Here is a 72,089-nt window from a genome sequence, read left to right as displayed (position 1 = left end):
AGGAGTGCTTTGGGTGTGCCAAACGTCACAACGTAACTGGGTGGCTATAAAGGTACACTACAGGTATCTCCGAAAGTGTCTGTTGGGTTGGCACGAATCGAGACTGGGATTTGTCACTCCGTGTGACGGAGAGGTATCTCTGGGCCCACTCAGTAGGACATCATCATAATATGCACAATGTGATCAAGGAGTTGATCACGGGATGATGTGTTACGGAACGAGTAAAGAGACTTGCCGGTAACGAGATTGAACAAGGTATCGGGATACCGACGATCGAATCTCGGGCAAGTATCGTACCGCTAGACAAAGGGAATTGTATACGGGATTGATTAAGTCCTTGACATCGTGGTTCATCCGATGAGATCATCGTGGAACATGTGGGAGCCAACATGGGTATCCAGATCCCCGCTGTTGGTTATTGACCGGAGAGTCATCTCGGTCATGTCTGCATGTCTCCCGAACCCGTAGGGTCTACACACTTAAGGTTCGGTGACGCTAGGGTTATGGAGATATTAGTATGTGGTAACCCGAATGTTGTTCAGAGTCCCGGATGAGGTCCCGGACGTCACGAGGAGTTCCGGAATGGTCCGGAGGTAAAGAATTATATATAGGAAGTGCTATTTCGGCCATCGGGACAAGTTTCGGGGTCACCGGTATTGTACCGGGACCACCGGAAGGGTCCCGGGGGTCCACCGGGTGGGGCCACCTGCCCCGGGGGGCCACATGGGCTGTAGGGGGTGCGCCTTGGCCTATATGGGCCAAGGGCACCAGCCCCAAGAGGCCCATGCGCCAAGAGAGAGGGAAAAGGGAGAGTCCTAAAGGGGGAAGGCACCTCCGAGGTGCCTTGGGGAGGATGGACTCCTCCCCCCTTGGCCGCACCCTTCCTTGGAGGAAGGGGCAAAGGGCTGCGCCTCCCCCCTCTCCCTTGGCCCTATATATAGTGGGGAAAAGGAGGAGCAACCAATACCTAAGGCCTGGCGCCTCCCTCTCCCTCCCGTGACACATCTCCCTCCTCCCGCAGCGCTTAGCGAAGCCCTGTTGGAATCCCGCTACTTCCACCACCACGCCGTCGTGCTGTTGGATCTCCATCAACCTCTCCTCCTTGCTGGATCAAGAAGGAGGAGACGTCGCTGCTCCGTACGTGTGTTGAACGCGGAGGTGCCGTCCGTTCGGCGCTAGGATCATCGGTGATTTGGATCACGACGAGTACGACTCCATCAACCCCGTTCTCTTGAATGCTTCCGCGCGCGATCTACAAGGGTATGTAGATCCACTCCTCCCTCGTTGCTAGATGACTCCATAGATTGATCTTGGTGACACGTAGGAAAATTTTGAATTATGCTACGTTCCCCAACAGTGGCATCATGAGCTAGGTCTATGCGTAGTTTCTATGCACGAGTAGAACACAAAGTAGTTGTGGGCGTTGATTTTGTTCAATATGCTTGCCGTTACTAGTCTTATCTTGATTCGGCGGCATCGTGGGATGAAGCGGCCTGGACCGACCTTACACGTATTCTTACGTGAGACAGGTTCCACCGACTGACATGCACTAGTTGCATAAGGTGGCCAGCGGGTGTCTGTCTCTCCTATTTTAGTCGGATCGGATTCGATGAAAAGGGTCCTTATGAAGGGTAAATAGCAATTGGCATATCACGTTGTGGTTTTTGCGTAGGTAAGAAACGTTCTGCTAGAAACCCATAGCAGCCACGTAAAACATGCAAACAACAATTAGAGGACGTCTAACTTGTTTTTGCAGGGTATGCTATGTGATGTGATATGGCCAAAGGATGTGATGAATGATATATGTGATGTATGAGATTGATCATGTTCTTGTAATAGGAATCACGACTTGCATGTCGATGAGTATGACAACCGGCAGGAGCCATATGAGTTGTCTTTATTTATTTATGACCTGCGTGTCAACATAAACGTCATGTAATTACTTTACTTTATTGCTAACCGTTAGCTGTAGTAGTAGAAGTAATAGATGACGTGACAACTTCATGAAGACACGATGATGGAGATCATGATGATGGAGATCATGGTGTCATGCCGGTGACGATGATAATCATGGAGCCCCAAGATGGAGATCAAAGGAGCTATATGATATTGGCCATATCATGTCACTATTATTTGATTTCATGTGATGTTTATCATGTTTTTGCATCTTATTTGCTTAGAACGACGGTAGTAAATAAGATGATCCCTCATTACAATTTCAAGAATGTGTTCTCCCCTAACTGTGCACCGTTGCTAAAGTTTGTCGTTTCGAAGCACCACGTGATGATCGGGTGTGATAGATCCTTACGTTCACATACAACGGGTGTAAGACAGTTTTACACATGCAAAACACTTAGGGTTAACTTGACGAGCCTAGCATGTGTATAGACATGGCCTCGGAACACAGAAGACCGAAAGGTCGAGCATGAGTCGTATGGTAGATACGATCAACATGAAGATGTTCACCGACGTTGACTAGTCCGTCTCACGTGATGATCGGACACGGCCTAGTTGACTCGGATCATGTAATCACTTAGATGACTAGAGGGATGTCTATCTGAGTGGGAGTTCATAAGATGAACTTAATTATCCTAAACATAGTCAAAAGGTCTTCGCAAATTATGTCGTAGCTCGTGTTTCAGTTCCACTGTTTAGATATGTTCCTAGAGAAAAATTAGTTGAAAGTTGATTATGCGGACTAGGTCCGTAAACTGAGGATTGTCCTCATTGCTTCATAGAAGGCTTATGTCCTTAATGCACCGCTTAGTGTGCTGAACCTCAAACGTCGTCTGTGGATGTTGCAAACATCTGACATACACGTTTTGATAACTACGTGATAGTTCAGTTAAACGGTTTAGAGTTGAGGCACCGAAGACGGTTTTGAAACGTCACGAAACATATGAGATGTTTCGAGGGTTGAAATTGGGATTTCAGGCTCGTGCCCACGTCAAGAGGTATAAGACCTCCGACGATTTTCTTAGCCTGCAAACTAAGGAGAAAAGCTCAATTGTTGTGCTTGTGCTCAGATTGTCTGAGTACAACAAATCGCTTGAATCGAGTGGGAGTTGATCTTCCAGATGAAATAGTGATGGTTCTCCGAAGTCATTACCACCAAGCTGCTAGAGCTTCGTGATGAACTATAATATATCAGGGACATATATGATGATCCTTGAGATATTCGCGATGTTTGACACCAAAGTAGAAATCAAGAAGGAGCATCAATTGTTGATGGTTGGTGAAACCACTAGTTTCAAGAAGGGCAAGGGCAAGAAGGGATACTTCATGAAAAACGGCAATTCAGCTGCTGCTCTAGTGAAGAGACCTAAGGTTGAACCCAAACCCGAGACTAAGTGCCTCTGTAATAAGGGGAACAGCCACTGGAGCAGAATTACCCTAGATACTTGGTAGATTAGAAGGCTGGCAAGGTCGATAGAAGTATATTGGATATACATTGTGTTGATGTGTACTTTACTAGTACTCCTAGTAGCACCAGGGTATTAGATACCGGTTCGGTTGCTAAGTGTTAGTAACTCGAAATAAAAGCTACGGATTAAACGGAGACTAGCTAAAGGTGAGCTGACGATATGTGTTGGAAGTGTTTCCAATGTTGATATGATCAAGCATCGCACGCTCCCTCTACCATCGAGACTGGTGTTAAACCTAAATAATTGTTATTTGGTGTTTGCGTTGAGCATAGACATGATTGGATTATGTCTATCGCAATACGGTTATTCATTTAAGGAGAATAATGGTTACTCTGTTTATTTGAATAATACCTTCAATGGTCTTACACCTAAAATGAATTGTTCATTGAATCTCGATCATAGTGATACACATGTTCATGCCAAAAGATATAAGATAGTAATGATAGTACCACCTACTTGTGGCACTGCCACTTAAGTCATATCGGTATAAAACACATGAAGAAGCTCCATGTTGATGGATCTTTGGACTCACTCATTTTTGAAAAGTTTGAGACATGCGAACCATGTCTATTGGTGTTTATGCATGAAGAAACTCCATGCAAATGGACCGTTTGGACTCACTTGATTTTTGAATCACTTGAGACATGCAAATCATACCACATGGGCAAGATGACTGAAAGCCTCGGTTTCAGTAAAATGGAACTAGAAAGCAACTTGTCGGAAGTAATACATTTTGATGTGTGCAGTCCAATGAGTGCTGAGGCATGTGGTGGATATCGTTATGTTATTACTTCACAGATGATTTGAGTAGATGTTGAGTATATTTACTTGATGAATCACGAGTCTGAATTATTGAAAGGTTCAAGTAATTTCAGGGTGAAGTTGAAAGATCGTCATGACAAGAGGATAAAATATCTATGATATGATCATAGAGATGAATATCTGAATTACGAGTTTGGCACATAATTAAGACATTGTGGAAATTGTTTCACAATTAATACAGCCTGGAACACCATAGTGTGATGGTGTGTCCGAACATCATAACTGCACCCTATTGGATATGATGCATACCATGATGTCTCTTATCGAATTACCACGATAGTTTATGGGTTAGGCATTAGAGACAACCACATTCACTTTAAATAGGGCACCACGTAATTCCGATGAGATGACACCGTATGAACTATGGTTTAGAGAAACCTAAGCTGTCATTTCTTAAAAGTTTGGGGCTGCGACGCTTATGTGAAAAAGTTTCAGGCTGATAAGCTCGAACCCAAAGCGGATAAATGCATATTCATAGGACACCCAAAACAGTTTTGTATACCTCCTGTCTCAGATCCGAAAGCAATAAAGGGATTGTTTCTGGAAATCGGGTCCTTTCTCGAGGAAAAGTTTTCTCTCGAAAGAATTGAGTGGGAGGATGGTGGAGACTTGATGAGGTTATTGAACCGTCACTTCAACTAGTGTATAGCAGGGCACAAAGAGTTGTTCCTGTGGCACCTACACCAATTGAAGTGAAAGCTTATCATGAAACTTCAGATCAAGGCACTTCCAAACCTCGTGGGATGACAAGGATGCGTGCTACTTCAGAGTGGTACGTAATCCTGTCTTAGAAGTCATGTTGCTAGACAACAATGAACCTACGAGCTATGGAGAAGCGATGGTGGGCCTGGATTCCGATAAATGGCTCGAGGCCATAAAATCCGAGAGAGGATCCATGTATGAAAACAAAGTGTAGACTTTGGTAGAACGGCTCGATGGTCGTAATGCTATTGAGTACAGATGGATTTTAAAAGGAAGACGGACAATGATGGTAAATGTCACCATTAAGAAAGCTCGACTTGTCGTTAAGAAGTTTCTCGACAAGTTCAAGGAGTTGACTACGATGAGCCTTTCTCACTCGTAGTGATGCTAAGAGTCTGTTGGAATTATATTAGCGATTACTGCATTATTTATGAAATCTTGCAGATAGGATGTCAAAACATTGTTTCCTTGACGATTTTCTTGAGGGAAGGTTGTATGTCATACAACCGAAAGGTTTTGTCAATCCTGAAAGATGCTAATAAGTATGCAAAGCCCCAGCAATCCTTCTGAGGACTGGAGTAAGCATCTCGGAGTTGGAATGTATGCTTTGATGGGATGATCAAAGATTTGGGTTTATACAAAGTTTATGAGAAACTTGTATTTCCAAAGAAGTGAGTGGGAGCACTATAGAATTTCTGATGAGTATATGTTGTTGACATATTATGGATCAGAAATGACGTAGAATTTCTGGAAAGCATATAGGGTTATTTGGAAAGTGTTTTTCAATGGAAAGCCTAGATTAAGCTACTTGAACATTGAGCATCAAGATCTATAAGGATAGATCAAAACGCTTAATGGTACTTTCAAATGAGCACATACCTTGACATGATCTTGAAGGTGTTCAAGATGGATCAGTCAAAGAAGGAGTTCTTGCCTGAGTTGTAAGGTATGAAGTTAAGACTTAAAGCTCGACCACGGCAGAAGAAAGAGGAAGGACGAAGGTCGTCCCCTATGCTTTAGACGTAGGCTCTACAGTATGCTATGCTGTGTACCGCACCTGAAATGTGCCTTGCCATGAGTCAGTCAAGGGGTACAAGAGTGATCCAAGTATGGATCACAGGACAACGGTCAAAGTTATCCTTAGTAACTAGTGGACTAAGGAATTTTCTCGATTATGGAGGTGGTAAAAGAGTTCGTCGTAAAGTGTTACGCCGATGCAAACTTTGACACTAATCCAGATTATTCTGAGTAGTAAACTGGATTCGTATAATAGAACAGTTATTTGGAATAGCTCCAAATAGAACGTGGTAGCTGCATCTAGGAGATGACATAGAGATTTGTAAAGCACACACGGATCTGAAAGGTTCAGACCCGTTGACTATAACCTCTCTCACAAGCATAACATGATCAAACCCAGAACTCATCGAGTGTTAATCACATGGTAAATGTGAACTAGATTATTGACTCTAGTAAACTCTTTGGGTGTTAGTCACATGGGGATGTGACCTTGGGTGTTAATCACATGGCGATGTGAACTAGATTATTGACTCTAGTGCAAGTGGGAGACTGTTGGAAATATGCCCTAGAGGCAATAATAAATTAGTTATTATTATATTTCCTTGTTCATGATAATCGTTTATTATCCATGCTATAATTGTATTGATAGGAAACTCAGATACATGTGTGGATACATAGACAACACCATGTCCCTAGTAAGCCTCTAGTTGACTAGCTCGTTGATTAATAGATGGTTACGGTTTCCTGACCATGGACATTGGATGTCGTTGATAACGGGATCACATCATTAGGAGAATTATGTGATGGACAAGACCCAATCCTAAGCTTAGCTCAAGGATCGTGTAGTTCGTATGCTAAAGCTTTTCTAATGTCAAGTATCATTTCCTTAGACCATGAGATTGTGCAACTCCCGGATACCGTAGGAGTGCTTTGGGTGTGCCAAACGTCACAACGTAACTGGGTGGCTATAAAGGTACACTACAGGTATCTCCGAAAGTGTCTGTTGGGTTGGCACGAATCGAGACTGGGATTTGTCACTCCGTGTGACGGAGAGGTATCTCTGGGCCCACTCGGTAGGACATCATCATAATGTGCACAATGTGATCAAGGAGTTGACCACGGGATGATGTGTTACGGAACGAGTAAAGAGACTTGCCGGTAACAAGATTGAACAAGGTATCGGGATACCGACGATCGAATCTCGGGCAAGTATCGTACCGCTAGACAAAGGGAATTGTATACGGGATTGATTAAGTCCTTGACATCGTGGTTCATCCGATGAGATCATCGTGGAACATGTGGGAGCCAACATGGGTATCCAGATCCTGCTGTTGGTTATTGATCGGAGAGTCATCTCGGTCATGACTGCATGTCTCCCGAACCCGTAGGGTCTACACACTTAAGGTTCGGCGACGCTAGGGTTATAGAGATATTAGTATGCGGTAACCCGAAAGTTGTTCGGAGTCCCGGATGAGATCCCGGACGTCACGAGGAGTTCCGGAATGGTCCGGAGGTAAAGAATTATATATAAGAAGTGCTATTTCGGCCATCGGGATAAGTTTCGGGGTCACCGGTATTGTACCGGGACCACCGGAAGGGTCCCGGGGGTCCACCGGGTGGGGCCACCTGCCCCGGGGGGCCACATGGGCTGTAGGGGGTGCGCCTTGGCCTACATGGGCCAAGGGCACCAGCCCCAAGAGGCCCATGCGCCTAGAGTGGAGGGAAAAGGGAGAGTCCTAAAGGGGGAAGGCACCTCCGAGGTGCCTTGGGGAGGATGGACTCCTCCCCCCCTTGGCCGCACCCTTCCTTGGAGGAAGGGGCAAGGGCTGCGCCTCCCCCCTCTCCCTTGGCCCTATATATAGTGGGGAAAAGGACGAGAAACCATACCTAAGGCCTGGCGCCTCCCTCTCCCTCCCGTGACACATCTCCCTCCTCCCGCAGCGCTTAGCGAAGCCCTGTTGGAATCCCGCTACTTCCACCACCACGCCGTCGTGCTGTTGGATCTTCATCAACCTCTCCTCCCCCCTTGCTGGATCAAGAAGGAGGAGACGTCGCTGCTCCGTACGTGTGTTGAACGCGGAGGTGCCGTCCGTTCGGCGCTAGGATCATCGGTGATTTGGATCACGACGAGTACGACTCCATCAACCCCGTTCTCTTGAACGCTTCCGCGCGCGATCTACAAGGGTATGTAGATCCACTCCTCCCTCGTTGCTAGATGACTCCATAGGTAGATCTTGGTGACACGTAGGAAAATTTTGAATTTATGCTACGTTCCCCAACAGTAGATATGCTTTTCATCCTTTTGTGAGAAAAGGATGAACTATGCATCTAAACTCCACTATGTATTGTGAACAATGGTTGTGTACTTTATAATATGTTGAACTGTAGTAAGTATTGTGTGTTATGATTGCTGGATCAGATATTCTGTGTTATGTTTGCTAGACTTCAGATTATGATTTCTCATGCACTAGGTTTTGATGATTATGTTAGCATTGGAAGACTGTTTGATTGTTATGTTAGCACTGGATTATTAGTTGGTTATGTTATATCATGCATGGAAGCCTATGTTTAGGTGGCTCCGTCGACCCCGAGTCACAGTAAACCCTAATGGTTAGGTTTAGGTGGCTCCGTCGACCCCGAGTCACCATAAACCCTAATGGTTAGGTTTAGGTGGCTCCGTCGACCCCGAGTCACCGTAAACCCTAATGGTTAGGCTTAGGTGGCTCCGTCGACCCCGAGTCACCGTAAACCCTAATGGTTAGGCTTAGGTGGCTTCATCGACCCCGAGTAACCGTAAACCCTAATGGTTAGTCTTAGGTGGCTCCGTCGACCCCGAGTCACCGTAAACCCTAATGGTTAGGCTTAGGTGGCTCCATCGACCCCGAGTCACCGTAAACCCTAATGGTTAGGCTTAGGTGGCTTCCTCGACCCCGAGTCACCGTAAACCCTAATGGTTAGTCTTAGGTGGCTCCGTCGACCCCGAGTCATCGTAAACCCTAATGGTTAGGTATAGGTGGCTCCGTCGACCCCGAGTCACCGTAAACCCTAATGGTTAGGTTTAGGTGGCTCCGTCGACCCCGAGTCACCATAAACCCTAATGGTTAGGTTTAGGTGGCTTCGTCGACCCTGAGTCACCGTAAACCCTAATGGTTAGGTTTAGGTGGCTCCGTCGATCCCGAGTCACCGTAAACCCTAATGGCTAGTCTTAGGTGGCTCCATTGACCCCGAGTCATCGTAAACCCTAATGGTTAGGTTTAGGTGGCTCCGTCGACCCCGAGTCATCGTAAACCCTATTGGTTAGTCTTAGGTGGTTCCGTCGACCCCGAGTCACCATAAACCCTAATGGTTAGGCTTAGGTGGCTTCATCGACCCCGAGTCACCGTAAACCATAATGGTTAATCTTAGGTGGCTTCATCAACCCCGAGGCACCGTAAACCCATCTGCTTAGGTTTAGGTTGGTTCATCCACATGACCAAATAGCAAAACAATAACATTAATGTATGAACATAAACCATCAACTATTCCACCCAAGTGGCATCAATCTATGAACCATCAAGTTATCCACCCAAGTGGCATAAATCCATGAACCATTAAGTTATCTCCAACAGAACCATCAAGATATCCATTGGCATCAACACAAGTTGCTTTAGTGGCATCAAATTCTAAATAATACACATGTAGCATGAGCACAAGTTGTTGATGTGTCATCAAAGCAAAATAAAGCACAATGTATCATCAGCACAAGTTGCTTGCAGTGGCATCAAACCAAAATAAAACACAATGTATCATCAACACAAGTTGCTGCAGTGGCATCAAACCAAAATAAAGCACATTGTAGTAGCAGCACAAGTTACTGGAGTTTGCATCACCTTCTGCCACCTCTACTAGCATTGAACCAGGCCATCCATCCAGTGTGTGTGCCATCAGTTGGTGGAGGAGCACTAGAAGTTGAGGCACCATACTGCCTTGGGGCAGAGAAAGGCCTTGAAGAATGAGCACCTCTCCCAGCAGAAGATTGAGCACTAGAAGATGCTCTTCCAGATCCTCTTCCACCACCAGACCTTCTTCCAGCACCTCTACCAGCACCACTTCCACCACCTCTACCAGCACCACTTCCAGTTCTTCCTCCAGCTGGAGCAGCTCTTGGTGTTGGTGCAGAGCTCTAGTTGTTGGTGCAGAAGTTGTAGTTGTTGGTGGTGTAGGAGCTCTAGTTGTTGGTGCAGGAGCTCTAGGTGTTGCTGAAGCAGCTCTAGGTGTTGCTGCAGGAGCTGTAGGAACAACACCTCTTCCTTGTGAATTCCTTGCAGCAGGCTTGGAAAACAATTCAAAGGAAACACACTTAATAATACTAAAAGTAAAAAAATGCACAAGGGAGAAAGGTAATTTACAGAAACAACAAACTGAAGAAGTAGTTCAAAGGGGCTTACCACATGTTTGTTCTTTCTTAAGGCCAACTCAGGTTTCAACTGTTTAAGGCAACTTGTGTATTTATGCCCTTGCAATCCACGATTGCTACAAGTAATTGTCCCCATTCTTGAGGTGGACTTTGGCTTTGGAACTTCAAATTTTCCCTTTATCCTCTTCTCTTTCTTTCTTCCTTTCTTGATTTTAAATGCTGGTGGTTCTATGTCTGGACCTTGGGTCTTTGTCCAGTCATGCTCACCAGGGACAGGATATATCATAGGTTCATATGCTGCCAAGTAATATGGTTTTTTGAAAAATTTGCTTAAAAAGTCCTCTGGAAACCTTTTTGCCTTGTTAATTGCTGAGATGGCATGTTTACATGGGATGCCACTGAGGTCCCACTTTCTGCAACCACAGGTTTGAAGTTCCAAATTTACAGCATGTGTTTGCTCCCCACTAGTTACTTGCCACAAGTTAACACCTGCTTGAATGGGTTTGCAGTACCTGGCCCTTTCCTTTTCACTCTCCAACTTCTCACTGTAATGTGGTGTGATCTCCCATCTAGCCTCCTTTCCACTCTCTCTATTCCTGTGCCACCTGACCATCTGCTTATCCTTTATGCCATCACACATAGTTCTTATTGGTTTTTTCCTATGATCTAGGATGTACTTGTTGAACACCTCAGACAAATTATTGACAACTAAGTCAGTCTTGCAATTTGTGTCAAATGCATGCCTAGCCCATGTATTCTTGGGTATTGCACTAAGCCACTACCAAGCTTGCTCACTCTCAGCTTTGAGATCATCCATTGCTTTATTAAATTTGTGTTCATTATATGCATAACTGGCATTATCCATGCACTTCTTAAGGTCTTCCCCCCTAAAGCCAGCATTTTGGAAGTTTGCATATATGTGTCTTAAGCAGAATCTTTGATTACTGTTAGGAAAAACTTTACTCACTGCATACAGTAGCCCCTGGTGCACACAATTTAAACAGCTAAGCTACTGTGTAATACACATGTCAACACATATTTAGCAGGCAATGCAAGGTGGATAGACATACCTTATGTCTGTCTGACATTATAGTATATGGACCATACTGTCCAACTTCTCCTCCAAGACAAATCTTCAGTTGGTGTAGAAACCAGCACCAGTTTGCTTTGTCCTCTTGTCCAACAATGCCAAATGCCAGTGGGTATATGTTGTTATTGCCATCTCTACCAGTGGCAGCAAGGATTTGTGCACCAGTGGTCAGCTTGATAAAATATCCATCAACACCTAAAACAAGATGTAAACATAACATATTAAATGCATTTATATGTGCAAGCTATTGAAACTAAAAAAATCAAAGTAGTGCACAAGCTAAAATGAACTAACCAATGAATGGTCTACACCCCTGTAGAAATCCCTCCCTTGCTCCATTGATGCAGTAAAACATTGCATGGAATCTGGGTCCTGGATGTGGGATTTTTTGAGTGGGTGCTGGAGTTACAGTGGTGACTACAACCCTACTCCCAGGGTTTGTATCCATGACAGTCTGAGCATAGTCTCTCAGCCTTGGGTATTGCTTCCTATGATCTCCCAACACAGCCTCAACAGCTAGGTTTTTTGCCCTATATGCCATTGCCTTGGGCACATCCACACCATACTTTTCCATGCAGGCATCAATAAGTGTATGTATGCTAGTAATGACATCAGATCTGAATAGTGGCTCATATTGCTTTGCAAGCCACTTGGCACTTACCCTGCTTGTTTCAGTAGAACTAGGGCAAGTGTGTTGTAATCTCATCTTCTTAATTGCAAAAGTGTTTTCCCCTTTTATAACAGCTGCCACAATGCAGAACTTGCATTGTGAATTCTTGCAATGCACAATGATCCTCTGATCTGAGTTCCTGTGATACTTGAAGTCTCTGCACTGAGTGATGTGCAGGCTCAACAATGCATCTCTGAATTGATGTTGATCTCTGAAACACATTTGCAGTTGTAGTTGTTGGTGTGGTTGCTCCAAATCCTCATTGTACCATACTCTAGGTGGCCTCTTCTTTGCCCCGCTCTTCCTTTTTTCAGGTAGCACAAATGCTAGTGGCTGAAACCCATCATCTTCACTGTCCTTAAGTAAACTATTATCTTCTTCATCTGATGATGGTTTCCAATCAGGTTGCACTTCTTCTAAAACACTGGAATGTGATCTTGTTGTTGGTCCCCTCCTTACTTGCATCTTCTGCTTCTTCTTTGCTGGCACAAATATTTTTTCTTCCTCTTCTTGAACAATAGGCTCATCATCCTCCAACTCAAATAATTCCTCTACCTCTGTGTCACCCTCATAATGCACTGGTTCTTCCTCCTCTGTTTCTTCTTCTGATTCTTCTTCCTCTGTTTCTTCCTCATGTTGTTCTTGTACTTCTTCCTTTTCCTCTTCTGGTTCTCTCTGTCTATTTCCCTCTTCCATCTCCATGTCTTCAGCATCATTCATTTCCTCATTATAGTTAGGCCTTAAATCCCCCATATAATAAGGGTTAGTGTCACTGTCATATTGCCCTTCAGATGAAGATGCATAACTGGCATCATAGCCATCTTGTTCTTCTTCCACAACTTCTTTTAACTTTGGATTTACAACACTCCTGCTCTCTTGTGTTAAAACAGCAGGGCCTACAGGTGCAATAGAGCAGCTACTCTGACGTTCATAAGCAACACCTTGCTGATCAACAGCATAAACAGGAGGATCAGCCAGATCATAAACCACAGGCTCAGAATAAACAATAGGATCTAAATTTTGCTTCTCTGCAAAACCCTTCTGTGCTACACTAACAGCTGGTGGACAAGCCCTAAATAACAAATTAAGCACCAAACTCTCCTCATTCTGCCTCTTGATCAACTGTAGTTTAACATTACTATCAACCAATTCCAAACCCTGCTCTCCTGGGGTCTCCATGTAAAACAGCAGTGAATCATCAATACTAAAGCCTTGTGTTTCCATCAAAGCAACCATATTCAGATATGTCACATCTGAACAGCTTAACTTCCTCTCTAACAGATCATTATTGTCAAAATGGATCCTAACATTCCATATGTCTTCATATAAACTACAATTCACATGCAATTTGCCTAATCAGTACACTATAACCCTAATTGCAAATTAAATGAGAAGAAAAAAAGAGAGAAAACTTAGAGGACGCCGCCCAAGCCGTGGGTCAGCTCGTGGCTACAGCTAGGGTTCGTCACCCATTGCTGTGCCAGCCGTACCCGCTGCTCCATGGATAGTGCGGGCTCCATGAACTCGTCGTCGTCGCTGGAATACAAGTCAGAGCTCGAGTAGCCGTCGCCGCCCTCGATTGGAGATCTCCCGTCGATTCCTCCTGCCGCGCGGCTGCCGAAGAGGGGATTGTTTGCGCCGCCGCCATCGCCGTTGCCGCCACCGCCGCTGCCGCCACCACCGCCCGGGGTTGCCGCCGCCATCGCCGTACAGACGTGCGGTGGCGCTAGGGTTCGTCGACGAAAAGAGGAAGAGAGGAAAGGAGAGAGAGACAGAGCACGGGCCGGTCCGGTTCGAGCCGGACCGCACCTATCGAGCGAGCGGGCGAGTACCGATTCGCCAGCATGGCAGCTGACGCGCGGGCCCGGGCGGTCAGTTCCAGCGTCAATACGTAGAAATACGAGGTTTAGCCCGATTCGCAACGGTTCGACTCAAACGTGGTACTGACACGTAAAAATTTTCAAAAGTGGTATCAATTCGCCACCACCGCCCCAAATGTGGTACTATCGTGTAATTAACTCGTGTCACAATGAAAAACTCTGGGGAACCCATACCTTCAAATGCGTGGAATATTGCAGTTATCAAATGTTCTAGGAGTTCAATAATATCTCTGGTTTTACATGTCAACATACAAAGCTTTCAATGAGAAGTGCCACCGATCAGAAGAATCTGAATCTGAATTCCCCTGCTCCAAGCTGTGAAAAGGTGTGTGCTGTTAAATTTCATCCTTCCCCCAATCTTCACCACCCCGCTCCAACGCACCCTTCTCTCTTTCGCTACTTCGAGGTTGTTAACTGACTTTGGCAATTTTACAGATGCTTTAGTGGACCATGTGAATTACCACTTCTTTTCTTTATTCTTTGTTATTATATCCAAACCATTCAATCAATATCCATCTGTGGGTTCACCGTCATTCACAATACCAGATGGAGCTGAGTTAAGTTGTGATGGTGTTCGTAAGCATGATAAGCACAATTTTTCTAATGCAGCATCGAGATCGAGCCGGCTGGCACATCTTTTTTTTTGCGAGAATGCACGGTCCGGTAATGGTAGTCTTATGTGTGTCTCGATTTCCCGTGGTAACCAACAAAGGCATAGATGTTTGCGTTGCTAGTGTAATTGCTATCTCGAAGGCATAGATGTGTGTGTGTGGATTTCCTGACTGACACCTCTTCTGATCTTTAGGTTTCTTTGTACCGTGGGCTAAGTGTACATGTGTAGGGTGAACAAAAACAGTTTTGTTTTGGCTGATTCAAATGTTCCTTTTTTTGAACTTTAGCAACTTTATTTAAGAAACAACATGATGGTTCACTTCTTCCTCCTCCTGTTACACTGTTACACTGCCAGCTCTGGTATGATACTCCGCTTTCCGTTCTGCATGATATGCCAATCTCACAGTAAAACACCCAGACTTACAAAGTTGTCACGATATGAAGTCCGGTTGATCTTGAACTTTAAAGCTTTTCCCATGTGATTGAAGTAAATAATACTTCCTCCGTTCCTAAATATTTATCTTTGTAGATATTTCAACAAATGACTACATACGAAGTAAAATGAGTGAACCTATACTCTAAAATATGACTTCATACATCCGTATGTTGTAACCATTTGAAAGGACTAGAAAGACAAGTATTTGGGAACGGAGGGACTATATAGCATGAAAAATAAGAACCACGCAAGAGGCCTATTAGCTCAGCTGGTTAGAGCGTCGTGCTAATAACGCGAAGGTCACAGGTTCGAGACCTGTATGGGCCATTCTTTTTCTTTCTTTTTTTTCTTTACACAATGGAAAATGGAACAAAAAACAAATTAAATGGCTTCGCCCGGGTTCGAACCGGAGACCTTCAGTGTGTTAGACTGACGTGATAACCAACTACACCACGAAACCTTCATGTCCTGTTGCTACAAAAACATCTTACAAACCAGGCGTCTCCAATAATCTAACAAGATGCCCAACTAATTGAATCACCTGATTGTTTCAGCTGTACAAACCAAGCGACATTAAAGCTGGAAAATCACACGGCTTATATATCTGCTTAACTAATAGCCCACTGCCACAAGGAAAGAAAGATACCATGTGAAGAAAATTACGTTCACAGCCCAACCAACAAATTATCTACAAAATAGTTGGCTCAACACAACTGTGTCCGAACTGTTCTTCCAGACAAATTCTCCCCATTTTCAGACTAGCTCTTCTTTTTTGTCAAATCCCACACAACCAACATATTTGTTCAGATAGTAGCATAAGAGCATCTCCAGCCGCGTCCCCAACCCCTCAAGGCTTTTTTTTAGCGCCAGCGCCAAAAAATCGGTTCAGTCGCGCCCCCACGAGCCTGTTTTTTTTTGCCGGATTGTGCCGAAATTGGCGCCGGCGCACCCAACCCGAACCCGGCGCGCTGGGGAGCGCCCGGGGGCGCTGGCGCGAACGTTTTGGCGCGAAAGAGTGGCGGGACCGGCGCGTCAGCGAGACGAAGGCTGGTCGTCCTCATCGTCTCGGTTTTCCCGCGGGGAATCAATGCCAAGGCTGCCGCCGGTAGCCTACCATTGATTCACGGGCGGCGAAGTGCGGCAACGCCGCGCTGCCTTCCGCCACGCGTTCGCACGCGGCCACCCCCGAGCCGCTATAAAAGGCGCCCCTGGCCGCGCTGGTGAGGCACCCATCTCTTCCCCTCCTCGCCGCCGCACTTCCTCCCCTCTCTCCGCCGTTCGAGCCCCTCTCTCTCCCCCCGGCAACCATGAGCGCGAGTACCCCGGCAACGCGGTGGAGGCCAACAGTTTCGGCCGCCGCTCGCTGCATGAGCGGGAGACCTACCTCCTCCACGAGGCCAACTACCCCGCGCCGCCCGACGTACGCGCTCCGTCGCGGTGGAGGCTCAGCGCCAGCGGGGTCCCTGTCCCCCCTCTGCCCGTCGCCGAGACGCCCTATTTCCACGCCGAGATCGAGCGTGCGCGGGCGTCCCTGACGGCCACGGAGCGGGCACTCCCAGAGTACGCCGCCAACAACCACGCGGCGTGGGAACGCTGGCAGGAGGAGCGGCTCGTCTCCACCAACAACGCGCGGATGCCGCGCGGCCGCAACAACAGCGAGGGCCGCCGCCTGTGCTGGGGCGTCCCTGGCTGCACGCTCAGCGGCGTCCTCGCGCACGTCGAGGGCGGCAACGACCCGCCGCTCGAGTGAAGCAGCACGCCAGGGCGAGGGGTCGAGCAGTGGCCGTGTCAAGGAGGAGAAGCATCGGCCGTAGTTTAGGTTTTTTCTTCGTCCCTTTTATTCGTGTAAAAAACGCCTAAATTTCGTCGAAATTTGGCCGTGTTTGTTCAAATTTGATCGTGTTTGTTGAAATTTGGACGAACTGTGGGAGCGTCTGGGGCGACCTAGGGCGGCGGCTGGGAACGTGCTCACCCCCATGTCGAAAAAAACGCCGGCTCGTCTCCAAACGTCACTTTTTCGTGCTCTTGGGGGCCGAACGGCTGGATATGCCCTGTACACACACATAAGATCTGGGATTACACCGGGATGATAGATCTAACTAAAAGCATGTATTCGAGCACGGCGCATCCGACAAACTTTTTACAGGAACGAAGGACAAGCTTGAAATTCTGTTGCCAGGAATTTAATGTCACCAGTGGACGGTAACAGCAGCTACAATGAACACACTAGCTTGATACCGGTGAAATCAAATGGCCAGCAGCTCTCTCCATGCGAGGGCCCAGCTCCGGCATGAACGCAACCATTAAGTTGCACATATGAATTTTCCTGGGCAAATTCACTGGTACAGGGCCCAACAGAAATTCCCAATCACCCAGTTTTGGATCGGAAATAAATAAACTAATAAGCTGAACATGACGAGTGCCACAAAAATCCACTAGTTTGTACCAGCCGTTGTTTATTCAGCGAGATTTTTTTTTAAGAAATGTTTATTCAGCGAGATAAGATGGCTCTCTGGACAGGCAGATCCGAGCGATCTAGCGCGTACCCCCGAGGTGCTGTTTTGTTGCTTGGGCCGGCCCACTCTTTCTACTTTCATTCAATCCGGTAACCTTCCCTGAACCACTTTTTGTTTTTCATTCGGTTTTTTCTTTTTCTTTTTTTCTTTTTTCATTTTTCCTATATGTTTCTTTTTTATTTTTTTATTTTTATCTTATTTTTTGTTTTTATCCATAAATAGGCAAGATGACTAAGACCCCGTTTTCCGGAAGAACGGAATGGGCAAGTTACTTGTTGGAAATCATACATACATACTGATGTGTGCGGTCCGATGAGCGTTGACGTGCGCGGTGGATATCGTTACTTTGTCACCTTCACCGATGATTTGAGTAGATATGTGTATATTTATTTAATGAAGTACAAGTATGAAACGTTTAGAAAGTTTAAGCAATTTCAGAGTGAAGTTGAGAATCATCGTAACAAGAAGATCAAATTCCTATGATCTGATCGAGGGGGAGAGTATCTGTGTTATGAGTTTGACAATCACTTCAAACAATGTGGAATTGTTTCACAGTTGACACCATCTGAAACACCACAACGTAATGGTTTTTATAACTCGGCAATTTTGGAGATCGTAGCTCGATAAGTTCTACATTTTAAAGCCAGCTGAATGTCAGTTGAATATTTGAAGACCAATATTTTTGTCAAGTCAGAGCATTGAAGGCCGACTCAAATGGATTCTTACGACCTCTGTTTTCTTAAGAAGACAAATCAGCCGGAACTGTTCAATTCGTATGACCTCTGTTTTCTTAGAAAGTAAAGTTATCATTTCAAAATTTAATTGAAACAACTGAAGTTGTCCAGAGAATAAATCATGAAACATCGGTAGCAAATCCCCTTTAACAATATGCCAGCACTTTTTATAAAACTCCGCCGGGAAACCATCCAGCCCTAGAGCCTTATTATTCTTCATTTGTGAAATAGCTTCAAACACCTCTTTCTCCGTAAATGGGGCGGTCAAAATATCATTCTCATCCGCAGCAAGTTGAGGGACATCCTCAACCCTGGACTCATCCAAGGATATGAAGTTATCCTCCGGAGGCCCAAACATCTACTTATAGTAATTGGTTATATATAATTTTAGGTTTTCCTGTCCTAAAATCATCCCCTCATCCTGCTCAAGCTGAAATATCCTCTTCTTTCGGTGCTTGCCATTCGCAATCATATGAAAGAATTGAGTGGTATCATCCCCTTGGACGATTTTGCAAACTTTAGCTCACAATGCCCACCTCAATTCCTCCTTTCGAAGTAGTTCTTTCAGTCTCATCTCCGCCTCCACTTTAGTTTCTAGCTCCATGGTATATGAAATGGTGGACTCGGCTTTTAAATCTAGGCATTGAATAAGTACAAGTAGCCTTTCCTTTTCAACCATATAAATCCCAGTCATATGCTTAGCCCACCCACGAAGGAATCTTCATAGATGCTTTATCTTATTCTGCCATCTTTCAACAGGGCCCTCCCTCTTGAATCTTTAGGGACTCTTTGATTCATAGGATTTCCCAAATGCAGGAATAGGAAAAACGTGGGATTGGATTGGCATGTCATCTTGAATCCTACATGATTCTATGAGTGTTTGATTGTGCATAAGAAAAACGTAAGATTCTTTTAAAGAGGTTTGAGTGGATGGAAAATTTCCTATGAAATCTAGTGCAAATGAATCCTATGAAAAAATTCCTACGGTTTACAATCCTACGAATCAAACAACCCACATAGGAAAAAATCCTAAGGATTAGAATCCTTCAAAATTCCTTTGAGAATCCTTTGAATCAAGAAGCCCTTAGCCCATTCCCTTGCTATCAGATCCAGGAACCCTTCTCTTTCAAACCACGCTAATTCGAAACAAAAATGTTTTTATTCCCCACATGGGTTGCCTCGCCAGAGTCAACGAGCAACAGGGTGTGTTCTGAGATAGCGCGCGACAACGCTTGGACTGTTACCAGGGAAAACTTCTGCTCCCATTCGACCCTAGCGAGGACACGATCCAGCTTCCCAAATGTCGGGTTTGGCAATGTATTAGGCCGAGTGAATTTTCTACCAGAAAGCTCTATCTCTCTAAGATTCAAGTTTTCGATTATGGTATCTATTTATTATATACTTAAAACGATAGAAAAAGAACGGCTCATATTTTGTAGTAAAAAAGAGTTAAAAAGAACGGCTGTGATTTAATAAAGAAAATAAGTACGTATGTATGATGTATCCTTATTCCATCCGATAGAATAGAATACAGAATAAAAGGAAAGAAGAGTTTCCATTGTAATCATGTACACGTAGAGATATTATAAGGGAGATGTGCAGATGTAGGTAAGAGAGAGATATGGAATAAAATAGAAGGAGAAGCAGAATAACCATAAGTGTCCTCCGCCCGGCTCCAACTCGACAACATACGAGCACGCTTGCGATCCCATCGGAGCCTGTGGAGCTGCAGACGTCGGCGCCACTGCAAGCAGGCTAGAGCTAGGAAAGGACAACACGAAGCTCCAGAGGAAACTCTATGGAAGAAGGCCATTAACTTGACCTGAAACGCAAGACCTCATGCGAGAGTGACGGAGAGGCTGGCAACGCCGACGCCGGCGACAACACACAGTCGACGGCTAACATGGACACGATAACTTCTTCTCGAATTGGACCGCCTTACCGTGGGCTCCTTCCGCATCAAGGATCAATGCCCGCACACACTAGTCTTCCGTGCCGTTCGGCACTAGCAAAACTAGGACAAACTTTGCTACTGCCCATTGAGCAGCAGGCTGACAAGCTGCTTCGGGCCCGCCACAACACCACCGGCTTGAACAACAATTGCTTGGACAAAAACAAGCTGAGAAGCATCGTTTGGGTGAGAGCAGCGTGTTAGAAGGAAGACGAGGATTGGAACAAGGGCAGTGCAAGATGCGGCGGGTAAGCAAGGAGGGACCATCCGTGGTGCAATTGCTGTAGAGAGCTTACTGGCCGTCAATGAACGGCAGTTGGTGTGGCAATCGATGTGCCGACACGTACACTGTGGAGCTGGAGGAGGAGCAGGGTAGCAATTAGGAGTGCCCTCATGGAAATGGAAGGTGGAAAGTGCTGCCCACGTGAAAAGCATCTTCTGCGACGCCGACGCCGACGCCGACGCCGGCAGAGCAGCCAGCTTCGATCGGATTGCTGGCTCGACAACTTAAACTGGAGCCAAGCCGAGGCATCTTGAGATGAAATAATGACTCCGTAGTATTGCTGCACCACATGGCGCGTTGGATGGGATTAACCTTTCTTCTAAATCTTATGTCGAACAAGTGGACGAGTTGCTATGTAAAAATAATATATTAAAATGTCAAAAAATCGGATGTTTTTAGTCATTAAAGTTTGTCTTGCATGTCCGTTTAATTCACAATTAAAATTTGATAAGATTTGCTTGAAATTTCTAAAATCATTTTTCATGATTACAAGATTGTTGCTTTCAAAATAAAATAATTTTTCATTGTTTCAGGTATAACCAATTTTATTTTCATTTTCATGTAAATATACATGTGCTTGAAGCATGAATGTGTACACTTGCAAGCACTTCATTTTGTACTATCAACTTTTCTCTGAATTTAGCGGAGAACATTATCCTCCCCTAAATAGCTTCTATATGGAGAATCTTAATTAGGTAAAGTTATATGTTTGCGACAAAATAGACGAATTACACATGAAAGTAGGACAGTAACCGCGCAGGAAATAGAACCAAAGACTTGAGGGTTAAGGAGGGAACAATCTCCAACATAACTATGGCATGACACATGAATATATATCAGGGGCGCTCGATCAAGTCAATGGTCCATCCAACATCAATGTACACCAACAAACATACATCCTTGAAGGCACTTTTCCTATCATCTATACATAACATCAGACAAATATAAGCTTGAAGATGCCAAGAGAAAACGGTAACCTCGACTGATATGGCAAAACGAAATCATATGGAAAAAAGCAAGAAGGCCAGTGAGTGCTCATTAAGGTGGAAAAACATCACAGTTAAGGCTTTGTTTTAATTGTACACTGCCATCCTTAGATCACACACAATAATTATAAGCGGCTTGCACATAATGGAACAATAAATTTGTGCATGAAATTATAGGTTTTGTAAAACCAATGACATAGAAAGGGATTACATAGTATGATATCTATCAATCAAAAATCCTGGAGTACAAGCGAGCTCCACCTTGCTATCATTGCCTTCAAGGATTGTAATTTTACATTATGTGCACTATTTAATAGTTAGGGTTTGGAGAAACATAGTCACACCTAATATAATAATGTAATAGTTGGGGTTTCGGAAATCAAACTAAGTAAGATCATAAAATCAGGTTTGCTGCATTTATTGAAGGCTAAAAATTAGACAAGCAGAAGGAAATCAAGTGACATGAGACTACAACTACTGTTTCATAGTGACAATTACCGATGAAACGTGCCACTCTATGAGAATACAATAGCTTCATGGGTAAAGAAAGGCCTGGCGACAGAGAGCAAAAGAGTGGAATCAATGTAGACATATTCCATATTTAAATGGTATAAATACATGAAGGTAACCGTCAATGCATACATCGTGACAAAAACTAAATCACTTGCTATAAATGTGTTTATTTAAATATCACACTTCAACTTACCATAACATATCTAAGGCCCATTGTCAAACAACTTTTAATGGGACCTAACAAATAAACTTGGAATGGTATACTATGTAGGGTGTCATCACATATAGAAAGAGATGCTCAAATGCCAAAAAAAATGGTTGTCTAAAATACATAACTAGAAATAATAAACATCTAGCCGCGCAAATGCGCGGGTGGACCCGCTAGTTAAACATAAACGACCATCTGCCGTCAAAATTCTCATTATTCTTTTCCTCCCTCCTTCGAATAATGTTAAAATCGCCCCCAACCTCTTCCGAAGTGAACTTGACAGTGAACTTCCTGACTTCCACCTCTTCCGATCTTTAGGTTTCTTTGTATACTGGATTAAGTGTACATGTGTAGGGTGAACAAAAACAGCTTTGGTTATGCTGATTCAAATGTACCTTTCTGCAAGGTGTTCCTGAACTTTAACTTAATTTATATTTCCTCCGTTTCAGAATACTTGAAGTTCTAGGTTTGCTCTAATTGAAACTTTCTTAAGTTTGACCAAGTTTATAAAAAAAATCCACGTTTATACTAGTATGAAAATATACTTTCTGATTAATCTAATGAAACTAATTTGGTGTTGCCATAAACAGTAAGTTCTGAAAATTTGAATTGAAAATCAACATAAGCTGATATTTTCTGTCAGCAAATATTGCTTAGTGCTCTACCTAGGTGCAAAGTTAATGTCATTGGTGTTGGCCTGGGCGGAAAAGAACAAAACCAGGGCTCCAAACATGCTTTCAGAAACAGCCTTTTGAAGCATCGTTTTTCGCCTAGAGCAATATGAATGTTTTTTCTTCATGAACTTTTGCACTTTTTTTTTTTGAATATTGTGGTTCGGGACAGAATTGTTTTAAAATAGTTCATCCCTGTCACCTTGGAAACGAGCCTGGCGGCAGTGTGGCAGTCCTTATCCTGATGTTTTTGAGCACCCTCACCGCAGCAGCGCCGACGCCTTCTCTTATCACCAGGGCTCCAAACATGCTTTAACTTAATTTATATTTCCTCCGTTTCAGAATACTTGAAGTTCTAGGTTTGCTCTAATTGAAACTTTCTTAAGTTTGACCAAGTTTATAAAAAAAAATCCACGTTTATACTAGTATGAAAATATACTTTCTGATTAATCTAATGAAACTAATTTGGTGTTGCCATAAACAGTAAGTTCTGAAAATTTGAATTGAAAATCAACATAAGCTGATATTTTCTGTCAGCAAATATTGCTTAGTGCTCTACCTAGGTGCAAAGTTAATGTCATTGGTGTTGGCCTGGGCGGAAAAGAACAAAACCAGGGCTCCAAACATGCTTTCAGAAACAGCCTTTTGAAGCATCGTTTTTCGCCTAGAGCAATATGAATGTTTTTTCTTCATGAACTTTTGCACTTTTTTTTTGTGAATATTGTGGTTCGGGACAGAGTTGTTTTAAAATAGTTCATCCCTGTCACCTTGGAAACGAGTCTGGCAGCAGTGTGGCAGTCCTTATCCTGATGTTTTTGAGCACCCTCACCGCAGCAGCGCCGACGCCTTCTCTTATCGCCATATAAATTAGCCTGATGCTCTAACCTGTCGGAGACTCTTTCCCCCTGTGGTTACATTGCACATATTAGCTCAGCTGGTTAGAGCGTCGTGCTAATAACGCGAAGGTCACAGGTTCGAGACCTGTATGGGCCATTCTTTTTCTTTCTTTTTTTTCTTTACACAATGAAAAATGGAGAAAAAAACAAATTAAATGGCTTCGCCCGGGTTCGAACCGGAGACCTTCAGTGTGTTAGACTGACGTGATAACCAACTACACCACGAAACCTTAGTTATCTTTTTCCTACAAATTCTTTTACAACACTAGACGGATCTAATATCTAGCAAGATGGCCCACTAACTGAATCATCTAATTGGTTCAGCCATTGAAGCTGGAAAATCATACAGCTCATACATGCTTATATCTAATAATAGCCAACTGCCACAGGAAAAGAAAGATACGATGTGAAAAAATTTAGGTTCACAGCCCTACCAGCAAATTATACTGTATATAACAGTTGGCTCGAGCTCGACACAACTGTGATTGAACTGTTCTTCAAGACAAATTCTCCCCACTTTCAGACATCAAATAGACAGGTATGAACTTTTTTTCAGTACGGCTAGCTCTTCTTTTTCGTCAAAGCCCACACAACCATGGTAATTCTGCTGAAAACAGCGTCAGTCCGGGTTAGTTCCATTCAAACCATACAAGTTAGAGTCCAAAACAAGGGCAAAAGTGTTTGGAAAAGTAGATACGGCGGAGACGTATCAAGAAGCCGTCGAGCGCCACCTTCTTTGTCTTCGGGGATGACTTCGCTGACAACAGGAACCTCCCTCTGACCGACCCCGTCACCGAGATGTCACGGCAATGGGCTTACCCCTACGGCTCCAACTACGTCGATGCCGATGGGTTTCCGCGGCCGAATACCCCGTCAAGCCGCTTCTCAAACTACAAGATCCAGTCGGATTTCATCGGTAAGTACCGTTGTTATACTTATTTATTGCCCTAAAACAAGTACTCTGTTATATTGTATAAATCCCTGGTGCATCATAATTAACCCTACTCATTGTTCTATTGATAACTTGCAGCAACAATGTTGGGGTTGGAGGAAGCCCCTCCAGCACATGCCCGTACAGCGGAGAAAACATGCGACCTGTCCGGCATGACTTTTGCTACGGGTGGTGCAATGGTGTTGGATAGTACATCACATGAGTTTCCCACCTTTACCAAGCAAGTTGATATTTTCAGGAAGATGGTCAAGGACGGGACCATCACGGAGAAACAATTGACTCACTCTGTAGCGCTCGTGGCCTTCTCCGGCAATGATTATGCAAGCACCGGCGTCATTGGACTAAGTAGCCCCAGCGATGTGAGTACTATATCAACATAGTATGCATACACTAGTTTGAACAATTAATTTGTTTGTGCATCTTACTAACTTAATTTTCATGTATGCGGTGCAGATTAATGCTTATATTGGGAAAGTGACAAAAGAGATGGCTGCTAATGTGGAGCAATTGTTGAAGCTCGGGGTGACAAAGGTTCTTGTCAACAACTTACATCCTGTCAGTTGCACACCATCACAAACCCGAACTAACAACTACACCACGTGCGATATTTTTGAAAACTTGGGTGTTTCCATCCATAACAATAACTTGAAACAAGTTATGACAGCAAAGAAGAATGTCCACATCGCCGATCTGTACACCACATTCATTAATATTGTGGATAATGTGCCAGGTATGTATCTGCATGCATTCAAAAGTTTCTTTATTTCAAAATTTTCTAATCTAAATTAATTTGATGTACATTAATGTAGGTAAAGGCTCAGACCTAACAAAGCAATTCAAGCGCAAACTATCGCCGTGTTGCGAGAGTTTAGATTCGAAGGGTTACTGTGGACAGCAAGGCGAGTTGTCCAGAGAGCTTCTTTACACCGTGTGCGACAAGTCCAATAAATTTTTCTATTGGGACGACATGCACCCGATGCACGTGGGATGGGAGGCTGCCATGAAACAATTGGAAAAGCCCTTGAGGGTGTTTTTAGATCAAGACTAGATAGTCAGCTTTCATATGTCGTTGTAGCGCTTTTCATCCATGATGACAATATTCTGATTGTATTTGTTCGATAGTTTCAAGCGTTTCAAAGACTGTATTTTCTGTATTCCAGGATGAATATTATATTACATTTGCGTCTTCTTTTGTGAAAACTATATTCCTAAGAAGTAATTAGTGTATATCATTTGGCACATCTACAATAAAGATGTGTTCTAGCTATACAAACCGAATGCTTGCCTATATGCGGCTCAATAAGCTCAAGGCATTTCCACACCGTTTGATTATTTGTTGTCGACGTGATCTATCGGGTCGACATGTTCTAGGGGTGACGGGTGCCTTGTCACTGAATTGAGGATTGATATAGGGGTATCTGTGGATACCCGACCCGAATGGGTATGGTTTAGGTTCGTTTTTATGTGCATATACAACGCTTAAACACCATCAACTAGTCATGGAGAAGACATGAGCATAACTCTATACTTGCGCAACTAGACCCGATAGTCTAACTCACAGGATCCATAACTGTTTTTTCCATGCCAACCCACGGCAGTGCACTAAGCAATCCTCTCACAAAACATTGCAACCCACCAACACCTCCCGCCGCTTGCCTCCAATATGTGACCTCGCCTAATATATCCATGACGAGCTCCCTGGGTCTCTTTTGGTGCTCCACCTTATTGAAGACTCTCACATTTTTTTGCTTCCACGGGGACCAGGTGAAGACTCTCACCTTTCTTTGCCTCCGCGGGGACCAGATGGAGACTCTCGCATTTCTTTGCTTCCACGGGGACCATTTGACCGCTATGATTAATGTGTCGAAACCAATACCCTGATTCTCCGTGTGTGCAGATTCCGAATGCTACCCTTTTTGTATTTGTTTTTTGCGCGAACCAATTGCAACATTGTTTCACATGGTTTTCATTGGAAACGACTTGTCAACATGGCATGCCATAGAGTATGGCCTTGAATTGCACAATAAATAAGAGACTATCCGGCGAGTGGGAAATGGGGTGAACATTCGGGTTTGGCATGGCCACTCGATCCCAAGAGACCCCCTTGCGATCTACCCCCCCCCTCCCGAGGCCAGTGCCACCTCCACTGGGTGGTCGAATTCATCTAACAAGGAGGTAAAAAAAATCCGGCTAGGCTGCAACAATATTTTTAGGAGCTGGATGTCGAGGAGATTGCAAAGCTTAAGCCTTAGAGCACATGGAAGCGTGAGCACTCGGAGAAGCATGGTTTACAGTTTGCAACACTTATTGATTGCCCTTGGACGAGCATAGGGTAGCGGTGCGTCAAGCAATAAACAGGCTAACACTCGCCCAGATTGGAAGTCCATATGTCACGGTGCCCCAAAAATGTGTATTTTCATATGGAAGTTAACTTCCAATACACTCGCAAACTAGGAGAATATGTGACATTGAGGTAGTGTGTTGTCTGTCTCTTGCCCACGGGGCAACTGTGTGGAGCGCCATGCCTCTGATGGCCACCAAAAAGCCTTTTATGGATCCGTTTATCGAAGGCTTACCACTCATTATTTTATGATTATGCTGCAAGCATGAGTTTTGAAAGGCTTTTGATCCTGGAAAATAGGACCGTCAAATAAACCAACTCCCATAAAGTAAAATGTCATACATTTCGAGATAGAATCCTATACTATTAAGTACTGAGGTTCAATGACACTTCATTGGCCATTGTAACACTTTACTTTGGTATATCATTTTTTATTAAGAGTGGGCTCATGTTGATTGCTAACCTTACGATCAAGGGGGAGATTGTTGGAATTGATCTCAGGTTGTTATTGACCTAGAGAGAAGGGGGAGTCTTTTTCCACAATGGTGCTTTGATCGTGGGCACCTAGAACCAACATATGGTTTCAGTCCTTCGCCCATCAGCCCGTCGTATAAACAGAAGATGTCACGTACCTCTTCGTGTGTGCACACATATATGAGTTAAACCTTGCTAGAGGGCTAACTACCGATCCTAAAAAAGAGAGTTGATGGCCAGAAGACCCTCTACTACCACCGGCTACCACATGGTAGTGTCGGCGGCCCTCCCGCGTACCTGCTGCCGTCTACCCTGTTGTTGCTCTTCTCCTCCGAAGGATTCCACATCACTGGAGACTCATGACAGTAAAATCAGGGACTATCCCATCTTGGTCATACAAAATCATGGTTAGTATGTAATCTTCCGATGTGCTTCAGGTGTTTCAGTCAGAGATCCATATCCTATTATGTTAACCCTTAAGGATTATCTCTAACATACTCCAGTCAGTGTCACAATGAAAAACTCTGGGGAACCCATACCATCAAATGCGTGGAATATTGCAGTTATCAAATGTTCTAGGAGTTCAATAATATCTCTGGTTTTACATGTCAACATACAAAGCTTTCAATGAGAAGTGCCACCGATCAGAAGAATCTGAATCTGAATTCCCCAGCTCCAAGCTGTGAAAAGGTGTGTGCTGTTAAATTTCATCCTTCCCCCAATCTTCACCACCCCGCTCCAACGCACCCTTCTCTCTTTCGCTACTTCGAGGTTGCTAACTGACTTTGGCAATTTTACAGATGCTTTCGTGGACCATGTGAATTACCACTTCTTTTCTTTATTCTTTGTTATTATATCCAAACCATTCAATCAATATCCATCTGTGGGTTCACCGTCATTCACAATACCAGATGGAGCTGAGTTAAGTTGTGATGGTGTTCGTAAGCATGATAAGCACAATTTTTCTAATGCAGCATCGAGATCGAGCCGGCTGGCACATCTTTTTTTTTGCGAGAATGCACGGTCCGGTAATGGTAGTCTTATGTGTGTCTCGATTTCCCGTGGTAACCAACAAAGGCATAGATGTTTGCGTTGCTAGTGTAATTGCTATCTCGAAGGCATAGATGTGTGTGTGTGGATTTCCTGACTGACACCTCTTCTGATCTTTAGGTTTCTTTGTACCGTGGGCTAAGTGTACATGTGTAGGGTGAACAAAAACAGTTTTGTTTTGGCTGATTCAAATGTTCCTTTTTTTGAACTTTAGCAACTTTATTTAAGAAACAACATGATGGTTCACTTCTTCCTCCTCCTGTTACACTGTTACACTGCCAGCTCTGGTATGATACTCCGCTTTCCGTTCTGCATGATATGCCAATCTCACAGTAAAACACCCAGACTTACAAAGTTGTCACGATATGAAGTCCGGTTGATCTTGAACTTTAAAGCTTTTCCCATGTGACTGAAGTAAATAATATATAGCATGAAAAATAAAACCACGCAAGAGGCCTATTAGCTCAGCTGGTTAGAGCGTCGTGCTAATAACGCGAAGGTCACAGGTTCGAGACCTGTATGGGCCATTCTTTTTCTTTCTTTTTTTTCTTTACACAATGAAAAATGGAGAAAAAAACAAATTAAATGGCTTCGCCCGGGTTCGAACCGGAGACCTTCAGTGTGTTAGACTGACGTGATAACCAACTACACCACGAAACCTTAGTTATCTTTTTCCTACAAATTCTTTTACAACACTAGACGGATCTAATATCTAGCAAGATGGCCCACTAACTGAATCATCTAATTGGTTCAGCCATTGAAGCTGGAAAATCATACAGCTCATACATGCTTATATCTAATAATAGCCAACTGCCACAGGAAAAGAAAGATACGATGTGAAAAAATTTAGGTTCACAGCCCTACCAGCAAATTATACTGTATATAACAGTTGGCTCGAGCTCGACACAACTGTGATTGAACTGTTCTTCAAGACAAATTCTCCCCACTTTCAGACATCAAATAGACAGGTATGAACTTTTTTTCAGTACGGCTAGCTCTTCTTTTTCGTCAAAGCCCACACAACCATGGTAATTCTGCTGAAAACAGCGTCAGTCCGGGTTAGTTCCATTCAAACCATACAAGTTAGAGTCCAAAACAAGGGCAAAAGTGTTTGGAAAAGTAGATACGGCGGAGACGTATCAAGAAGCCGTCGAGCGCCACCTTCTTTGTCTTCGGGGATGACTTCGCTGACAACAGGAACCTCCCTCTGACCGACCCCGTCACCGAGATGTCACGGCAATGGGCTTACCCCTACGGCTCCAACTACGTCGATGCCGATGGGTTTCCGCGGCCGAATACCCCGTCAAGCCGCTTCTCAAACTACAAGATCCAGTCGGATTTCATCGGTAAGATCCAGTCGGATTTCATAGGTAAGCGCCGCTTAGCCTAGTGGGCACTCAAAGGCGGTACTGGGCCGGCCCAGCATCGCTCCCCGTATCCACGTCCCCTAAAAAAATAGTCAAAAAATAAAAATAAATATGCAAAATGCGGGATTCGATACACAGATGCTAACGTTGACGGACTGGGCACGGTAGCCACTGCGGCACATCTCTACTCCTAATCTCTACTCCTAATGGAGCAGTTGGTAGCCTGGTACTTCGGTTTTATTTTCGTCCGGTTTTATTTCCTCCCACCTCCCATCATCCCCTCCCACGGGTTTTCTTATCCATTGGTTTATTTTTTTACTTCACTATTTTTTTAAAAAAATTAGCAGTTTCCAAGCATACAAAAGATCATAGATCCAACTTTCCTAACTTATCCAAATTAACCGATCTGTCTCATTAATGCAATTTGCTTTAGAAAACAAATAATAGATTTTCGGGAAACAAATAAAGAATTTTAAGAAAATTAAGAAGTAAACCATGACAAACAAATCTTATTATGGAAGTGGTACTTTTTCTCTCACTCATAATGTCTCAGTACGTACGTTGTTTAGTGAGTTCGTTTACTTCTTCCCGTCGATCGAACGAGGTCTTCACCCCACTATCGATTTTTTTCAACGCTACCAAACCTGTCATGGTTTTTGCAATCCATTGGTTCTACCCAAATAAACCAACCCCTCCCCGTTCACTCTTTTCTTTCTAATCAACACCTTCCTTTTTTTTGAAGTAAAGCATAGCTTTAACATTAACGGTGTCCAGGCAAATCGCCCTGGACAGAAGCCACAAGCGTGGCAGGTACATCATAGTCCCACTGCATCGAGTGATCAGCCTCGCACAAGCGACCCAAACTAGCAAGTTCGTGGGAGCAGAATTTGCCCCTCTCCTACATGACACTATTACATGATGAGAAAACCAAAGTTTCAGCTGTAGTTTGATATCTTCGATGACAGCCGAGTAAGCCGATGAGTCTGCCCTTCTCAGGTCCATTGCATCCGCAACAAGCTGGGAGTCGGTCTCGAAGATCACCCTCAACATACCAAGTTCCGCCGCCAGTGCAACACCGTGAGCCATGGCATTGACCTCTGCACCGAAAGGGTCTCCTACATGCTCCTGACGACCTGCGCGAGCACAAATGGCAGTACCTTCCGAGTCTCTTGCCACTACACCCCAACCTGCGTGTTGTTCACCTGGCACAAACGAGCCATCAACATTTATCTTGATCATGTCCTCCTGAGGCGGCCTCCACTTGTCATCACACTGTTTCTCAGGTTTTTTAGAGAAGACTTGTTGGTATTCTAAAGTGTAGCTGCGAGTGCGCCTTGCAACCTCCTCCGCGGACCAGGGGAGCTCGCCCTCCCTGAGCTTATTCCGATTACTCCACCACAGCCACCAGGCGGTAAGAATGCATATTCTTTTCTGCTCATCAATCCTCCACAAATGATCCATCATCTCATGAACTGATGTTATCTCATCCATCTTCATCCTTTCTTCTTCCAAGGCCAGGTCCCGCCCCACCTGTTTCACAACCTTACATTTTATGAATAGGTGAGCTCCATCCTCGGCTGCTCGTCCATAGAATAAGCAAGCTGTATCTTCAATCGGTACACCCCTCCTTGCCAAGTTTGTTCGCAGCGCCAAAGACTCATGTCTAACACGCCATGCAAACATTTGGACGTTCCTGGGGTAGGGGAGCTTCCAAATTCGTTTCCAGGAATCATCTTGGCACACATCCAAGTTACCCAGCGCGGTAGTGCTACTGCCTGCTCCTCCATCTTTTGCCATCCTCTCCAGCTGCGTGTGTAGTTTGTATGCGCTTTTAACCGAATGTAGGCTTTTGGGGTCGAACTGCCATGCAATGAAGTCTTGCACCCTCTCCCGGACTGGTATTTGCAGGATACACTCGGCATCAACATTCTAGAAGGTGTCCCGAACAAGTTGTTCATCCCAACTACCTGTTATAGGACTGATCAGGTCACTGTCATACTCTAATATGTTCCCCCCTCGTGGCGTCATAACTGTCTTCGCCCACGGCCGCGGCAGCCAAGGCTCAGTCCAGAGCTTGATACTCGTGCCGTTGCCAACACACCACACATAACCCTCTCGCACTAGTTGCAAACCATGTAAAAGGCTTCGCCAAGAATAGGAGATGCCATCCTTTGGCTCCGCCTGAAGCACATGGGTGTCCGGGAAGTACTTTGCTTTCAGGATCTGGGCACAAAGAGAGTCCGGGTGCTCAATCATCCTCCAGATCTGCTTTGACAACATAGCAATATTGAACCCATGCATATCTCTGAAACCTAATCCACCTTGGGCTTTTGATTTTGTTAGTTTATCCCAGCTAATCCAGTGGATGGTGTTCTCCTTGTCCTGCTGCCTCCACCAGTAGGACCCCATAAGCGAGCTCAGTTCTTGGCAAAAAGATTTACACAGATCACAAATATAACTTTCCTAACGTCCCACCCTTAAAAAAAGAATCTTTCCTAACGTCCCAAGTCAATCGATCCTCGCCCCCTGTCCGGCAGATGCGATCATCATCACCACTTCCTCCCAACGAAACCCAGCACCGCCTCGCAGCCACGGCGACGTTCTCTCCATCAGCCCTCTTTTCCTCCTTTGCTAGGTGTCGCCGCCACCCTGTTCGTGTGGCTGCCTGCTTTGCTTGAGCCCTCGTTTCCTCCTTTGCACGAATCCTCCTCCCCTAAATAGGGTTTGCTCCACGGAGCTCTCCTTCTCCCCAGATCGGTGTCGGCGGCTCACATGGCCCTCATTACACAACCAATCCATCTCCTGCACCGGCCGTCGTGGTGCTGGTGACACAACGGTCCAGATTTCAAGCCGTACGTGGTGAGCGGGGGCGTCGAGGAACCAGGGCAGTGGTGGCCGGCTGTTCGAGAGGTAATGGAGAGAGGCCCGACGGCATCAGGATTGCGTGACTGGCGTGGCCGCTTCTCCCCACTGCCGATGGCGCGAGCAGAAGGCCTCGCCAGCATGCACCTCTGTACGATTTCATATAGAACCGCGCCTTCGGGAGGAGCAGGTACCCACTACGCAACTATTTTTCCCTGGCCCTTTTTCTCGTGCATGATTTTTATTTACTTTTGAGTGCAGATCTGATTTTCATTTTGTTTGCCTTGTATCCCCTTCCTCGTTGAATGGATGGGTCTCTCATCCTGTTGTAGGGGTAGATCCAAATTTTCTGTGGCAACACCGTGTTGATGAGGTTTTGTGATTCTATTGTTAATCTCTTTTGACGTAGTTATTTTACACATTATACATATGGGAATTTATAACTTGTAGTCCTTTTTCGAGTAAATGGCACTGGCGGTCCGAGAACTTGCGCTGCGGGTGTACTTAAGTCACAGTACTTGTAAACTGGAAAAACCCGTCATAGAACTTGCATTGCGGGTGCAAATAGGTCACATATGCCATCTGAACCGGCCAGCTGTCCTATTTTCGAGAAAAACCCGTCACAGAACTTGCGTTGCGGGTGCAGATATGTCACATTTCAAATTTTTCGTTCCTGGACATTTTTTAAAAATCACGAATGACAAATATTTTTTAATAAATATTTTTTATTTATTGTCCGAGAACATTTTTTAAAGTTGCGAATCACAAACATTTTTTTAAATGTTCACCACTTAAAACAAATGTTCGCAAATCACAAATATTTTTCAAATTTATCGTTCGCGAACATTTTTTAAAGTCGTGAACAAATATTTTTCAAATTAATCGTTCATGAACATTTTCAAATTTATTGTTCGCAAACATTTTCAAAATTTTCATTCGTGGACATTCGCGAACTTTTTTTAAAGTCGCGAATCACAAATAATTTTTTTAATGTTCACAACTTAAAAAAAATGTTCGCGACTCACAAATATTTTTCAAATTTATCGTTGTAATTTTTTTTAAAGTCGTGGACAAATAGTTTTCAAATTAATCATTCACCACATTTTCAAATTTATCGTTCGCAAGCATTTTCAAAAAAAAATCGTGGACACGTTTTTAAAGTCACGAATCATAAATATTTTTAATAAATATTTTTTAATTTATCGTTCACGAACTTTTTTAAAGTCGTGAATCACAATTTCTTTAATGTTCACAACTTTAAAAAAATGTTCACGAATCAAAAATATTTTTCAAATTTATCGTTCTCAACCTTTTTTTAATGCCGTGAATAAATAGTTTTCAAATTAATCATTCACGAACATTTTTAAATTTATCATTCAAAAACATTTTCAAATTTTTCGTTCCTGGACATTTTTTTAAAGTCACTAATCACAAATAATTTTAATAAATATTTTTAATTTATCGTTCGCGAACATTTTCTTAAAGTCGCGGACCACAAATATATTTTTTGAAACGTTCACGAACATTTTTTTAAAGTCATGAACAAATAGTTTTCAAATTTATGGTTCATGAACATTTTTTTAAAGTCACGAATCACATATATTTTTAAAGTCGTGAACAAATTTATCGCGCTTGACCGTTAGAGGGAGAAAACCGGGCAGCTGGCCGGTTCAGATGACCTGTATGACCTATCTGCACCCGTAATGCAAGTTCTATGATGGGTTTTTCCGGTTTGCAAGTACCGTGACTTAAGTGCACCCGCATCGCAAGTTCTCGGACCGCCGGTGCCATTTACTCACGACCAATACACATGTCTTCACATAAAATTAACGATCACATAAATGTACTGTAAAAATAACAACTAAGCAAAATTATCTAGTAACCTTCAGCTGGCACACACGTTCAATCAGTAACCTTCTTATGCTTGCATATATTTTCGTGGAGTACTGAACATCCTGATTTCCGTCTACTTGATGAACCAAGCCCACATATCATGTCGATTTGGTCACCATTGAGTGGAGAGTTACCTTAAGACCATAGGGCGACTGAATTTTGTGTGTCTGCTTCTTTGTTATCTGAATAATGGAATAACTCCTAGCCTTTCAGAAAAAGCATGGTAGCTTCTTTAACTTTGCCTAATAAATACTTCCTCCTATCCATAATATGTGTGGCGGTTTTGAACTAAGATTGAAGTAAGCTTAGTTTTAAACCGCGACACTTTTAGTTCAGAGGGAGTACTGTATATGGTCAATCTAGAATGGAAGTCTATTTGTCAACTCAGATGATAGTCTAGGTTGTAGTGTATCTCAGGTGCCTCTTTCACTTTTAGTAGTTAATTATCACAGCGATATTGGCTGCTTGATCTCTATAGTGTCTATTTGTACTACTTTTACCTTTTTCCTCCATAATAGTGTAGTTCCATTGTTTTTTGCTTCTGACTCTATTGTTCTGCTGCAGATGGCAATGTCTCAAAGTGGACTTTTCGAACATCTGATAAACGTTTGGGATTCAAGCCTGGTCCTGTTCCTGGAACTGTGGCTATTATTTCTTAGTGAGTTTTAAGTTTCAGTCACCCCTATGGCTATATTATAAGAAGAAAAGAATTTACTAGGTTATCAAGAATTTCATGTCTCCCATCTCATTGCCAGCATGCTCTTCACCTCTACCATATCACTACCTCTACAAGTATTTCTTAATGTTGTTCAGCAATTTCAAACTTCGGTGCGTACCGGAACTTCTACCCACTTGGGAGCTATTAGTTTTGCGAGAAGATGATAGTATACGACACCGAACCGACCAAAACCCTCACTCAGGCGACACGCTTGATTGAATATTATACAAAGTTCTAATACCAGAATATTGATGCGTTGTTGGACTCTATATGGTGCTGGTACATACTAACATTCGAGTACTTATTGCTTCCTTGAATGCCTAGATATTCCTTTAGCAATAGCTGGCAAGAAAGTGTACATTTGGGACAGAGAGGGTTGGAGGAGATTACCATTGATCTTTTATCTAACTATACAAACTATTAGTTTCAACGATCAAAGGATCGAAGGCTGGCAGTTGTTTTTGTACTAATAACTAATTAAAAAGAATAAATGATTCAAATTTATATTATAAACATGAGCGTCAAGATTGACTCAATCTCGAGAGGTGCGTGTGGTCTTACTTGGGTATGTTATTCCAGAGGTTCCTCAATCATGTGCCTCTTCTAGAGCGTTGGAGCTCCCGTTGCCACAAAATAAACAATTTTGCGGAAAATAATAATTAGTAAAGCATGTGTGTTTGGAAGAATTCCTTTTTGAATTCTTAGAATATTTTAATTCTTATTTTTTAATCATTTTGGTAGATCACAACACCATCGTTTACCTAATTTTTTAAGATAAATTTTTTCGTACTCAATTGATTCTTTTATTTTGAAGTGAAATATAATTGGTAGCAATCAATTCTTAATTATCTTCGTAATCTTTTCAATTTCTACACGTTGTGAGAATTTTGTTGATAATATGTTTTTACTTATCGCTTATATAAAGTGAGGACACGGTGGGGTGACATGTTGAAGCAGAGGACATAGACCTATGTGTGTGAGGTCGGGAGTCGTGTTTAGAGGCGTGTAGTGTTTGTTTTCTCCCGTTGCAACACATGGGCACATTTGCTAGTATAATATGATGTATTTGAGTACTATCTAATTCTTTTTCATACCATATTACTGCCAGTTCAGGCATGGTAATTGGTAGTATATATGCTATTTGTTTAGATCTGTTTTATTCTATCCATGGCTTATTGGTTGTCGAGAACCTTGGATTTGTAATGAAGTTTGCTGGTTGTTGATGTGCAACTGACTATCCATTTACAAATGTAGTGCGCCGATCAAGTGAAGGAGGGAGGATAATGCGAAGCCGAACATGAACGTAGGTGCGGTGACTTTTTCTCCAGCAGATTTGCTTATCGTGAAGACGCTTGCAAGGATGCAACGGGAGGAGATCATTTGGAGAGATAGGATGCCAATGTTTGGTCTTTCTATGCATTTTGGTTTGCTTGTAACTGTGTTTGCACTACCTGGGAATATGTGACTTGGCGAGAACTGTAGGTGTCTTGATATGCTCTAATGCTCCTGGTTTACAATAAATTTTGGATTTGTAATGATGTGTAATGCATAAAAGGAAATTTGGGGATTTTCTTTTTAATTTGTAGTTAGTTAGTAGTGGCGTGGGAGGAAAACCGCACGCTACTAGATACTAGTAGCGTGTGTTACTATAGAAGCGCTACTAGTATCCTAGATACTAGTAGCGCGTGTTACTATAGAAGCGCTACTACTAATTTTTAGTAGTAGTGTGGGTTTATCCGCGCTACTACTAACTTTTAGTTGTAGCGCGATAGTAGTAGCGCAGGAACCCGCGCTACTACTAGCCATTTTTCCAGCGCTACTAGTAGCCTTTTCCCTAGTAGTGTGCTATCAAACGTCACAACGTAACTAGGTGATTATAAAGATGCTCTACAGGTGTCTCCGATGGTGTTTGTTGAGTTGGCATAGATCGAGATTAGGATTTGTCACTCCGATTGTCGGAGAGGTATCTCTGGGCCCTCTCAGTAATGCACATCACTATAAGCCTTGCAAGCAATGTGACTAATGAGTTAGTTGCGAGATGTTGCATTACGGAACGAGTAAAGAGACTTGACGGTAACGAAATTGAACTAAGCTATGATGATACCGACGATCGAATCTCGGGCAAGTAACATACCGATGACAAAGGGAACAACATATGTTGTTATGCGGTTTGACCGATAAAGATCTTTGTAGAATATGTAGGAACCAATATGAGCATCCAGGTTCCGCTATTGGTTATTGACCGGAGATGAGTCTCGGTCATGTCTACATAGTTCTCGAACCCGTAGGGTCCGCATGCCTAACATTCGATGACGATCGGTATTATGAGTTTTTGTGTTTTGATGTACCGAAGGTAGTTCGGAGTCCCAGATGTGATCACGGACATGACGAAGAGTCTTGAAATGGCCGAGACATGAAGATTGATATATTGGAGAGGTTATGTTTGGACACCAGAATGGTTTCGGATGAGTTCGGGCTTATACCGGAGTACCGGGGGGGGGGGGTTACCGAAACCCCCCCGGGGCTTAATGGGCCTACATGGGCTTTAGTGGAAGAGAGAGGAGGCGGCCAAGAGGTGGGGGCGCTCCCCTAAGCCCAATCCAAATTGGTAGGGGAGCTGCCCCCCCCCCTTTCCTTCCTCTCCTCTTCCCCTTCCTTCCCCCTCCTATCAGGACTAGGAAAGGGGGGAAACCTACTCCTAGTAGGAGTAGGAATCCCCCCTTGGGGCGCACCATGAGGCTGGCCGGCCCCCTCCTCCCCTCCTTTATATACGGTGGAGGGGGACACCCCATAGACACACAAGTTGACAATTGTTTTAGCCGTGTGCGGTGCCCCTCTCCACAGATACACACCTCGGTCATATCGTCGTAGTGCTTAGGCGAAGCCCTGCGTCGGTAACTTCATCATCACTGTCAACACGCGGTCGTGCTAACGAAACTCTCCCTCGGCCTCAACTGGATCAAGAGTACGAGGGACGTCGCCGAGCTGAACATGTGCAGACCGCGGAGGTGTCGTGCGTTCGGTAATTGATTGGTTGGATCACGAAGACGTTCGACTACATCAACTGCGTTTCTTAACGCTTCCGCTTTCGTTCTACGAGGGTACGTGGACACACTCTCTCCTCTCATTGTTATGCATCCCCAGATAGATCTTGCGTGATCGTAGGAATTTTTTTGAAATACTGTGTTCTCCAACAGTCGCGTCAGAAGTTGTTGCGCCATCACGATCGATCCGGACGATTAACTACTCGCATGTCTATTTGCATGGGATGTTCTTGATTTGTCATGGCATTTTTCTTTGAACGTGGAAAATGAACATCCCCAAATCTGATTTATATAAGACCATATCATAGCAACTTGTATTATTATTATGATGCCATTTGGTGTTGTTTTAATACACTATGACACGTATATTGTTACATACCAATGGCAAATGTATTGTATTTAGTATATTATGACATACCCATGCCAAATGTGGTTTATTTTTTTCATGGTATTTTTTATTAAACTTAACATGGCAAAACTTAAAAAATATGATGCCAAATATATTGACACCTTGTTGAAAAATGTAATTTTAAAAAAGCCATGGCAAATATGTTTTTTATTGATGTTGAATTTTTTCTTTGCATTCAAGAGAAAACATAATTTTCCTAATTGTGACATAGAAAGTTCATAGACATCCTTATTTTCTTCAAACATGAAATTTTTATAATTTTAAAAAATTTCACATGCCATATTTTATATAAAATTCAAATTTGTCACGTGGCATTTTTTATATATTCATGGCAAAGTCCCTATGTGGTTTCCCTCTTTTTGAAAGAACAATATCCCTAATTTGCCATACTTTTCAAATAACCAAATGCCTAACTTTTCATGTGTCCCTTTTAGAAATTTCAAATAGGTTGCCCTGTTATTTTAGAGAACAATATTTCTAAAATTATACAAAGGTATTTTAGTTGTAGGTAGCATGTCATTTTTGTTAATTCGACCGTGTTAGTTTAATTGTTGGTAGAATTGCAATTTTATTCTTTAGACGATGGCACTTTTTATTAATTATATCATGCCAACTTTTATATTTCCAGACCATGGTGATTTCATTGTAGATACAATGTCAACTTTATTATTAGACGATGACATTTTTTAATTATTCTATCATAGTTTCAATTCAGGTACCATGGCAATTCAATTATTTAGATCCTGACAACTTTATTTATTAGATGATGGCAAATTTTATACTAATTAGATCATGACATTTTATCATTTACACCATGGTTACTTTATTATAGCTAATATGTGAATTATATTATTTATACCATGTCATTTTTTATTTAATTGGACTATGGTAGTTTCATTTTAAGTAGCGTGAAAACGTTATAATTTATATCATTGATTTTTTTATTTAGATCATGGCTATTTTTGTTCTCAGTTTTCTTAATATTTTTTTCCATGTGCAATATTATTGTAAGTATCTTAACATTTTTTTGCTAGCCCATGATTTTTTTTCTAAATAAATAGCATTTTTATTGATTTTTTATTAAATTTTTTAGACTTTTTGGGGTTCGAAAAGGTCCATGTTATTTCTAATTAGCATAAAAGTTCTGAGATCCATCAGACGGTCTCTTGCATTGGGTTGCTGTTTACAACAAATTGAATCGTTCACTGGTTCGATAATACCTAATCCATGTTGTCATTCTTTGTCTTTCTTAGCTCCAGCGAACATCTCCAAAATTAATGCATTCATTGCCTCCGCCTTTCACATCTAATGACGGGTAATTATTGGCACCATAAAACTAACACTGAAGTGCAAGCTTGCTTTAATAAATTTTATGTCGATGAGCTTGATGCACAATTGTAATTCAATAAAAGAATGAGTTAGTTACTGAAGCAATGTTGGTTGAAGCATGTTTTATACAAAACTTTTATACTCATTTTCATCAAACTACAACCTAGCAAATATGTTTTATATAACTTAGCATAATTAACCACATGACAACATATCTAAACATAATAATAGTTTATGTGTTAATATAAGGTCAATCATTAAAATATACATTTGTTGTGCCATATTGAACTATATTTTGTAATAAACCTACACTTCTTTTGAGTCATTGCCCCTTAACAAAGTCCTTTCTTTTAACAATAAGGAGAACTATATAAAATCACCTACTCTGTGTGTGTGGGTTGTGTCACTAAATATAGGATAGATATCCAACATGTATGATATAAAAATAATATGTAGACAACGTGTCAGCTTTATGATTAAATACAAGTAAATAGAAAATTCTAGAGTATATATGGCATTTACGAATAGGTTGTCAACAAAATGGTGCATGTTGCTTTACCTATCTACATAATGATTAACCACCTACACGACGAAACCTTGGTGATTGTTTTTGCATAATGGATCTAATAATCTAATAAGATGGCCACTAATTGAATCTTCTAATTGCTTTATCTAGAAAATCAAGCCACACTAAAGCTAACAAATAATAAATCTTATATATATATGCTTATATGCTTGTGTAATAACCTACTGCCACACGAAAAGAAAGATACCGTGTAAAGAAAATTAGGTTCACAACCCAACCATCAAATTATATATAATGGTAGGCTCAACACAACACTGTTCTTCCAAACAAATTCTCCCTATTTTCGGAGATCAAATAGACAAAAGAGAACTATTCATCAAAGCCCACACAACCAACATATTTATTCAGATAGTATCATCAGTACACCAGCATAAGATACAAGATCTGTGATTACAACACGATGATAGATCTAACTAAGAGCATATATTCGAGTGTCGATCATTCAACAAACTGAAGGAAATATGCCCTAGAGGCAATAATAAAGTTATTATTTATTTCCTTATAATCATGATAAATGTTTATTATTCATGCTAGATTTGTATTAACCGGAAACATAATACATGTGTGAATACATAGACAAACAAAGTGTCACTAGTATGCCTCTACTTGACTAGCTCGTTAATCAAAGATGGTTATGTTTCCTGACCATGAACAATGAGTTGTTATTTGATTAACGAGGTCACATCATTAGTTGAATGATCTGATTGACATGACCCATTCCATTAGCTTAGCACCCGATCGTTTAGTATGTTGCTATTGCTATCTTCATGACTTATACATGTTCCTATAACTATGAGATTATGCAACTCCCGTTTACCGGAGGAACACTTTGGGTACTACCAAACGTCACAACGTAACTGGGTGATTATAAAGGAGTACTACAGGTGTCTCCAATGGTACATGTTGGGTTGGCTTATTTCGAGATTAGGTTTTGTCACTCCGATTGTCGGAGAGGTATCTCTGGGCCCTCTCGGTAATGCACATCACATAAGCCTTGCAAGCATTACAACTAATATGTTAGTTGTGAGATGATGTACTACGGAACGAGTAAAGATACTTGCCAGTAACGAGATTGAACTAGGTATTGGATACCGACGATCGAATCTCGGGCAAGTAACATACCGATGACAAAGGGAACAACGTATGTTGTTATGCGGTCTGACCGATAAAGATCTTCGTAGAATATGTAGGAGCCAATATGGGCATCCAGGTCCCACTATTGGTTATTGACCAGAGACGTGTCTCGGTCATGTACACATTGTTCTCGAACCCGTAGGGTCCGCACGCTTAAGGTTACGATGACAGTTATGAGTTTATGCATTTTGATGAACCGAAGGTTGTTCGGAGTCCCGGATGTGATCACGGACATGACGAGGAGTCTCGAAATGGTCGAGACATAAAGATTGATATATTGGAAGCCTATGTTTGGTTATCGGAAGTGTTCCGGGTGAAATCGGGATTTTATCGGATTACCGGGAGGTTACCGGAACCCCCCGGGAGCCATATGGGCCTTATTGGGCTTTAGTGGAAAGGTGAAAGGGGCTGCCCATGGTGGGCTGCGCGCCTCCCCCCCTCCCCTAATCCAACTAGGACTAGGAGAGGTGGCCGGCCACCTCTCTCTCTCTTTCCACCTTGGGAATCCTATTAGGAATAGGATTGGGGGGGGGAGTCCTACTCCCGGTAGGAGTAGGACTCCTCCTGCGCCTCCATAGGGCTGGCCGCACCCCTCCCCCTTGGCTCCTTTATATACGGAGGCAGGGGGCACCTCTAGACACACAAGTTGATCCACTTGATCTATTCCTTAGCCGTGTGCGGTGCCCCAGCCACCATATTCCTCGATAATACTGTAGCGGAGTTTAGGCGAAGCCCTGCTGCTGTAGTGCATCAAGATCGTCACCACACCGTCGTGCTGACGGAACTCTACCCCGACACTTTGCTGGATCGGAGTCCGGGGATCGTCATCGAGCTGAACGTGTGCTCGAACTCGGAAGTGCCGTAGTTTCGGTACTTGATCGGTTGGATCGTGAAGACGTACGACTACTTCCTCTACGTCGTGTCAGCGCTTCCGCAGTCGGTCTGCGTTGGGTACGTAGACAACACTCTCCCCTCTCGTTGCTATGCATCACATGATCTTGCGTGTGCGTAGGAATTTTTTTGAAATTACTACGAAACCCAACACAAACATCTTACAAGAACAAAATATCAAGCTCGAAATTTTGCTGCCAAGAATTTAATGTCAGTGGTCTACGACAACAACCACAATGATCACTAGCTAGCTACCAGTGGCATCGAATGGCCGACATCTCTCTCCCATTCCAGGGTACCAGCTCTGTCATGAACTCCACCTGGACTCCACATGTATGGATAACAATGATAAGGAAATGGAAGTTGCACCTATGAATTTTGCTGGGGCAAATTTGAAGTTACTGGGTCCAAAATAATTTCCCAATCACCTGAAGGAAATATGCCCTAGAGGCAATAATAAAGTTATTATTTATTTCCTTATATCATAATAAAGGTTTATTATTCATGCTAGAATTGTATTAACCGGAAACATAATACATGTGTGAATACATAGACAAACAGAGTGTCACTAGTATGCCTCTACTTGACTAGCTCGTTAATCAAAGATGGTTATGTTTCCTAACCATGGACAAAGAGTTGTCATTTGATTAACGGGATCACATCATTAGTTGAATGATCTGATTGACATGACCCATTCCATTAGCTTAGCACCCGATCGTTTAGTGTGTTGCTATTGCTTTCTTCATGACTTATACATGTTCCTATGACTATGAGATTATGTAACTCCCGTGTGCCGGAGGAACACTTTGTGTGCTACCAAATGTCACAACGTAACTGGGTGATTTTAAAGGTGCTCTACAGGTGTCTCCAAAGGTACATGTTGGGTTGACGTATTTCGAGATTAGGATTTGTCACTCCGATCGTCGGAGAGGTATCTCTGGGGCCCTCTCGGTAATGCACATCACTTAAAGTCTTGCAAGCATTGCAACTAATGAGTTAGTTGCGGGATGATGTATTACGGAACGAGTAAAGAGACTTGCCGGTAACGAGATTGAACTAGGTATTGGATACCGACGATCGAATCTCGGGCAAGTAACATACCGATGACAAAGGGAACAACGTATGTTGTTATGCGGTCTGACCGATAAAGCTCTTCATAGAATATGTAGGAGCCAATATGGGCATCTAGGTCCCGCTATTGGTTATTGACCGGAGACGTGTCTCGGTCATGTATACATTGTTCTCGAACCCGTAGGGTCCGCACGCTTAAGGTTTCGATGACAGTTATATTATGAGTTTATACGTTTTGATGTACCGAAGGTTGTTCGGAGTCCCGGATGTGATCACGGACATGACGAGGAGTCTCGAAATGGTCGAGACATAAAGATTGATATATTGGAAGCCTATGTTTGGATATCGGAAGTGTTCCGGGTGAAATCGGGATTTTACCGGAGTACCGGGAGGTTACCGGAACCCCCCGGGAGGTATATGGGCCTTAGTGGGCCTTAGTGGAAAAGAGAAGAGGCAGCCGGAGATGGGCCGCGCGCCCCTCCCCTCCCTTGGTCCGAATAGGACAAGGAGAGGGGGCCGGCCCCCCTTCCTCTTTTCCCCCCTCCACGAATCCTATTCCAACTAGGATTGGGGGGGGGGGAATCCTACTCCCGGAGGGAGTAGGACTCCTCCTGGCGCGCCTCTCCTAGGCCGGCCGCACCCCCCCTTCAGCCTTTATATACAGAGGCAGGGGCACCCCAGAGGAACACAAGTTGATCCACGTGATCATATTCTTAGCCGTGTGCGGCGCCCCCTGCCACCATAGTCCTCGATAATATTGTAGCGGTGCTTAGGCGAAGCCCTGCGACAGTAGTACATCAAGATCGTCACCACGCCGTCGTGTTGACGGAACTCTTCCCCGACACTTTGCTGGATCGGAGTCCGGGGATCGTCATCGAGCTGAACGTGTGCTAGAACTCGGAGGTGCCATAGTTTCGGTGCTTGATCGGTCGGGCCGTGGAGACATACGACTACATCAACCAAACGCTTCCGGTGTCGATCTACAAGGGTACGTAGATCACACTCTCCCCTCTCGTTGCTATGCATCACCATGATCTTGCGTGTGCGTAGGAATTTTTTTGAAATTACTACGTTCCCCAACAGTGGCATCCGAGCCTAGGTTTTATGTGTTGATGTTATATGCACGAGTAGAACACAAGTGAGTTGTGGGCGATATAAGTCATACTGCTTACCAGAATGTCATACTTTGGTTCGGCGGTATTGTTGGATGAAGCGGTCCAGACCGACATTACGCGTACGCTTACGCGAGACCGGTTCTCCCGACGTGCTTTGCACATAGGTGGCTTGCGGGTGACAGTTTCTCCAACTTTAGTTGAACCGAGTGTGGCTACGCCCGGTCCTTGCGAAGGTTAAAACAGCACCAACTTGACAAACTATCGTTGTGGTTTTGATGCGTAGGTAAGATTGGTTCTTGCTTAAGCCCGTAGCAGCCACGTAAAACTTGCAACAACAAAGTAGAGGACTTCTAACTTGTTTTTGCAGGGCATGTTGTGATGTGATATGGTCAAGACATGATGCTAAATTCTATTGTATGAGATGATCATGTTTTGTAACCGAGTTATCGGCAACTGGCAGGAGCCATATGGTTGTCGCTTTATTGTATGCAATGCAATCGCGCTGTAATGCTTTACTTTATCACTAAGCGGTAGCGGTAGTCATGGAAGCATAAGATTGGCGAGACGACAACGATGCTACGATGGAGATCAAGGTGTCGCGCCGGTGACGATGGTGATCATGACGGTGCTTCGGAGATGGAGATCACAAGCACAAGATGATGATGGCCATATCATATCACTTATATTGATTGCATGTGATGTTTATCTTTTATGCATCTTATCTTGCTTTGATTGATGGTAGCATTATAAGATGATCTCTCACTAAATTATCAAGATAAAAGTGTTCTCCCTGAGTATGCACCGTTGCCAAAGTTCGTCGTGCCCAGACACCACGTGATGATCGGGTGTGATAAGCTCTACGTCCATCTACAACGGGTGCAAGCCAGTTTTGCACACGCAGAATACTCAGGTTAAACTTTACGAGCCTAGCATATGCAGATATGGCCTCGGAACACTGAGATCGAAAGATAGAGCATGAGTCATATAGTAGATATGATCAACATAGTGATGTTCACCATTGAAAACTACTCCATTTCACGTGATGATCGGTTATGGTTTAGTTGATTTGGATCACGTGATCACTTAGAGGATTAGAGGGATGTCTATCTAAGTGGGAGTTCTTAAGTAATATGATTAATTGAGCTTAAATTTATCATGAACTTAGTACCTGATAGTATCTTGCTTATGTATGTTTGATTGTAGATAGATGGCCCGTGCTGTTGGTCCGTTGAATTTCAATGCGTTCCTTGAGAAAGCAAAGTTGAAAGATGATGGTAGCAATTACACGGACTGGGTCCGTAACTTGAGGATTATCCTCATTGCTGCACAGAAGAATTACGTCCTGGAAGCACCGCTGGGTGCCAGGCCTGCTGCTGGAGCAACACCAGATGTTATGAACGTCTGGCAGAGCAAAGCTGATGACTACTCGATAGTTCAATGTGCCATGCTTTACGGCTTAGAATCGGGACTTCAACGACGTTTTGAACGTCATGGAGCATATGAGATGTTCCAGGAGTTGAAGTTAATATTTCAAGCAAATGCCCGGATTGAGAGACATGAAGTCTCCAATAAGTTCTATAGCTGCAAGATGGAGGAGAACAGTTCTGTCAGTGAGCATATACTCAAAATGTCTGGGTATAATAATCACTTGATTCAGATGGGAGTTAATCTTCCAGATGATTGCGTCATTGACAGAATTCTCCAATCACTGCCACCAAGCTACAAGAGCTTCGTGATGAACTATAATATGCAAGGGATGAATAAGACTATTCCTGAGCTCTTCGCAATGCTAAAAGCTGCGGAGGTAGAAATCAAAAAGGAGCATCAAGTGTTGATGGTCAACAAGACCACTAGTTTCAAGAAAAAGGGCAAAGGGAAGAAGAACGGGAACTTCAAGAAGAACAGCAAGCAAGTTGCTGCTCAAGAGAAGAAACCCAAGTCTGGACCTAAGCCTGAAACTGAGTGTTTCTACTACAAGCAGACTGGTCACTGGAAGCGGAACTGCCCCAAGTATTTGGCGGAAGAAGGATGGCAAGGTGAACAAAGGTATATATGATATACATGTTATTGATGTGTACCTTACTAGAGCTCGCAGTAGCACCTGGGTATTTGATACTAGTTCTGTTGCTAATATTTGCAACTCGAAACAGGGACTACGGATTAAGCGAACACTGGCAAAGGACGAGGTGACTATGCGCGTGGGAAACGGTTCCAAAGTCGATGTGATCGCGGTCGGCACGCTACCTCTACATCTACCTTTGGGATTAGTATTAGACCTAAATAATTGTTATTTGGTGCCAGCGTTGAGCATGAACATTATATCTGGATCTTGTTTAATACGAGACGGTTATTCATTTAAATCAGAGAATAATGGTTGTTCTATTTATATGAGTAATATCTTTTATGGTCATGCACCTTTGAAGAGTGGTGTATTTTTGATGAATCTCGATAGTAGTAACACACATATTCATAATGTTGAAGCCAAAAGATGCAGAGTTGATAATGATAGTGCAACTTATTTGTGGCACTACCGTTTAGGTCATATCGGTATAAAGCGCATGAAGAAACTCCATACTGATGGGCTTTTGGAACCACTTGATTATGAATCACTTGGTACTTGCGAACCGTGCCTCATGAGCAAGATGACTAAAACACCGTTCTCCGGTACTATGGAGAGAGCAACAGAATTGTTGGAAATCATACATACAGATGTATGTGGTCCGATGAATATTGAGGCTCGTGGCGGATATCGTTATTTTCTCACCTTCACAGATGACTTAAGCAGATATGGGTATATCTACTTAATGAAACATAAGTCTGAAACATTTGAAAAGTTTAAAGAATTTCAGAGTGAAGTTGAAAATCATCGTAACAAGAAAATAAAGTTTCTACGATCTGATCGTGGAGGAGAATATTTGAGTTACGAGTTTGGTGTACATTTGAAGCAATGCGGAATAGTTTCGCAACTCACGCCACCCGGAACACCACAGCGTAATGGTGTGTCCGAACGTCGTAATCGTACTTTACTAGATATGGTGCGATCTATGATGTCTCTTACTGATTTACCGCTATCGTTTTGGGGTTATGCTTTAGAGACGGCCGCATTCACGTTAAATAGGGCACCATCAAAATCCGTTGAGACGACGCCTTATGAACTATGGTTTGGCAAGAAACCAAAGTTGTCGTTTCTTAAAGTTTGGGGCTGCGATGCTTATGTGAAAAAGCTTCAACCTGATAAGCTCGAACCCAAATCGGAGAAATGTGTCTTCATAGGATACCCAAAGGAGACTGTTGGGTACACCTTCTATCACAGATCCGAAGGCAAGACATTCGTTGCTAAGAATGGATCCTTTCTAGAGAAGGAGTTTCTCTCGAAAGAAGTGAGTGGGAGGAAAGTAGAACTTGACGAGGTAACTGTACCTGCTCCCTTATTGGAAAGTAGTACATCACAGAAAAATGTTTCTGCGACACCTACACCAATTAGTGAGGAAGCTAATGATAAAGATCATGAAACTTCAGAACAAGATACTACTGAACCTCGTAGATCAACCAGAGTAAGATCCGCGCAAGAGTGGTACGGTAATCCTGTTCTGGAAATCATGCTACTAGATCATGATGAACCTACAAACTATGAAGAAGCGATGGTGAGCCCAGATTCCGCAAAATGGCTTGAAGCCATGAAATCTGAGATGGGATCCATGTATGAGAACAAAGTATGGACTTTGGTTGACTTGCCCGATGATCAGCAAGCAATTGAGAATAAATGGATCTTCAAGAAGAAGACTGACGCTGATGGTAATGTTACTGTCTACAAAGCTCGACTTGTCGCAAAAGGTTTTCGACAAGTTCAAGGGGTTGACTACGATGAGACCTTCTCACCCGTAGCGATGCTTAAGTCTGTCCGAATCATGTTTGCAATTGCCGCGTTTTATGACTATGAAATTTGGCAGATGGATGTCAAAACTGCATTCCTGAATGGGTTTCTGGAAGAAGAGTTGTATATGATGCAACCGGAAGGTTTTATCGATCCAAAGGGAGCTAACAAAGTGTGCAAGCTCCAGCGATCCATTTATGGACTGGTGCAAGCCTCTCGGAGTTGGAATAAACGCTTTGAAAGTGTGATCAAAGCATTTGGTTTTATACAGACTTTCGGAGAAGTCTGTATTTACAAGAAAGTGAGTGGGAGCTCTGTAGCATTTCTGATATTATATGTGGATGACATATTACTGATTGGAAATAATATAGAATTTCTGGATAGCATAAAGGGATACTTGAATAAGAGTTTTTCAATGAAAGACCTCGGTGAAGCTGCTTACATATTAGGCATAAAGATCTATAGAGATAGATCAAGACGCTTAATTGGACTTTCACAAAGCACATACCTTGACAAGATTTTGAAGAAGTTCAAAATGGATCAAGCAAAGAAAGGGTTCTTGCCTGTATTACAAGGTGTGAAGTTGAGTCAGACTCAATGCCCGACCACTGCAGAAGATAGAGAGAAAATGAAAGATGTTCCCTATGCTTCAGCCATAGGCTCTATCATGTATGCAATGCTGTGTACCAGACCTGATGTGTGCCTTGCTATAAGTCTAGCAGGGAGGTACCAAAGTAATCCAGGAGTGGATCACTGGACAGCGGTCAAGAACATCCTGAAATACCTGAAAAGGACTAAGGATATGTTTCTCGTATATGGAGGTGACAAAGAGCTCATCGTAAACGGTTACGTTGATGCAAGCTTTGACACTGATCCGGACGATTCTAAATCGCAAACCGGATACGTGTTTACATTAAACGGTGGAGCTGTCAGTTGGTGCAGTTCTAAACAAGGCGTCGTGGCGGGATCTACATGTGAAGCGGAGTACATAGCTGCTTCGGAAGCAGCAAACGAAGGAGTCTGGATGAAGGAGTTCATATCCAATCTAGGTGTCATACCTAGTGCATCGGGTCCAATGAAAATCTTTTGTGACAATACTGGTGCAATTGCCTTGGCAAAGGAATCCAGATTTCACAAAAGGACCAAGCACATCAAGAGACGCTTCAATTTCATCCGGGATCTAGTGCAGGTGGGAGACATAGAGATTTTCAAGATACATACGGAGCTAAATGTAGCAGACCCATTGACTAAGCCTCTTCCACGAGCAAAACATGATTAGCACCAAGGCTCCATGGGTGTTAGAATCATTACTGTGTAATCTAGATTATTGACTCTAGTGCAAGTGGGAGACTGATGGAAATATGCCCTAGAGGCAATAATAAAGTTATTATTTATTTCCTTATATCATGATAAATGTTTATTATTCATGCTAGAATTGTATTAACCGGAAACATAATACATGTGTGAATACATAGACAAACATAATGTCACTAGTATGCCTCTACTTGACTAGCTCGTTAATCAAAGAAGGTTATGTTTCCTAACCATGAACAAGGTGTTGTTATTTGATTAACGAGGTCACATCATTAGTTGAATGATCTAATTGACATGACCCATTCCATTAGCTTAGCACCCGATCGTTTAGTATGTTGCTATTGCTTTCTTCATGACTTATACATGTTCCTATGACTATGAGATTATGCAACTCCTGTTTACCGGAGGAACACTTTGTGTGCTACCAAACGTCACAACGTAACTGGGTGATTATACAGGAGCTCTACAGGTGTCTCCAAAGGTAGATGTTGGGTTGGCGTATTTCGAGATTAGGATTTGTCACTCCGATCGTCGGAGAGGTATCTCTGGGGCCCTCTCGGTAATGCACATCACTTAAAGCCTTGCAAGCATTGCAACTAATGAGTTAGTTGCGGGATGATGTATTACAGAACGAGTAAAGAGACTTGCCAGTAACGAGATTGAACTAGGTATTGGATACCGACGATCGAATCTCGGGCGAGTAACATACCAATGACAAAGGGAACAACGTATGTTGTTATGCGGTCTGACCGATAAAGATATTCGTAGAATATGTAGGAGCCAATATGGGCATCCAGGTCCCGCTATTGGTTATTGACCAGAGATGTGTCTCAGTCATGTCTACATTGTTCTCGAACCGTAGGGTCCGCACGCTTAACGTTACGATGACAGTTATTATGAGTTTATGCATTTTGATGTACCGAAGTTAGTTCGGAGTCCCGGATGTGATCACGGACATGACGAGGAGTCTCGAAATGGTCGAGACATAAAGATTGATATATTGGAAGCCTATGTTTGGATATCGGAAGTGTTCCGGGTGAAATCGGGATTTTACCGGAGTACCGGGAGGTTACCGGAACCCCCCGGGAGGTATATGGGCCTTAGTGGGCTTTAGTGGAAAGGAGAAAGGGGCAGCCCAAGGTGGCCGCGCGCCTCCCCCCTTCCCCTAGTCCTATTAGGACTAGGAGAGGTGGCCGGCCCCCCTCTCTTTCTCTCCCCCTTCGGGGATTCCTATTCCAACTAGGATTGGGGGGGGAGTCCTACTCCCGGTAGGAGTAGGACTCCTCCTGCACCACCATAGGGCCGGCCGCACCCCCCCCCTTGGCTCCTTTATATACGGAGGCAGGGGGCACCTCTAGACACAGAAGTTGATCCTTGAGATCGTTCCTTAGCCGTGTGCAGCGCCCCCTGCCACCATAGTCCTCGATAATATTGTAGTGGTGCTTAGGCGAAGCCCTGCGACAGTAGTACATCAAGATCGTCACCACGCCATCGTGCTGACGGAACTCTTCCCCGACACTTTGCTGGATCGGAGTCCGGGGATCGTCATCGAGCTGAACATGTGCTAGAACTCGAAGGTGCCGTAGTTTCGGTGCTTGATCGGTCGGGCCATGGAGACGTACGACTACATCAACCAAACGCTTCCGTTGTCGATCTACAAGGGTACGTAGATCACACTCTCCCCTCTTGTTGCTATGCATCACCATGATCTTGCGTGTGCGTAGGAAATTTTTTGAAATTACTACGTTCCCCAACATCACCAAGTTTCGGATCTCAAACCAATAAATTGATAAGCTGAACATAATGAGCATCACAAAAAAGTGAACAAATTCTCAACTTTCACCACCAAGCACAAAACAAGACCAAATCCATACAAGAGGACCAAATCCACAACCAAATTGGTACTTACACCGTGATTGATGCATGTGTAGAAGACACATCCCCCGTGATCGTCCATGTTCGACATGCAGTACTTCATCGTTGGCAAGCAATGTGGGAAGGGGATGAGTGGCACTACCATTGTCTGGCGGCAGAGACTTGAAAGGACAAAACTAGCACTAGAAATGGCGACTGCGGACACAGTGGTGCCCAGAGATGGAAATGCCACAGGCGGTGGCCGAGGATGTAGACGATGTAGGCGGCGGCGACAAGGGGAGGGTCGGCGAAAAGGGAATCTATGGAAGAAGAAGCGAGGAGGGGATCTAGTGGTTCAGGAGGAGTGAGGAAAGGATTTGAGCCGACGAGTGAATTTGCAAACAAACCCTCCGCAAAATGACCATTCAACATAACTACCTACTGGGGCTGGACAACAACGATGCGATGCACAAGTTCACTGCCACGACAATATGAACACTACACAACCCCCTCAACTTGTAGTGAAATTTGAGAACAACTTCAACCAACAAGTAAGCAGCGGAATAATACGAACGACATGAACATATGGCACACGATTTAACATGGAAAAACCTCCTCAACTTGAGGAGTAAAGAAACATGGTTGTGGACCGAGCGGTCCACACAACTTCACTATGAGAATGATAAGTACAAAATCTTCTCTAGCATCTCTAGAGAGATTTACAATACACTCTCTATGTTGCCAACTGATAACAACAACAACAATCATAGGAGGTAAGATTTCAGTAAAGTAGACTTTACACAGCTTTCGGCCCCTATATATATATTTTGCAAACTGCTTTTAAATCGCTGAACCAAACAACACCAAAATTGACAAACAAGTAGACACACGAGATCTTGAGTTCCCCTCAAAATTTTAGCTCAATCGAACACTGTTTTCCTATCCAATCTGTCCGTCCCCCAAAACTACTATGTTCTAAACTGTAGGAGTATAAGCTGACAAAATCACTCCAAAATCGGATGTTCCACTGGCTCAATCCTCAAACCAGCTAACCAAATTAAAGTACTCAAAGTAGGGAACGAGCTCACCAAGTTCAGAGTCAATCTAAGCACATTTGAGCCTTCAATCACCAGCCTGAACATTGTCTAGTCAGAAGCAGCAGATCTGACAGAAACTCCTATTCTCTCTCTCTCTCTCTCTCTCTCGTAGGTTGTGTTTCTCCCTTATGTGGGCTCACTCTAGCAAGCTCACAGTGGCAACCACTACCAGCAAGGATGGAGTGGCTAAGGTTTTCTTCTGTACTTCCTTCACAAGGAAGCAGTCTCAATCATTGGATGCAGCTGCGATCAACGGTTCACATGTGTTTGGACTTACGTGGGCTGATGTTGGGCACACATGGTGTTAGAGTATCTTCAACCACGTACCTCTAATTTGACCCCTCAAATGCTCGCGGACGCGCCCGGTCAGTGATCGGATGTGTCCATTTTGAGCCCCTATTTTTTCATCCACGCACCACACTTCTTATATTTTTTCTCATATGTCTAGTCCGGGGTGGGGACACGTCATACGTGGCGGACTGACCGGGCATATCCGGGCGCGTCCGCAAGTCCTCATATTTGAGATGGATATGAGGGGTGCCTATCAGGCCAGACGTTTGAGACGCATATGGGGATTCTGGTTGGGTCCCGTTTGTGTGACCGGTCACTGACCGGACAACCTGTCCGAGCGTTTGAAATGAGTAGGAAGGGTCCGATTGTAGATGCTCTTACTGGATTCGAGGGACAACCGGTGAGGTGGCGTCACGCGTGGAGCTCATGCAGTCACCAGAGTCCACACGCCATATCTTCCGTACAACATTAGGAAACAGAGCACTCGTACTACTGCTATTCCACGGACGCCCGCGAGACGCAGCCACCTCCCGCACGCCCCTACCGCTACCAGCCGTCCGATCCCCTCCAGGCGCGAGCCCAGCCGTCCGATCGGCACGGGCGGGGCCCGCACGGGCGCCGCTTGCCTCTCCCGGAAGCAAGCCGGGCTTCGTCTCGGATAGAAAAAAGTTGCCAGTCAACCCGTGCAGGCGTGCAGCGGACGAACTCGATTCCCCACAGCCAAAAAGAGAGAAAACATCGGAAGAGGACGGGAGAGGGAGGAAATTTGGAGTCGAGGGGGCAGGAGAAGGGGAGAGCAGAGAAGCTTGGAGGGCGGAGCGCGTCGGCGATGGACGGCGAGTGGTGGAGGAAGAAGTGGGTGGCGTGGGCGGCGGCGGCGGCCATCTTCGTGGTGCTCATGCTCGTCACGCCCGCCATCCCGCAGGACGAGGACTACCACGACTTCGCCGACCAGCGCGACCTCTTCCTAGGTAACCAACCCCACCCCCCGTACCGTACCACGCATCGCCTCCCCTGAATCTTCGCCCCCGCGCCATGCTCTGCCTCTGCCTCGGCCGAGGGCGGAAGATTTTGGGGCGCGGACTCCGCACCGCACGCTGCCGCAGATTCTGCTATTTTTAGCCCCTCAGATTCGTGATCTGGCGAGTCCAGCGGACACGATTAGAGCCAGATGGGGGAGATTGGGGAGCGAGTGAGGCGTTTGTTTGACTGAGTTATGCTCCCTTCCTTGGCATGCTTTTTGGTTACTGGCACACCAAGCAAATGCTTCTGATTGGTCGGCGTTATGTCTGCTGCTTTGATTGATTATATCAGTTAAATTGGCTGCTAACGCATTGGCTTGGCCACTCTGCACACCTCATGAAGGATGCTTACGAATGTATGTGACCAGATTCTGTTGTTTTGTTCTCTTAGGTTGGTGATTGATAGAATAAAGTTGCCAAGGGGGGATTTGGGAGCAAGTGAAGTGTGGATTTGGCTAAAATTACGCTCCATTCATATGGTTTTTTGGTTCATACTACAGAGGGAATGCTTCTGATTGCCAGCACTATCTGTTGCTTTGGTTATACTAGCTGTGCGCTGCCCACGAATCCTGCTGTTTTTAGCAGATTCGTGATTTAGTGAGACCAGCGCGCACGATTGAGGTGAGAAGAGTGGAAACTCGGGAGCGAGTGAACCGTATACTTTTTGGTTAATACACGAAGGGAATGCTTCTGATTGGTTAGTAAACGAAGGGAATGCTTCTGATTGGTCAGCGTTATATGCTTTTCTTTGATTATATCAGCTAAATTGGCTGCTAATGCGACTGCTTGGCCACTCTGCATACTCGATGAACGTTAGGTTCAAATAATGGTACAGATGACGAGCAAACCCATCTGACCAGATTCTGCTTTTTTATTCTCTTAGGTTAGTGATTGATAGCATAAAGTTGCAAAGGGGGGATTTGGGAGCAAATGAAGTGTAGATTCGGCCAAAATTAGGCTCCATTCATTTGTTTTTCTGGTTACTACAGAGGGAATGCTTCTGATTGCCAGCACTATCTGTTGCTTCGGTTATATTAGCTGTGTGGTGCCCACGAATCCTGCTGTTTTTAGCCATTTAGATTTGTGATTTAGCGAGACCAGCGGACACGGTTGATCTGAGAGGAGGGGAATTTGGGAGCGACTCAAGCGGAGGTTCGGCTAAATTACTTTTTTGCTTACTACACGAAGGAAATGCTTCTGATTGGTCAGCATTGTATGCTTTGCTTTGATTATATCAGCTAATTTGGCTGCTAATGCGAGTGCTTGGGCACTCGGCATACTTGTTAAATGATAATAATGAACAATGGTACAGACCAGGAGCAAAATAATGTGGGGAAATAGCTTGGTACTGATCGATACTGTTTTGTTTTGTTCTGTTTTGCAGGGATCCCTAACACATTGAATGTGCTCTCAAATATCCCTTTCCTCTTTGTTGGTCTCGCTGGGCTCATCCTGTGCCACTACAAAGACTACTTCAGGCTATGGTGCAGACTCGATGCTCTTACCAATTTTGGTTCCTTCTGACTCAAATTGAGATTTGAAACACTCTGATGTTGATCCTGCTGGCAGCTCACAGGGGGAGCTCTGGAGTTGGACACTCTTCTATGCTGGTGTCACTACTGTCGGTGTTGGTTCATCCTACTACCATCTCTACCCAAACGATGCCACCTTAGTTTGGGACAGATTGCCTGTGAGTCTTTCCTAGATCTTCTGTGCCATAGATCTAACATTCAGCATCATGATATTTACATCATCATCTCCTATTATGCATAGTTCCAAGCTTGGTGCCATGACATGTACATAGTGTATAGTCCCCAGCCCCTAGGAGGTGCTCCTTCTTTCTTGATTTTAAATATTTTGAGCGTTGACATATGGGCTTGTTTGTCTAGATGACGATTGCTTTTACGTCTATTGTGGCCATTTTCATCATTGAAAGGGTTGATGATAGAGCAGGAACAAAGTCCCTTGCACCCCTTGTTATTGCTGGTGCACTGAGCATCCTGTACTGGAGGTAAGATCTTTCGATTGTTTATCTGTACGTCTCAGAAATATTTCCTTCCTTTGACTTAACTTTCTTCTCTGTTATGTAGTTTCTTTGATGATCTTCGGCCATATGCAATAATCCAGTTCGTTCCATGCATTGTAATACCTGTGATGGCTATAGTTATTCCACCAATGTATACACATTCAAGCTACTGGTTGTGGGCAGCAGGTTAGTGTTATTGTTGCTCAATATCACCAGGGTGTATGCAGTTCCATTATTTGTGTAGATAACTATATGTGATTCGCGTTAATGTACTGGGTTATTTTCATAGCCGGTTTTCTCACAGCATAAGAACTGGTGATACCTTTTTCTTCTTGCAGGCTGTACTCACGATGCTTGGTTGTAAAAAAACTCACTAGAAGTTCCAATGTTCCCCTTAAGTTCTTATTCTCTCAATACCATTGACCGGTGCCAAGCTGATTCTTTTTCCCCAGTCATGTCTGCTGTTACCTAGAAATTTATAAAATAGTCAACAGTCCCAACTAATATAAATGTGTATGAATTGCTGCTTTCTGGTTGTTGGCCTTTGATGAAGTTGCTAGAAGAATGAGTTATGCAGAAGCATTTATTTAAGCGCAATTTAAACATAGGCCACTGCAAGCATTTCTTCTAAGCACATTTTTTGCGAGGGTTTTGTAAGCGCATAGATACTTCTGTTCTGATTTTTCAAATTGATTTCAGGATTTTACCTTCTTGCCAAAGTGGAAGAGGCTGCGGACAAACCTATATATAGGTGGACACATGACATTGTTAGCGGACACACTCTTAAACATCTATGTGCTGCGATGGTACCTGTTTTCTTGACTCTCATGTTGGCAAAGAGGACAATTGAACCTGATAGGTATTTATCAGCTTATTCAATGCATCGCTCGAGTCTATTTTTGTAAAGTTTTAGTTCGATTCAACCACTTTAATCCGATGTTGGTATTGCTCGCTCTGCTTTGAGCATACAAATACACCAAGTGTTACCAAATATCAATAATATTGCCATTCCACTGATTTACCAAATTTTTGATGTTTTCGCTCTTTATGAGGTTGGTTTTTGTTCACTTTGGTTACTAGAATGATATCAGAATAAGACATCCGCAGTTAAATTGTTGATATTTTTAGCATGAACTGAAACTTGCACGGCTAGCTCTTACCGAACTTTTCATGATGCGCTTCTGTTTATTCAAACTAATACTACTCTGGTTCACTTCCAGAAATCAATGTTTGCATTCATCATGTGCATGTAGTTTTCACAACAAGTTCACCACATTGAATAGGCCTTGCATCTATGTATCCATAATGTTTTTTCCTCTGTCATGCAGGGTAAGCTTACTCCAGATGTGGAAGATCAGTTGGAGAGAACGTGGTTCCCAAGATAGCAACACTGTAGACGTCAAATATGATTATGCTGCAGTTTCAACTACCTCTGAACAACAGTAGATATGTGTTCTTCATATGTACTCTACTCCCGAAGTGTAAAAATAGCATCGATCTGAATATCAGGAGCCCCAGCTTGCACGGTTGTGTATCATTGCCTGCTAATCAACGTTCGTATGCTGTTGTTCCTGATCAAAACTTCCTGATCATATCTTGTACAGGAAGGAAAAATATATATTAGTTCCCTCATCAACTCTTTGTGCTCTAGTTTTTGGGAACCTCAAACAGCCTATACCTCCTCCTGCACCTGGAAAGACCGTAGCCTATGTAACTGGACGGGGATCTATTGAGACTGCATCTGCTTCAGTTGTTGCTGCTCTTCCGAGTTCATTAAGCTGCATGCTATGGGCTCAACGTCTTCCGTGTGTGCAAGATAATTTATTGGCTTGCCTGTCTAAGTGATGGATTGAGTTCAGGTTTCTTACTCTTTCAAATAAAAAGTTCAGGTTTTCTTTGTAGAATGAGGAGGGGTTAATGCATCATCGATTTGGGATACAGGGCCACATAACTGCGATATAGAGGCGGGGGCTCTGGGCCTAGATTCCCCCTGTTTTATCATGCAATTGTTGCCATGGATTGGGAACTCTAGATTTTGATTTCAGGTCCCCATGTTTTCTTTTTGATAGAGGCCTATGGCTGATTCCACCAGTAAAAATGACATTTTTGCGGAACACAATAAGCATGATCTGCCATGCCATAGTAAGGCAAATGATCATGGCAAGATGATGACCTGATGATTTCTTTGGTAGAGGGAATCGAGACTATATATATGCAAGAGGCAGTTTTCCCACCACCACACAATGCATACATGGTGTTGGCTGGGTGAAACGGTCCATACTCCATGCTCTTTGTTTCTAAGATACTAGCAAAAAGGGCCGTGCGTTGCAACGGGAGAAAAAAATACCACACGCTCTTAATTTACAAAAAATGTTCTATAATTGAGAATATGTAGCTATTTCTTAAATAAATGAAGAGTTTAAAAGGTTGTTAAAAAGATACAGGATTTTTTAATCATAAAAAGAGATTTTTTTTGTCTGGAAAAGAACATTTTTTATGGTCTCCTGTTGACGCGCATATTTCATCACTATTTCTTGCCGTACATGTCATAGGTATTGGTTCATGTTTCATCACTATTTATTTCTGATCAAACTTGTCTTTGATTTTATTTTATTTTCATGCATGCCTCCATTTTTTTCATGCATGTCCTCTTTTTCTTCTTCTTATATATAGGAGAATAGCGCAACGTCTCATCTTTATCAGATCTCCTCTGCATTTCTCTTTTATTTATTTTATAGCGGACATCCCATCTTTATTGGGTCCTTTTATTTCTTGTCATGCATGTCCTTATTTAGGCGTCTCTAACAAATTTATCTTTTATTTGATGTCCAATCCTGATTTTGCTGAGGTGTTCATCCCCAATCTGAATCAGTACCGATATGAAAAAAAACCGGATAATGCATTGTTGATTACCATTGCAGCCTAGATAATATTTTTTTTAATTGTTAACAGGTAAAATAACATCATATTTAGATTCTACATATTTTTCTAATCAAATTCCATATATAATATGTTAAATTTGGAGTTACGGTTTAAAAGATATGAGTATTTAAAAAAACATTTGATATGTATTACGGGTTTAATGTCAGAAACATCAAGGGATTTTCTACAAAATAGCATGATGGACTAAGAATACCTATTTCTTTTATTAGTAAAAAAAATAGGTATAGATTAGAGTAAACCAATAGAAAAATCATATTTTGGTTCAACGAATTTGTGAGCCAATAGAGGGACACGCAAATAGAGTTCATGTTGAACCAGGATGGGAGGAGAGCCAATAGAGAGATTTCCTGTTGAACCAACATGGGAGAAGTGCTAGGACCAAAACAATTGGAAGGAATTGATCAAAAAACTGATGAAGGATTAGTCGGATTTTGGTGTAAAATATGGGATAGTTGAGAAGATAACCGCGTCTACTCTTGGTGAATTTTTCTTTTTATTCTCGATGGGAACAACATATATAGCGAGTCGGTTCAATGATTACCGAGAGTAAAACATAAGGTAAATGGCCTAAGCAAAGCCCCTGGTTCAACTAAATTACAGTAAACAGTAACTAAAGCAATAAGCCAAGTAACAACAGCCATTGGATCTTGCCATGGTTGGATAACCGACTGTGCCCTTCTCTTGTGTTGCTCTGAGATTTGACTGGGTTATTTCATAGTTGATTTTCCTACAGCATAAAAACTGGTGATATACCTTTTTCTTTTGAGAGTCTGTACTCATGATGCTTGGTTATAAACCATAGTTGCCTTGAAGTTCATAGAAAACTCACTAGAAGTTATATTGTTCCCCTTATTAAGTTTTTATTCTCTCAATACCATTGACCGGTGCCAAGATGATTCTGTTTCCCCAGTCATTTCTGCTGTTATCTAGAAATTTATCAAGCAGTCAACAGTCCAATTAATATAAATATATCTGAACTTCTCCTTTTCGGTTGTTGATGAAATTGCTACAAGAATGAGCTATGCAGAAGCATTTATTTAAGCGCAGTTTAAAGAATAGGCCATTGCCGAACCATTTTGTCTAAGCGCAATTTCTCACGAGGGTTTGCTAAGCGTAAAGTTATATTGTCTGGATACTTTTGTTCTGATTTTTCAAATTGATTTGAGGATTCTACCTTCTTGCCAAAGTAGAAGAGGCTGCAGACAAACCTATATATAGGTGGACACATGAGATTGGTAGTGGGCATACTCTTAAACATCTATGTGCTGCGATGGTACCTGTTTTGTTTTTGACTCTGATGTTGCAAAGAGGACAATTGAACCTGACAGGTGTGCATCAGCTTACTCAATGCGTTGATTCAGTCTATTTTTGTAGAGTTATAGTTCGATTGAACCACTTTAAATCTGATGTTAGTATTGCTTGTTCTGCTTCGAGCAATACAAATACACCCAAATTTATGCTACAATATCATGGATTCCCATTCCACTGATGCTAAAATTGTGATGTTTTTGCTCGTTATGAGGCTGATCTTTATTCACTTTGATTACTAGAATGATAACAGAATAAGGCATCACCAGATTCATCATGTGTACGTAGTTTTGACAACATCACCACCACATTGAATAGGCCTTGCATCTATGTATCCATGTGAGTAATATTTTTCCTCTGTCATGCAGGGTAAGCATACTCCAGATGTGGAAGATCAGTTAGAGAGAACGCGGTTCCCAAGATAGCAACACTGTAGATGTCAAATATGATTATGCTGCAGTTTCAACTACGTCTGAATAACAGTAGATATGTGTTCTTCATATGTACTCCCGAAGTGTAAAAATAGCATCAATCTGAATATCAGGAGTGTGCACAGTTGTGTGTTATTGCCTGCTAATCGACGTTTGTATGTGGTTGTTCCTGATCAAATCTTGTACACGAAGGAAAAATGTATATCAGCGGCCTCATCAACTCTTTGTGCTTTAGTTTTTGTGAACCTCCAATGGCCTATACCTCGACCTGCACCTGGAAAGACCAGAGCCAATGTAACTGGACGGGGGTCTACCGTGGCTGCATCCGCTTCAGTTGTTGCTACTCTTCGGAGTCCATTAAGCTGCATGCTACGCGCTCGATGACTTCCGGGTGTGCAATATCATATATTGTCTTGCCTGCCTAAGTGATGGATTGAGTTCAGGTTTCTTACTCTTTCAAAAAAGAAGAAAAGAGTTCATGTTTTCAGCACAGAATGAGGGGTTAATGCATCGTCGATTTGTGATACAGGGGCACATAACTGCGATTTAGAGGTGGGAGCTCTGGACCCAGATTTCCCCTGTTTTATCATGCAACTGTTGCCATGGATTGAGAAGTCTAGATTCTGATTTCAGGTTCCCATGTTTTCTTTTCGGTAGAGGTGTACGGCTGATTGCAGCAGTGAAAATGGCATTTTTGCGAAACACAATAAGCATGATGTTCCGCCATGCCATAGTAATGCAAATGATCATGGCAATACAATGACCTGATGATTTCTTTTGTAGTAGGGGAATACGACTATATATATGCAAGCTGCAGTATTCCTACCACCACACAATGCATACATGGTGTTGGCTGGGTGAAACTGTCAAAACTCCACGGTTTTGTTTCCGAGATATTGAAGTAAACCAATAGAAAAAGCATATTTTGCTTCACTCAATTTGTGAGCCAATAGACGGACCTGCCCTACTCCTGTTTAACCAGCATGGGAGGAGAGCCCATACAGGGAGCTCCCACTGAACCAACATGGAAGGAATTGATCGAAAGATCGACGAGGGATTTGTCAGATTTTGGTGTAAAATGCGGGATACTTGAGAAGATAATCGCCTCTACTTCTAATCCAAGTTATTTTTGGCGAATTCTTTCTTACTCTTTATTCATGATGGTTATGACATATATAGACGGATCGGTTCAACGATTACCGAGAGTAAAACATGAGGTAAATGGCCTAAGCAAAGCCCCATGGTTGAACTAAATTACAGTAAACAGTAACTATAACAATAAGCCAAGTAACAGCAGCCATTGGATTCTGATGGATAACTAAGGGATATATGTTAAGATTTCTCTCCTGCTAGGACCTGACAAAGAGTCCATCAGAAAGAAGTATCCTAAGAGTCCATTAGGAATTTGTAAGATTAGAAAGACTCCAATTGTATATAAGGAAATCTAATTGTATTAGGAGAATGGGAAAGGCAAAGGCCTCAAGGGCCTAAGCATCCATTATATAAGGATGGCATGTGGCCATGCATTTTCTTTTCCCAATTTGTTCTCTCATCTAAACATATGTCTATGTCTCAAAAAAAAATCTAAACCTATGTATGCCACCGACAAAAATAAAGAAACAATAAATGTACGCGGTATAATCTTTTCGTATTGTTTAATATGACAAAAAATGGCGGGGTTCAGGTATCTCAACGGTAACGAGCAAGGTCTAGCATCCATCTGCAGCAAAATAAACAAAAGCTAAGAAAGGATGCCTCCTACAGCTAACACCACAATAGCTATCAGAGTTCTGGAGCAAAACACAACTGAACAAATTCATAGAGAAATAGCTGCACTAGAGGGATTAATGCGTCATCGAATTGAGATACAGGTACATGACCAATATTTAATATGGGAGCTGTGGACCACTTCCCCTATTTTGTCATGCAGCTACTGCCATGGATTAGGAGCCCTGTATTCAGATTTCAGAGTTCCATGTTTCCTTTCTGACAGAGGTGACGGGGCGATTCTAGCGAGTACAAACTGCAATACCACGGAACACCATAAGCATGACGATCCATCATGCCATACTAATGCAAATAATCATGGCAATATGATGACCCGTGGAGCTCTTTGGTAGCAGGGGATTCGAAACTATATATATGCAAGCAGAGGTCCTTTGTTGGAAACAGTTGACACTCCATACCCTTTTTTTTACTGAGATATTAGAGTAAACCAGTACAACGAGCAAATTTTGCTTCACAGAATTTGAGAAACGATGACGGTGTTGGTCAAAGGTGTAGTGTAAAGAATGCCAAAGCCAGCCGTTGAGTGAGAGTGATGTGTGCTTCCTCTATTCAATCACAATTGTTTGTCTTTCAGGAACCCATGGCAGACAGATATTGAAGTGCGGAATAGCAAAATATCATGGATAATATTACCATTCTACTGATGCTAATATATATTTATTCATTTTTTTAATCAAAACTGTGTGTATATTTATTAATGAAACACGTAGTCATTAGTCATTAAAATCTTGTCTCACCCGATCCAACACACAGGTTGGGACTGAATGAACATTACCCGCCACACACATAATTCAAACTAAATCTAGTGATGCCTTCGGTGACGTCGACTGGTGTAGTAGCGAATAGGCCCTAGCACGATCACCAGACCTCGCCACTGTCACCCTGGGCACAGTCCGAGGCTGCGGTACCTTTTCCTATATTCACGATCGCATCCACATTTAGCATTTACCAACCCATCTTGTAGGCCTCTTCCATTTAATTCTTTACCGGGCTTTATTTAAACTGCTTCAGATTTCTTGGTTCATCCATAAGAAATATAAGTTTGCTCTCATATATTCATTGCATTTATCCAACATTACCATCAGGACCCAATCCAGCCTACACACTTAGTTCTCATATATTCATTGGATTTACGCAATATTCTCGACATCTGCATTTAACTTGGTATTTTTTCCATGAACGGAACCTTACACGCCTAGTTCTTAGCAAACTTTTCATGGTGCGCTTCTAACTATTCAAACTAATACCACCTGTACGTAGAATTCATGTTCGCATTCATCCCGTGTACGTAGTGTCAACAACAACTTCACAAGATTGAATAGGCCTGGGATATGTACTGTACGAAGCCTTTCATCTCTGTACCCGTGTGACTAATATTTTTTTCTCTGTCATGCACAGTAAGCTTGCTCCAGATGGGGAAGATCAGTTGGAGAGAACATTGTTCCAAAGAAAGCAACACCGTAGACATCAAATATGATTAAGCTGCAATTTCGACTAGTAAATCTGAACGACAGTAGATACATATGGGTTTCTCATGCGTGCATACTTGCAAAGTGTAGAAATGGCGTCGATCTGAATATCGGGAGCCCTAGTTTGGACGGTTGTGTGTTATTGGTTGACGATCTTGATAAGATCTTGTAGTGAATACTCCCTCCGTTTCTAAATATAAGTCTTTTTGGAGATTCCAATATGGACTACATATGGACCAAAATGAATGAATCTACACTCTAAAATACGTCTATATACATCTGTATGTACTTCCTATTGAAATCTCTAAAAGGACTTATGTTTAGTAATGGAGGGAGTATATTCCAGGGGCCTCATCAACTCTTTCTTGGTCTAGCTTTTGCAAATATCGAATAGCCTAGAACTTGTCCTGCACCTGGTAGGAAAGATCAGAGCCTATGACAGAGGAGGGGGATCTACTGAGACATTGTTCGTGCTTCCCGTGGGGCTTCTGAGTCCATTAAGCTGCATGCCATGATATACCTTTACTAGACTTTCAACCCCGTTAAATGTCCGGCGGCAAATCATTGCTGAGGCCATGGAGCGGCACTGGTCATGCAGGACTGAAGGTATATCTGTGGAAATTCCCCCTTCAGTGCTCTGTTTTGCCTATTGCATCCATCTACATATAGTATAAACAGATTCGCTTACTGGCCATTTTTGTTAGGAAAAACGATAGTTGAAACTCACGGCTTAAACAAGTTCAGTGTTTACTCATTGCAAGCGGACCATAGCCAACCTCTCCAAGTAGAAAAAATGGAACTTACAAACATGGTTTAGAAGGAACAGCAAAATGCATACAGAATTAGGTAGCCATACAACTGGTCCAGATTTCTCATTTTCAAAACAATGTGCAGTTTTCATTAGGTGAAAGTCAGAAAAAAGCATTGTAATAACTTTCAGATTTTTTTTTTCGAAAAGGGGGGTCTCCCCGGCCTCTGCATCAGAGTGATGGAGGCCAGGGAGCATTTGGTTACTGGATCTGTCCGCTGGGAGATGGTAGCTCGGTAATAACTTTCAGATATAGGTTTCATAACGTAGCCATCCAACAGAATCAGTGGGGTCTCAAGGGAAGCTTTAAGCCCAGGTTCGTTTGTATTGAGGGCAATCTTCTGAATTGTGTAGCCTTTATGTTGTGTTGGTTTCGCTATCTCGATGATAACAGAAGGTAAGAATGGAACACTTATAGAAAAAAGGAAGAAAGAAAGAAGCGGAATTAACGCATCATCGACTTGAGATACAAGGTACATAGGTGCAATTGAGATACAAGCCCAGATTTCCCCTGTTTTTATCATGGAACTGTTGCAATGGATTGGGAGCTCTTGATTCAGATATCAGAGTTCCATGTTCCCTTTTTGACATAGGTGAAGGTGTAGTTCCAGTAGTAAAAATGGCATATCCGCGAAACACAATAAGCATGATGATCTACAATGCCATGATAATGAAAACGCTCATGCCAATATGATGACATGATGAGTTCCTTCATGGCAGGGAATCGACACTATGGGAGTGTTCGGTTCCTCGCCGCTTCTCTAACTCCGCTCCTGGAGGGGACGAGATTGCAGCTTACTTTGACGGAGCTGTAAAAACCGAGCTCCACAACTCCTCAGAGCGGATCGATTCCAAACAGTGCCTATATATATATATATATATATATATATATATATATATATATATATATATATAATATTTCCACCACCACACAATCCACACATGGGAGGTCCTCTGTTGGATGTGTGAAACAGTCCATATTCCATTCTTTTGATTCTGAGATATTAGAGTAAGCCAATATGAAAGGCACATTCAGCCTCACCAAATTTGTGAGCCGATACGGAGTGCTCGTCCAGCGACCCCCAATCGCTGGCTGTTTTCCCACATCCTTCCTTATACGGGAGTTCATGAGGAACTGAGGCTTAACAGAGCACCAGGCGATCACGCTCCAAATTTCTGAACCGCGCCGGACTGCCGGGATTTGCTCTTCCGTGATCCACCATAGGTCTGCTTGCCGTCGAGCAGTCAGCTTTCCACTCATCCGTTGACATTTGCGGCAAATCCCGCTTGCGCCGACATGCCGTATGGTTAGAGTACCGTACATGAGGGGCGAGCCACTTGACAATCTGATACTGGAGGGTGACAGGTCGGAGGCTCGGAGATGGTCGAGACATGATTTTTTTTTCAAAACTATGACATATTTTATAGCATTTTCGGAAACTATAGCATGATTTTCATAAAAATCAAAAGTAGTAGTTCGTTGGCCATCTCTTGGCCGAAGTAGTAGTTTTCGGCCACAGTTAGGCCGAAGTAGAGTTTTCGGCCAACTCTTGGCCGAAGAGTGGGGTACCTGGCCGAAAAGGCACTTTTCGGTCAACCCTAGGCTGAAATAGACTTTTTGGTTAAGTCTAGGCCGAAAAGTACTTTTTGGTCATCTCTTGGCCGAAGTTGCATGGCTCATGCTGAAATGTATTTTCTCGCCACCCGTTTCCCGCCAACCCCTTCCCGCCCATCCCTTCCCGCCTTATTTTCCCGCCAATCCCTTCCCGCCTTATTTTCCCGCCAACCCTTTCCCGTCATACCGCAGTTATTCTTTCCCGCCATTTTCTCCTCTGTATCTATAAAACCCCCTTCAGGCGGAGGTGGATAAGCATTCCAGTGTAGTGTAGTCGAGATGTCCCATTATCCATTCGATCGTAGTTTTCACCCTGGGATGAGCAGCACTCTTCTGAGTCTAGTTACCGATTTCAAGATGGACAATAGGATAGTTCCATGGGACGAACTCACCGGTAGTGACACCATAATGAATGAGTTGGCTCACCAATTACGTAGGTCTGGGTGGCCTGAAAGGACCTATGAGGAGGTACGTCAAGAACTTCTTAGGTTGCATGAAAGGTGGAAGAAGGTAGTGGAGCCGAAGAGTGAAACTTTTAGAAGGACTGCAGCAAAGAATACATTTTTATGGACTGAGGAGAGCGAGGACGACGAAGATATCTTCATGCCGCCACTTTCGGGTTCTGCATCGTCGAAGGGCAAGAGTTCTGCATTGTCCAAAGGCAAGAGTTTTGCATCCTCGAAGGGCAAGAGTTCTGCATCTACCAAGGGCAAGAGTTCTGCATCGACGGAGGGCAAGATGACCGCATCGTCGAAGGGCAAGAGGGCTGCATCAACGGAGGATGACGATGATGACTTCATGTAGTATGTAAGATGTATTCCAGTTGCACCGTTTCATTCAGATGTATTTGCATTATTAGTTTGTATTGTATTATTGTAGGGCATTATGTTCTATCTGAATTTCATTTTGTAGTATGTAAGATGTATTGCACAAGTTCAGCCGCACCGTTTAATTCAGATGTACTTGTATCTTAATTATCGCTTGTAGTCTATTTGGAAATGTAACTGGAATAAAAATGCGAATTAATAGTAATATGTCTCTCGCATACATAAAACAATATATGTCTCCTGATCAGATAGAAGCAAGTGCGATAGTAACACATACATGAAGCATGTCTCATACATAAATACTGACACACAGCTGCAAATAGTCTGAAACTAACATAGATAATGAGTCATACATAGATAGATAAGCATATCAATGCGGGGGACGACGACGAGTCTGGGTCTTCCTCGGGCGAGGACCGGAAGGCGATAAGCGCTGAGGCGGTAGACGAGGCTCGCGATAACCACGACCATAGTTAACCTCGTCTGTCACGGTCTGTGTCTCCTGTGTCGGTGGTGGTGGTGGAGTGTGAAACACTGTCTGCGAGAAGCCATAAATGTTTGTAGCTTGGTCATCATCCTCGCGGTCACCCTCAAAGTACGAAGCACCACCACTAAGGATCGGTGACTGCTCTGAATGCATGAACGGTTGCGACTGGTTGCCGCCCGCGGTAAAGTAAAACATGTAAAATTGATACAAACGCATGAACGAAGCACCACCAGTAAGCATCAATGACTGCTGAGAATGCAAGAACGATTACTACATTGCGGTAAAGAATGTAGTGAGTAGTGTTACCTAGTTCCATGTGATGCCAGTAAGCGCTCCCTAGCTGTGAAGGAGGTGGCTGATGCCAGGAGGAGCTCCCTGGCTGTGAAGGAGGTGGCTCATGCCAGGAAGAGCTCCCTGGCTGTGAAGGAGGTGGCTCATGCCAGGAAGAGCTCCCTGGTTGTGAAGGATGAGGTTCTGCACGGTGCACAGAGGGTCGTGGTTCTGAACGGTGCACAGAGGGTCGTGGTTCTGAATGCTGTACAGAGGGACGTGGCGAACGATGTGCTGGAGGAGGAAGTGCAACATCCAAAGACCGTCTACACGTAACAGCTGCGTAAATCCCGCGTAGCTTGTCATCAAGACGCCTCAACCATGAGACGCCCTCTCGCGGTGGGATAGTTTCTCCCCTCTGAAAGCGCCGCATTAAAGTGGAAACCTCCTCTCGCTCCTGTACTGTCAAGTCACCCTGTACACGAAGAGTTAACCAATTATATCCTCGTTGTATGATAGACACCACGAATAGACAACCAACCGAATATGTCCAGATTAACAAAAGACTTAACATATGAGAATCAAGGCATTTACCGCGTGGTGTCTGGTTCCCACAACAGAGGCAGTTGGGTACATATCGCTGGTGAGAGGGGCTTCGATCTGATCAGGAGCAGCTGATGGAACCAAGTAGATCCTCGTTGTATGCCGGTAACGCTGCAGATACAACCCGAACATTTCCCAGTTAAAGGCCCGAACCTCACCCCAGATATTTGTCGCAGCGGTAGTCCATTCGTCAACGTAAGGGGTAATGCTCTTAAGCCAATAAGCCATGGACTTGTTTCCTCCTAGGCGACTGTCCCTGAGATTGACATGCGCGATACATGATTAGGTATATTATGAATGATTAGGTATATTATGAATGCATAGCTCACAACTAAAATAGTATTAGTACTTACTTGTGCACGTGTTCTGGCAAGTGTGGAATATCTGGAATCTCAGGCTCTTGATATAGACCGAACTGTCTCATCACCCTATGAAGAGACATCTCCTCAACCGTCACGTCAAACACCAACTTGGCCTTGGTCATCCAAAAGTGCCGATCTCTAGTGCACAATCTGCGCCGTGGCTCCCAGATAACTTGATCCTCGTGCAAACTATCAAACTGCGCCGTGAAGGATGGGTAGCATCCCCTAACCTGACTATACGCAAACTGTCTCTGTGCATGACAACAAATAAGCATTAGTAATACTATTGAATGGCAAGAAATAATTGAATTAATTGTTACTTAATATAAATGTACCTCTCGCCGTGCCCAAACAGATCCCATAGTAGGTAAGTCGCCGATAGCAGGCACATAAGCCCCAGCTAAGTCCTCCAAACCAAAAGGTTTATCAACGTAGACATAGGGTCGTCCAATAGGGAATCTCTCATACGACCAGAGCTGCAACAATAATGGACATCCAACAAGACTAGATTTTCTAGACTTCAACAAGCAAGCTTTGCACAGGCCTCTGTACGTAGCCGCTAACACAGCAGAACCAAAACTCCTTTGTAGAATATCTGCAGGGCAACGTGTGTCAGCCATCTCTCGTGCAATAATGATGAGTCGTGCATCGACAGTGGTCACGTGGTTCTCCGTAAACATCGTCTTGCCGAACAGCTAAAGAATATATGCCTCTAGGGACCGGTCAATCTGTGCCTCCGACAACTGAACATCGGGATATCCTAACGAGACAATCTATATAGAAACGTAATAATTGTATGAACACCGGACAACTAAAAAACAACATTTGTTTAAGTGGCCGTGATGCTTACCTGAAACTGGCTCAACCATCTAAAAAGAGGTCCATGAGGATCGTTGTCTATGGCCCTAGCAGTCGGGACTGCAGCTAAAAAACGGGTCTGCATCGCTGCTTGCCACCCAGATTCTGCCTCTAAGGGACCTATGGCAGCATCGGCCAGAGGTAATCCCAACAAGTAAGACACATCCTGTAAAGTAGGCGCCATCTCTCCCTAGGGAAAGTGAAACATATGTGTCTCTGGTCTCCATCTATCTACTAAGCAGGTAAGGAGTGACTTGTCGTAAGAGAAACGTTTCACTTACCTCTTGTGTAACTGTAATGGTTCACCTGCCTCATCTAAGTCCGGACCATCAATCCACTCATCCAACGTACCCTCAACCAGCCGTGCCAAGGGTAGAAGTCCAGCCCAACTTAACCTACAAAATTAAGAGATTGTTAGCGGCTATGAAAAGTATGTCAAACATAGTAAGTCATTATATGGATTCCATTATATGCACACATACCTATCAACCCATGAATCGTGTATCATCCAGTTAGTCTTTGGGGTACGAGTGACCAACACGTCTAAGTTGTTGCTCGCTTCCATAAGGGCGCCCCGGTGCTTTCTATCGATGTTACCATTAAGCAGTGGATACGAAGACATAACTGCAATTCAAACAGTCCTGACATATTACAAATTAAAACATAGTCCTGACATATTATAAATTAAAACATAGTCCTGACATATTACAAATTAAAACATAGTCCTGACATATTACTAATTAAAACATAGTCCTGACATATTACAAATTAAAACATAGACCTGACATATCACATATTAAAACCCACTACGACACATTATATAGCTTGTGAGTTATTTCTTCCTCGTCCGCCCCTTCGGCCTCGACTGCCACGACCACGTCCGCCTCTTGCTCCTGTTGTCGCAGCCGTCGATGTGGAAGCACTCGTCGATGCGGAAGCACCATCTTTGTTCAGGTCGGGACAATATTTCATCCTATGCCCATAAGCCGCGCATAACAAACATTGTCTGGTTGCTCCACCAGCTTCAGACTGGTCCATATCGTTCCGGATGCCACGGGCCTTTCGTCTGCCCCTACTTGTTCGCCGAAGGTCTGGATGCGGGATGTATACTCTCTCACCGTCGTTTACCTTGTTGAAATTGCCGACGACTCTAAACCCTGTCATCTCGCCTGTCCAGGTGTTGAGCACTGCCTCTTTTAAATAGTATGGGGACACGAAGGAGATAGCATCCAACTCAATCTGGCCACAGGCAGCCAACACATGAGAGCAAGGTAGGTGCAACAACTTCGGTTTGTTGCATGTACACTCACACGTTGGATAAAATTCCGTTCCAATTTTTACCTCGTGTGTCTTCACCTCATTTCCAGAACCAAAACCATCGGTAGGAAGCTGAACCTCATACCTCCTTTCTTGATTCCCTATGAGTCTGACAGTGTGCTTCTTTGCTTTCTCTATCTTCTTTGCCATGTATTTCATGACACGGCTACAATAAGGTGTGTTCTGATTATCTTTAATATGCTTCTTTGCTAACTCGTGCCTTTCTCTGAAATATCTCAAAGTGCCATGGAATACAGCCTCCACAATAGCTGTGAGTGGCAATGCTCTATTCCCTCTCAGCACAAAGTTATACACCTCTGCAAGATTGGTTGTCATGTGGCCATACCTAGCTCCATATGTGTCATGCAGCAAAGACCAATTCACTGGAGGCTCTTTCTCTATCCACTCAGAAAAATTCTTTATTGCCCTTCCCTTCTTTCTCCTAGTATTAGGAGGGTCAATTGCTGGCAAGTCACAAAGA

General features: G+C 43.3%; 2 protein-coding genes and 5 non-coding genes across 7 annotated transcripts; 4 read left to right on the top strand and 3 right to left on the bottom strand.

The window, feature by feature from the left end:
* Window positions 1–15,303: 15,303 nt before the first annotated feature.
* On the top strand, window positions 15,304–15,377 carry TRNAI-AAU. The gene has a single exon. It is a non-coding gene; the product is annotated as a tRNA-Ile (tRNA).
* A 59-nt stretch (window positions 15,378–15,436) lies between these two features.
* TRNAV-AAC lies at window positions 15,437–15,510 on the bottom strand. The gene has a single exon. It is a non-coding gene; the product is annotated as a tRNA-Val (tRNA).
* A 5,046-nt stretch (window positions 15,511–20,556) lies between these two features.
* On the top strand, window positions 20,557–25,808 carry LOC125547303 (GDSL esterase/lipase At5g03600-like). Its single transcript, XM_048711235.1, has 6 exons — window positions 20,557–20,623; window positions 24,198–24,346; window positions 24,502–24,724; window positions 24,839–25,119; window positions 25,214–25,490; window positions 25,570–25,808. Exons 1-6 carry the CDS (start codon window positions 20,557–20,559, stop codon window positions 25,806–25,808), a joined length of 1,236 nt encoding a protein of 411 aa, XP_048567192.1.
* Window positions 23,965–24,038, bottom strand: TRNAV-AAC. The gene has a single exon. It is a non-coding gene; the product is annotated as a tRNA-Val (tRNA).
* Window positions 25,809–29,078: 3,270 nt separating the features above from the next.
* TRNAI-AAU lies at window positions 29,079–29,152 on the top strand. Its single transcript has one exon. It is a non-coding gene; the product is annotated as a tRNA-Ile (tRNA).
* Window positions 29,153–29,211: 59 nt separating this feature from the next.
* Window positions 29,212–29,285, bottom strand: TRNAV-AAC. Its single transcript has one exon. It is a non-coding gene; the product is annotated as a tRNA-Val (tRNA).
* A 24,861-nt stretch (window positions 29,286–54,146) lies between these two features.
* On the top strand, window positions 54,147–58,271 carry LOC125546200. The gene is made up of 7 exons (XM_048710368.1): window positions 54,147–54,445; window positions 55,881–55,980; window positions 56,066–56,186; window positions 56,386–56,507; window positions 56,587–56,708; window positions 57,222–57,381; window positions 57,851–58,271. Exons 1-7 carry the CDS (start codon window positions 54,304–54,306, stop codon window positions 57,966–57,968), a joined length of 885 nt encoding a protein of 294 aa, XP_048566325.1. The 5' UTR covers window positions 54,147–54,303; the 3' UTR covers window positions 57,969–58,271.
* The last annotated feature ends 13,818 nt before the right edge of the window (window positions 58,272–72,089 follow it).

This window comes from Triticum urartu, chromosome 3 (genome assembly GCF_003073215.2).
Source record: "Triticum urartu cultivar G1812 chromosome 3, Tu2.1, whole genome shotgun sequence".
In the NCBI taxonomy this organism is placed as follows: domain Eukaryota; kingdom Viridiplantae; phylum Streptophyta; class Magnoliopsida; order Poales; family Poaceae; genus Triticum; species Triticum urartu.
The sequence above is the reverse complement of the archived record's forward strand: the minus strand, read 5'-3'. Positions and strand labels throughout refer to the sequence as shown.

Excerpts from the sequence above, each read along its gene's own strand:
- LOC125546200 (XM_048710368.1), top strand. The coding sequence starts at position 54,304 with ATGGACGGCGAGTGGTGGAGGAAGAAGTGGGTGGCGTGGGCGGCGGCG. Across the intron at positions 56,508-56,586 it reads CTGAGCATCCTGTACTGGAG|TTTCTTTGATGATCTTCGGC; the intron begins GTAAGATCTTTC and ends TCTGTTATGTAG. Across the intron at positions 57,382-57,850 it reads AGGACAATTGAACCTGATAG|GGTAAGCTTACTCCAGATGT; the intron begins GTATTTATCAGC and ends TCTGTCATGCAG.
- LOC125547303 (XM_048711235.1), top strand. The coding sequence starts at position 20,557 with ATGAACGGCAGTTGGTGTGGCAATCGATGTGCCGACACGTACACTGTG. Across the intron at positions 24,347-24,501 it reads TTCAGACATCAAATAGACAG|ATACGGCGGAGACGTATCAA; the intron begins GTATGAACTTTT and ends TTGGAAAAGTAG. Across the intron at positions 25,491-25,569 it reads TATTGTGGATAATGTGCCAG|GTAAAGGCTCAGACCTAACA; the intron begins GTATGTATCTGC and ends ACATTAATGTAG.